We start from the raw sequence: 70,831 nt of genomic DNA on the forward strand, positions 1-70,831 counted from the left end.
TATCTAAACGTATAAGGGTACAGATAAAGTCTATTTCGTACCCTTTACCTGATCGAAAAATTATATATTAATGAGCATTAAATTATTTTCCATCTCCAATAGGTCAACTACTAGAGTGGAAAAAATGTGTTGTGTTGTGTCGTGACAAACACATCTTGATCAAGTTAAATTTTCACGTGCTGTGACCAAAATGTCAAGAGATGGTGATGGTATGCGAATGGTTACGCCATGTGGGTCACACCGTGCCCAAACGTATCTCACGTGACTCGCGTGACCATTTGATCATAATTTAAGTTAGTCTATACAAGATTCATCATTTGATCAATATCTAATGGTCCTAATTACACGTGACTCATATGACCATGTACCATGCCATGATTAGATCTTTCAAGTGACGTGCCATGCCAAATTTTCAAAAGATGATCACAGCATGCGAATAGTCACAACACGAGACACACGAATCACGACACGTAACTGAAACACATGCCGTATCGTTCCATAATGGAGCTGTTCCGTAATAGATCTGGCTGATCCACCGTGTCATTTTTCCCACTCTACCAACTGCTCTTGATTTTGGAAAATACATTTTATTAAATTTTCTGAATTGACTATCCATGTAGTTATGTTAAACATAATTAACTATTAATGCACTTAAATAAATTCCTCGTTTTTCAGCAAATTTCTAATTTCTAATAAAGATTTCTTTTCTGAATTGACCATCTAAGGCTCTAATTACAGTCCAACTACTGAACTTAGGACTTCTTTTATCTAAGGCTCTAATTAAGCTTTCTTACTCTGAAGTTTGAACGGTTTAGAAGAAAGAAATTATCTAAGAAAACAATATCTTTCTCTTAAAATTTACTAGAAAGATATTATCTACAAAAGATTCTGACATTGCCGAGCAAGATACAGAGTTATATACAATATTTAGCATAGATCATAATGACGAGTAAAAATGAAAATCCTCTGTATATATTTCGATTTATTTACTTTTTGAAAATTTCCATTTATATATTGTTGCATGTATTTCTATAATACTTGTATTTTAGTGCAAAAAATGTAACTTCAGTATAAGTCTATAAGTAGACATCGAAAAATCAGGCATTGGATAGAGTATTTCATATTTGAACAAAAGATCTTACGCACCTTTTTAATTTCTAGATCTACTCTTCTAATCCTACTTATATACACTCATAATCACTCTAATACCTTAATCACCATTTTGCTCCACAATCGGATCTGCTCTTTCAACCACCACCGTGCTCTAACAATAGGATCTACTTGTTGCCGCACTCCGATCGAGATGAGAACTCTATTATCTGAACTCTGACGATACACACTCTCGACTCCGCTCGGCTTGACTCCCTCTCCCTTCCTCATTCTCTTCTCCATTCAAGAAGGTAGAGATGAGAGAGGGGGGAAAGGTACCGTTGTGTTTGAAGTGAAAACTCGAAGAAAAGAGGTGTGGAGTGAGAGGCAACAACTAAGTAGATCTAGAGTTTGAAAAAGAAAATCTACTTTGAAGTCGCTTGAGAGAGAGTTCTATTTTCTCAGCTTAGTAGATCTAGAGTTTGAGATTAATTTTTTATTACTTTTATTTTACTTGTATCAAATTATTACCTAATGAAATTTTATGTCTTAGTATAATTTTCACTAGAGATGTCAACGAGTACAACACGGATCAGGTGGAAACATTTTCACATCTGTATCCATTACAAATTGTTCTTATTCGTATCTTACCTGTATTCTACTATTATCCGTTATGGTTGTTGGATAACAAAACAATAGCAAGTAAATAACAAATAATAATAATATATAATTATTTTTATTATCTACTAAATAAAACATTAAAACATATACATTCATTTCACACATGTATAGTGCTTTATTGAAGAAAAAAAATCCCAGTCATGCTAAAAGCAAGTAAACCTATTAAAACTCTTTTCAATGCTTATTAATATATAATATATATATTTTATAATTATTCGATCGGGTAATGGGTGCGAAATAGGTTTTATTCGTACCCTATCCGTTTAGATAACGAAAACAAATCTTTACTCATGCTCATATCCAATAAATTTACGAAAAAAAAAATCTTATCCGTAACTATCTTATCGGATACGGTACATATCAGATAAGCGGATACAAGGTTGCCATTAACATCCCTAATTTTCATAATTTTTTATTCCTAGTACTAGAACTGAAATATTTTAAGAAATAAAGTTTCTAAAATAACTTGTGAAATTTTCACGTTAGAGGAGCAAGTGCCTCTCCTAGATCACTTTTTGACTCCGTTTGAATTTCTAATATATATTTTATCCTATTAATTAAAATTTTATAGCAGAATATCTACAGCGTGTTAAATACATTTTCCTAATCACCCGCCGATCAATTACAAGTTTACAACTACATGATCATGTGATCGGGTGGATCCAAAGAATTAAATTTGTATCTCTTAATGAAAAATTTTTATTCTCCAAATCCCAATTCCTCACCAAAAACTTTTGTTATACCTTTTTTTCCGAGCAATTAGTGTAGGCATAAAAAATTCTTATAAAAAACATATGAAATTCTTATTATTTAATTTTAATCCGGAGACTTGTTGGAATATTATTTTTAAACTTTATGAAATTATTTAATTTTAGTTTTACAAAATCGTTGCATGTTGGACAATGGACAGACATAAGGCTTGATGGGCCCAACTTGCCATCTCCTTCGTTACCGAAATACAGCCCGTTTATAAAACTCGGACCTTCGTACTTCTCGCGACTCGCCGCGTTTTATCCGGACCAAACCGGAAGGAATCATGAATGCGTATCCTCTGCATTAACAGAAAAGAAAATCTTTTGAGTTAATCAATATTAACCGCCTGATTTTAAACGGAGTCAATCCGGCTTCTGTCTATAATATAGAGTCCCCTTAATATTAGTGCAGATCGAGTCCACACGAATTTTGAAACAAATCGAATGGTTAAGATGCATTAACTCAAAAGATTCCCTTTGAAGTTAATGCAGAGGATAAGAATTCAGTAATCATGCAATTCATTGTCGTACAAAATATTTTTCCTAGACCATGTTCTCCTTGAGTCATTATAATGATGTCAACCTACCTCTGGGCTCCACCCTTTGTATAAAGAACCCGGTTCATGTAAAATTTCGGAGTCCAAGCTTTTCTAGTAAATATGGAAAATATTAACTAGCACTGGTTCACTACAAACATAAAGATCCATTCAGTTGCGGCCTTGTGGGTCCAGTAAATCAGTATTTCTTTTGGACCAATAATCCAGTAGACTTGTTTTAAGTAATAATTATCACGTCTCCACCGTTTCTCTGGATTTTCCTCGAAAGGAAGTACAGAAAAAGAAAAACTGGCAATGATGTTGGCGAGTGCCCTTCTGTTTCAATCAACCGGGTTCGAATTCAACCAATTCCTTTTTTCTCTTTAATTTTCCCCCCTTCTATATACTTCGGCGTTCATCCCTCAAACCACCGAGGATCGTTTGATTGGTCCCAAAATCCACCTTTGGCGATCTCTGTTGGTGGGTATGGGGTTGTTATTCGTGCAATCGCTTCCCGGGCCGAAGGTGTTCATGTGTCGGTGTTGCAAAGTCGATTCTGCTTCGCATGATGCGATCCTCTCCAAGAACTTCAGTGGGAGATATGGTCCTGCCTACCTTATCAGCAGTGTGTGAGTTCCTCTTTCAAGATCAACTATATTTCTATTTGCATTAGCGTTATTTTGTAATTGATTTGGCATCAAATTTGTTAAATTGGATGCTTTGCATTAATACCCTCAAATTTGAGGTTTTTGGAGTGATGGGTCCTTCCAGTGGATGGAAAGGATTAGCTATTCACTTAATCTGATTCATGCGCTGCTCAATTCATCCTGAGTACTAAAAGGGGAAGATTTTGTTGGAATGAAGAGATGTGGAGTGACACTGTGTTGCGGTGCTTACCAGCATCAACTGGTCTGGTACTAACAGAGTGCTGGGCAGGGTCACAGCGTCTTTATCAATAGAAGTTTTTTCCTTGATAGCAAGTTTTCATTTTATCTTATAATTTACTGATGTCAATGACCAGCGTGAATTTTACTGTGGGGCCGAGTGAAGACCGTCATCTCCTGACAGGGTGGCACATTGTATGTGACGTTTACTGTAGCTGCTGCCAGCAACTTCTCGGCTGGAAATATGTAAGTTTCTACTTAGCTCAATTAGCTGCATTTTTCTATTCTCACATCTTATATTTATAATGTATAACTTTGTGTTTGCCCAGAGAAAGATACTTCTAGAAACCACTTTCAAATGTATATTTGTTTGCCATCTGAATTAATACTATCTGGAATTTCAGAAATTTTGATTTTTTTTTTCTTCTGCAAATAGCTAAATACTGATGGATAGTTCTTTTTTGGGGTTCTAATACTGATGAATAGTGGACAACCATGTATTCATCCATTACTTCCTTTCCATAAGTGGTTAATCTTTTCAATTTGTTCTTGAGTCTTTTATCTTTATGCAAGCCGGTAAATTTAACTAATTGAAAAGAAGCACGTATCTTAAGTGTTTTGTTATACACAACGAAATGTATGTATGAATATGTAGCTGCCTTTATTTATTTATTTCCCCTTTATTCCCACCATTTCTTTCCTTGTAATCTCAGTGAGAACTGTATATTTTAAAGCATCAAAATTGCCAATACTGGTCAGCATAAGATATTAAGTTTAGAACAAGCTACCAGTAATCCAGTGCCAGTATCATCTCTTCAATTTGATAGTCTCTTGAATACAAATTTGTGAGGCTTTAGCAAATTACGACCCCTTTATTTGCAACTAATGTAAATCTTAAATATTATATAATTTATTTCCTATTTGTGCTAGGGTACCCCCTTAATCCCACTAATTACAAGATGCCTGTGCACTGACTTTATAATGCATTGCCAAATGTCGGCACCAAAATACACATGCACTTCTCTTTCTTTATATTTTCTCCCACCTGGAAATGAATAGGTAAGTGTATGATATAGAACCGAATATGATGTGTACTTCACAACATCAGAACTTATAAGTACCAGTACTATAACGGTACGTATATGGCTGCCTCTGTTGTTGTTTCTTGTACCGGATATTAAGAGAAATACACACATTCGAGCTCCATTTAAATCATATTGGGCATCTGGGTACCCAGTAATTAATGCATGCTATTAGTTAATATCTTTCTTGGGATAATGTAGGAGAAAGCGTACGATGAGAGCCAAAAGTACAAAGAGGGAAGGTTCGTGTTGGAAAAGGCTCGTGTGATGAAGGTCGGCTGATGTTCTGTTCACAGTTTTTTTATATTTTTTGCAAGGTTCTAAATAGCAATTATCGCATCATCGCAGGAAGGTTAAAAAAATGCTATAGCTATAGCACCGAAAACGGTTGATAGCGCTGTAACTTTTAAAGCTTTTAAGATCCAAAAACACTATAGCGCCACTATAGCTAGCTATTTAGAACACTATTTTTTTTGTAAAGTCTTGAAATTTTTTCTATTTACATATATTCCTTGAATATATGACATGGATGCAACATAAGGCGGTCGACTTATCTTTTCTCTGACAACATGGTTCAACCATAGAAAAGGTGTACATATCAGATATTTCACGTAAGTTGCTATGACTAGACTATGTCAGAATTAGGGGTTTTGTTTTATAAAAAAATTGAATATCATTTTACCCATTTCATAACGTTACGTTTTTTTCTTTATTTTTAAATGCAGGCAATTAGATACTAATGCTGACTTGCTGAGGCATCATAATCTTCGCGGATTAATTCAAGTTTTATTAGAATTTCAAATTTTAGATTGCTCCTGGGATTTTTCATTTTCGTGTCTTTTACTAGAGTTTGGTGCTTCTTTCGGTTCTTTTGCTTATAAACCTAAATTAGGTACTTCAAGGTTCAAATAGCAATGTCTCAACAAAAATTATTTAAGAGCTAAGTACTGCTAGGCGGCTGTTTTCCATTTCATGTTTATGTAAAGTAATATCCCCCCGTCTTTGGTTTTTTATTTGATGCCAAAAATAATACTGAGCCATTCTATTTGTACGATTCAACTGTAAATTTTGCAAATGCAATTCTACATCATTGATATTTGTATTTACTTGTTATATTTTTTTATGCTGCTATTTGCTATCATCGATCAAACTTATGTAAAATGCACGTTATATATATAAATTTAGGTTGGGTGATATTAAGGGGTATACTGTACAAGGGTCAAGTTGATCATATTTTTGTCTATATTTTCTTTTTCTTTTTTCTTTTTTCTTTTTTTTTTTGAAAGCTTGGCAGTGGCAACCAAGTTTACAGAAGTTAGATATGCTTAGTACAACAATTCCTAATACAACTACTACAACTCATTGTGATACTTCCAATTTTTGTCTATATTTTCAATCTGCTCTATATGGGAGTCCGGTTGTGATACTTCCAAATAACTAACCTCCACAATTTAAAAAATAATCCAATTCATACTTTTTTAAGCGGTCGGATTATATGCATGTTTAATCGACAAAAAATGAAATATAAAACATAATTAATTATTGTAGTTATTAAGAAGTTAAGAATAAAAATATAATATCCAACAAATAATTACATAAAACAGACTTGTAATAAAAATAGCATAATAACATAACCCCTGCAATAGCACTATTATATATAATTCAACACGACATTTTCTAACTAATTGGTAATGAAATTATTAATTTGATCAAACTATTTAGATCTCGTCGTTAAAGTTCTTTAAATTTACGGAGAACAGAATTCAATTATAAAATGCGAGTCAAGTCAAATGTCTAACTGATACATATTTTTTTTAGGGAGAATTGGTGTATATATACTCATTAAAATATTTTAAATTACTTTTTTTTAATTAAAACATTCAAATTCTTATTTTTTTTCATTTTTAATTAAATACTTTCTGACTTCCCAGTATGTGTATTAAATATGTAATTTTTTAAATTTAATTAATTATTTAGCTCTATTGTATAGTGGAAGTACTTGTTTTACCTTATTTTTAATGGACGCACTCGTTTGACTTGCAACACTCTGTTTCTTTCTCCATGAGTATATCTAGCGTTAGTTGTACAACTTTTGTGGTCAATTTGTTCATCGTAGAAAAACACATGCGAGAATGCAGCTTCATCTCAAAACGGTTGGCGCTAGGCATAATCACAAAAAAAAACGGAGTGTTGCAAATCAAATGGACGCGTCTCTTTTTACAAATAATAAGACATAACAAATATTTCAACTATAGAACTAAATAATTAAGTAAATTTAAAAGTTTCATATTTAATGAACATGAGGAAAAATAAATAAATATTTTAATTTAAAATGGAAAAATACAAAATTTGAGTATTTTAATAAGAAAAAAAGATAGACAATTTATAATGTTTCGATGGTTATACTAGCAATTTCTATCTTTTAATGTTCATAGCCAATTCGTATTAAACTAAAGTTCAATTTGTATTTAAACAAAATATAATTCAAGTATGCTATTTTCGAATCATATTGGAAAAATAAAGCCTATAATAATAAATTTATTTAGATAAGCGCCTAAGCGGTGGGAAGATTTGAAGACGTTGCCGCCATCTAACAGTTATTTCAAAATTTACGTCGAAGTGCATCTACAAAATGGTAATAGTTCTTTTGTAGAACTATTCGTTTCGTAGGATGGATATAATAAAATTTGTGAGGATCTCCCTTCAAAATATTTTGTATCATATTTTTTTTAATCATGCACCTCGCTTAAATGACCAAAATCAAAATGTAACAATACAGTAGTGCAACGAGATCATAAAAGATTTGGATTTTATCAAAATTATTTTCTCTTTTCTTCATCTGAATAGAAAAATCAGATTGTCTTTCTTTCTTATTTTTATACCTAACCCTCGGATCAAGAACACCATCCAGCTTATAATAGTGTTGTAATGTTTAAAGGGATCGTCGATGATCAGCAAAAAATAAAGCTTTTAAAAGTTTTATGCTGACCTCAACGAGCAACGGTAAAAAAATCATTCCAAAAATTGTAAAGTGAAACCAGTCAGGATCGATTGACAATTTGATTTGAGCAGGTAAAACCGTAAAAGAGTAAAAGACTAGAAGCGGTAACAAACCATAGAGAAATATTCACTGTAATGGGCACATCAGATCCGAATTTCCTTAACTCCCAATCAACTTCGGGGAATGGGCCCCACAGCCCATGCTCCCTCGCCAGTTCCGTGTTGCTCTGGACATAGCTCCAGTAGCTAGACCCTAGGGGTAAAACAGTCAAAATGAAATACTCCTCTCGCTGGATCTCCCTTCCTTTCTCTGTAATCCGATTTGTGTGTGACCCGATTTGTGTTGCATTTTCACAATTGCAGCTCGACTCGCATCATAAATAAATGTGTAGAGAAAGAACAGGATATCCGAAGCTCTCCTTGCGCCTCTCAAGTCAACAGTTGCTGACAACGCGTTGTCATTTTTGTCATGCAACAAAATTATCTGCTGCGAGAGTTCTAACCCCATACTAATAACAAGAAGTTCACTGACATGTGGGGCCCACCCATAGGATTGTCAGTTGAAGCTCGTTGCTAAAACCGAGTAAGGGTATTGACAGAGTATATTTTGCTTCCTGCAGTGTATGGACAATAGAATTAAAGTAGCGCTGCATAAAACAAACACTGATCTGCCGATAGCTTTACCCCTAAAAATTTCGTTGCTGTAGTAAATACGGTGCGTAAGTACGAGTTTTCGCAAAAGTACAACAACAAACAAAGCAAGCTTAAAAGCTAAATGGACTTGGTCTAAATATATTGGCAGAGCCTAGAAACTGATTTAGGACCCTACATTACAGGAATCGCATAAATTTGAATAATGAATAAAAGAAAGAGGTCTAACTTGATCGCAAAAGTATAACAAGAGCATCAACAGAACGCACTTCCAAAACTACCCATCAAATCCAATCACTGAAGTTTACCACCAAAAGATTAAAAAAGAGATTTTAGCGAATTCACAATTAGATTTTTGCCTGCTTGAAATGTCTGAGGCGGACGGCCATGGTTCGCCGGAGAAGTCTGTGCCGGATCCTAGGGTTCAGGCGTTGTCGGCGGCGGCTAGTGGTGCCAGGTACAAGACGATGTCTCCCGCTAGGCTCCCCATTTCAAGAGAACCTTGCCTCACGATCCCACCTGGATTCTCTCCTTCGTCGTTGCTCGAATCCCCAGTTCTTCTCACTAATATGAAGGTTTTCGATTTGTTCTTATTTTACCACTGAAGTACCAAATGTTGAAGATGACAAGTTTTGTTCCCCAAAGTGCCCTCCATTACTTTGTACAGCTCCCCATCAAGGGAAGAAACTAGAATTTAGCACTTTTTGCTAGTGTAATCTGGCATTAATTACTCGGTCCTAAATTGGAATTGAGTCCTTGTAGATAATGATGAATTGGAAGTACGTATTATATTGTATTTTTCTCTTTTCCTTTAGAACTTTGTGTGGCAAAGAGTTATACATGATGTTACATAAATTGATCTTTAGTAGACTACTCGTTTTGCCATGACAGCAAAATTTCATTTTAAAATCCCTTATAGCAGCTGAAGTAACTGAGCAAATTAAAAAAAAATAAAGATAAAATAAATGCTTCTCGGATGCATCAAACTTGTTATATTTCTTTTTCAAAATAAAGAAAATTAGGATTTACACAGAAAAATTGATGCTGATTATCATTATGAACTTTATGCTTATTCTCTTTCCTTCAACTTTATTCTGGTTACATGTATTCAGAACGTGATATAAATATATATGAAAGGACAAAAAAGAGAACACTAGGTTGGGTATTGACTTAAGATAGTTGGATGTAGAATATTCCTTTTCTTTCTTTTCTGGCATCAATGCTTCCTCAAACAATGTACTATTGTTTTGATTCTTAACATCATTTGCACTATTAAACTTTAATGTGATGCAAGAAAATTATTCGTTTAGTATTTTATCTTTACAAATTTTGTTTCTGTTGTTTCCTTGGTTTCTCAAGAGAGTGAAAAGGGAAATTTTGGGAAATATGGAAGTGACTGGATAGAAGGATTTTTATCTGGTTGTTTTGAATACATCTAGTAGCAACTAATTAATTCTAAACAGTATTTTTCACAGCATCTCATGACTAGCACAGACTTAGACATTTGTTCTCAGGCAAAGATATTGATGTTTGACCTTAGATGCATTGGCAAATTTCTTCTTAGTTTTTAGTTTTGTCCATGCAGGCTGAACCATCTCCAACCACTGGTACCATAAATATGTCATCAATGATGGGCAAAATTATTACTTCAGGAAACTTAGCTTCACCGAGGGACAACTGCGTAGACAAGTTAAATGAAGATAAAGGTTCTAGTGAGTTTGAGTTCAAACCCCTCCCCAATTCGTCAATACAATCTATGGTATGTCTGTCTGCTGACTGTCCCTTCTATAGTTCTATGTTCAAGGATTTGTTTAACTCGGTATCTATGCCTAGTTGGCATCATAGTTTTTTGGTCTGGATTCTGATTGCTTGCTTGTGCATATGTAGAATTGAATTTTAGCTGTATTGGAAATTATTAGTATGATATTCCTGTCATGCTGTTGATGTCAGGGAAGAAAACGCACGATTCATTAATGAAAGAAGAATTTTATGGAATAATTGTTTTATTTTGATAGGAACTACTTTTGTGGAAGTTGCTACTTAGAAAATGGACAGAAAAGGTGATAATTGTAAATCGGTGGTTAATGCTAATGCATGAGATGTGTTTCCTATTGTAGGCTTCACTAAAGTGTGCCTACCAACATAATGAGTCAGCACCATTCTTTCAAATCCAGAGTCAAACTCAGGCTCACACTTCAAACTCATTGCCTCCTCCTAATGGATCTGGACCTGAGAACAGACCATCCAATGCACCACAACTTATTGAACAGTGCCCTTTAACTGACAGCGGACCTCAGGAACCACCTTATGATGAGCAGATCAATGGATCGGATCTTAATGCATCTGGTGTGAGACATTACCATTTTGTGTTGTTTTTTCACTTGATTGGTTGTAGCAGTGGCAAAATCCAATTTGTCTCTGTTGGTTATGGTGAAGGAACTTAGCATATTGAAAAAAAAAAAACAATGTATGGTTTCTTTTGCAATTTGACTGAAAAAGTATAGGCCCTCTTCTTTTATCAAAATTGAAATAATAGGAGGGATCTTTCTGCAGTTTCATCATAGCACTTATATTTTCACGAACTTGCCAAAAGAATAAATTGAGTGACTTTTTTGAAATTGCAACAGGTAACTTGAATAATGTGGACAAGTCAATTGAAGATGGGTACAATTGGCGCAAATACGGTCAAAAGCTTGTAAAAGGAAGTGAAAATCCTCGGAGCTATTATAAATGCACACACCCAAACTGTGAGGTGAAAAAACAATTGGAGAGGTCCATGGATGGTCAAATAAAAGAGGTGGTGTACAAGGGTCAGCATAACCATCCCAAACCATTGCCTAACCGTAGATTAGGTCTCGGTGGAGCCGTGTTACCTAATACTGGAGATGACAAATATGATGGTTTTGTAGAAGGTATTTTCTCTCCCCTCTCCCCCCTCCATTCTCTCTCTGGAAAATCTAAACACCACAAACTCTCTCTTTCTCTCCTCACACTTCCTCCCTTCTTCCGTATTTTCGCTCCCTATCTATTGCCCTATATAGATAGGTGTTATTTTGTATGCTATAGTATCTGTGGGGCTATATTTCTCTACTTTGTTCAGGTGACCAAACTACTCTTGACTTACCTTATCATTGTCCATGAATCTGAATAAATCAGGAGCAAGCAGACTAGGTCTTTGGGCAATATTTAAGGAAATGTTGTTTCTTTTGTTGTCCATTATTATTGGACATGTAGAGATGCTTATCATTTTGCAAGGGCTTCCCTGATACATTTACTTCTGTTGGAGTGTACATCAATACGCTGGTTGATGTGCTTTAGCATTTGAAAAAGTCATATTAGCTTAGTATATGAATATTTCTTAATGGTTTGTTTTGTAGATAAGTTGCAAGGCAATCTGAATCCTCTGCCCAGTCAAATAAATATAAATGGCACGAGTGATGTACCACCAGAAACAGCAACCGGAGACGATGGTGTGTCAGTTGGTCAATGCAATACTGGTGATGACATGGCAGATGATGAGGATCCAGAGTCCAAGCGCAGGTCCTTTAATCCCCTTATTTTTTATTTTTTTATTTTCAACATCATATTCTTGTGATGATCAAATGTTGAAGGGCAATTATGTTGCAGGAAAGTGGAGGCGGCAGCACTGGATGCATCAGCATTCAATAAACCTAATCGTGAACCACGTGTGGTGGTTCAGACTGTAAGTGAGGTAGACATATTAGACGATGGCTATCGCTGGCGCAAGTACGGACAGAAAGTTGTCAAAGGAAATCCTAACCCAAGGTGAGGAGATCTCTTATTCTGGAAGAAGAATACCGAGTTAACCTATTTTTTTTTTTTTCAATTTTGGGTTATTTTGGACGTTGTACCCTAATAGTTTTTCCATGTATACAAACACCCTACTCAAAACCAAAATGTTTGTTTGATAGTTGTTAATAAGACCAATCTTTCAGAGAAGTTGTATTACACTAGTTTTTTGACAATTGCATCCTTATTAGTTAAAATTAATAAAAAAAGTTGGTCCTTAGATTATGATTCTAATTTGTAGTTTGTAAGAATCAGGATGCACTTTGGAGTTAAGACTATCAAAGTGGGGAGCAATGTAGTACTTTTTTTGTTTGACCTAGCCTTCATTCAGTGATTGGTTGTTTGTTTGCTTATCACAGGAAAATTGTTGGGTCTCAATGCAAATATGATAAAATTAACTCGTTTCTGTTATGTGCAACTGCAATTAAATATCGGGCATAACAAAAGAAATAGTTTTTTTTTTCTTATTTTTCTTTTTGTTCATTTGGTGCTTCTCTTAAAATACACCTTAATTGAGACTTCCTGACTCATCCATCTATTTATTAAATTACAGTTTTTTACTAACACGGGCCTTTTTCTTCACACAGGAGCTACTACAAATGCACAAACATGGGCTGCCCTGTACGAAAGCATGTTGAGCGGGCTTCTCACGACCCGAAATCTGTTATCACCACATACGAGGGGAAGCATAACCATGACGTGCCCACTGCTCGGACCGGATCCGGGTCTGGGTCTTATGACCCATCTACTGTGGCTACTCCCATAAAACCCTCCCCGAGTGCAGGCAACAGTATGTTCAGGCCTTGTGATAATAATATTCCTGTGTCCCGACCTTACAGTCGACCAGATGGAAACAACAGCAATGCAATTAGCTTAGATCTTGGTGTTGGCATAAATGCAAATCAAGGTAATAATGGGCATTACCCACATATGCACCCGGCAAATTCTTCTGGTTACGGTAGTGTGGTCGTACCGGCTGTATCAATGGTGCATAATGGGCTACCACATGTACAAAATAGAGAGGAGGATGACGGTTTCAGTTTTAAGACAACTCCGATTAACCACTCATCAAGCTTGTGTTACACCAGTACGGGTAATTTAGTTTTGGGGCCATAATTATTGTTTTCTAACTGAAGTGTATTATTGGATGACAATTTTTTAACTTTGATTTTTGAGAATGCTATCGAGTGATGTTGTAATTTTCTGGACTTACGGATTGGGAACTGTTCGAGGAAAATATGGATAGGGATTAAGTTAAGTTGGAGATGTTTATCAATTCTGGATAGATGTCCTGTAATCCGACATTTCTTGTACAGTCACTTATTAAAATATCATCTCCCTCTTTAATATGCTTTTTTGGTATTTTCATTTTGTCTATACCCTTTCTGTATAAACGACGACATATTAGTATTACAAATGGAAAAGAAAAACCTGGAGTTATATCAAATTGTAATCATTAATTTTTTTATTTGGCTGCCAATGCGAAGCATAGGCCTTGTAATCGTGGAAAATGATGTATAATAAACGGTACTTGAAAGAAACCATCAAGTTGCATGGATCCCGAATCATTGTCATGTGTGCAGCGTTTAATTCCGTGGTGCAATAATATCTCTGGAAAGCATGAGGTATAAGCAATCATTATTCATCATTACCACCCAATTTGACACTTCATCAAGATAAAACCATGACGTAGAACCTTTCTCCCTAGTTGTTATCTTTCTTTTTCTTTTTTTCTTGAAGGTTCTCCTAGGTGTTATCTCGTAGCACCTAGAGGTTTGCTATACCCGAAACGGGTTAAGCCCGTTTTACCCGGCCCGTACCCATTACCCGTTTGACCCGTACCCGTCGCCCGGGTCAAACGGGTCAAACGGGTAAACGGGTACGGGTAATATACGGGCCGGACAAGGCGTTTGAAAAAAAAACCCGTTGTACCCGTACCCGTTTACCCGCCTACCCGTACCCGCCTACCCGTACCCGTCTACCCGTCTACCCGTACACGTACCCGTACCCCGTACCCGTACCCGTTACCCGTACCCGACCCGTTTCAGTTCAAAAAAATTTTAATTTTTTGAAAAAAAACAGAAAAAAACAAAGAAAAAAACAGGAAAAAAAAAAAAAAAAGAGGGCGGATCCGACCCGTACCCGGATACCCGGACCCGTACCCGAGGTACCCGTACCCGTCAACCCGCAACGGGTACGGGTAATAAACGGACCGGATATAGATTTTGGGAAAATTACCCGTCTACCCGTTACGGGTTTTACCCGTACCCGACCTACCCCTTTACCCGTCCTACCCGTTACCCGTAACGGGTAACCCGGAACGGGTCACGGGTTACCCGTTAGCAAATGTCTAGTAGCACCCACTTAAAAAAGAGATGCCAAGTACTACAATCTACACAAGGTATATGAATTGTTAGGCATGATCTAGGTAGCATGTCACTACGAGTCCGGATCCTCTGAGGTAACTCAAATTTTGATTTTGGATTTGGATTTGGATCTGTACCATCCAATCAGAATATGGACCAATCCGAAATTTTAATTTCGTGCCACAGCAGATCGGATGGTCCAGACCTGAACTCGAAATTTTAGTACCTTGCCTGATATGAATTCATGGAACTACCCCATGAAAACTAGATGTGCAAACGGATCAGATACATATACAGAATGGATATTAAACAAATACGAATATGGATATCATTTGAATACATAATTCAGATATTGTAATAAAATTAACTTGCTATTTAACAAATTAGTTTTCTTGAACAAAAAGAATTCAGGAACATAATTACAATTATCGGTCAGTAATCACACTATCATCTATAATTTTATTCAAACTTTGAATTGCTTTTCCTTCTTTGTTTTAGATGAATACTAGGTTTATGTTTATATTAATTAGAATAATTATATGAATCCCCCCACTCTCATTCCCCATCATCCCCCATCTCTTAAACATATTTTAGAGGTGAGTTTTCTTTTTTCAATGTCGTCCACATTTCTCATGATATATGAGAAAATTTGCAAATATAAAACCACGAAAGTATTCTACACAATTTTATCTTTCAAATGAGATCTATGATAACATATTTTCGGGCTCATCATCACACAAATATTTATACCTCATCGTGCAAGTATGTATACCTATACTTGTAAGTATTTATCCCCAATCGTGGACCCCGCATCTCTGCATCCCCAATCAGCACACTTGTCGGGCAATCACAATGCTACCTTCCTCTTTGCGTCGTCCTCTCACACCAGATATGAAAGCTCAGGGCAGCTCCCTGCCGATTATGAGGTTTTCTTGCACTCAGACGATCCGTGAACATGCTGAGATTTTAAGAAGAGGGGTAGTTATCAAGGATTCTTATCGAAAAGGTGCTGATTTCATTGTTTCTTCTTTATCTTCTCTCTTTTCCGTGAATGATTTTTAGTGGAAAGCTATTCCTTTGAGTGAGGATTGCTTCTTTTTACACCCTCCTGATCCGACATGGAGACAGATTGCCATTGTTGAGGGGAGGATTCTCCTTGGGGATATAGTTTTTCATTTGGAGGCTTTTGATCCGGTTAGGTATGATGGCGGTTGGGAACCCTTTACTTGCTGGATTAAGATCTATGGTCTACCTTCCTCTTTATCACATGAGTCTGAGTTTGATTGATTGATTAGTGAGATTGGGGGATTTGTTATCAAAGTGGACCCTTTGACGCGAGCTGGAGATAATATTAAGTATTTGAGGCTGAAAATTAGGGTTTTCGACAGATCCGACATTCCTCCATGTCGCAAGCTTTACTTCAAGGGTCCAGATGGTGTTTCTCGTTATTATTGGATCCAATTTGTTATTGAAGGAGATGGACGGCCAACTTCGGTACCACATCGTCATTTTTGGAAAGAACGGCCAGGTCCTTATTCTCATCCTTTACCCCCTATTGCACCTCCTATTCCAGCCCCTCCTCTACCTCGTCTGCTCCCTTCAACCCCTCATCTACCTCCTCTTCCCCGTTCAGCTCTTCCTCTACCTCCCCTGCCACCGCTGCCCCACCCAGCTACTATTCCTTTACCTCTTCCCATTCCACCTTCTGGAGCCTCTTTGCCTCAACCATCAGCCATGCCTTCTGCGGATTCTAATAGATTCGCCTTGTTAAGTTCACTGCCTGATAGTGAGTCAAATCCAAGTGATCCATGGGCTTCTCAAGATGAGTTACCTCCTTCACCTCCACTGCCTATTGCTCCTAAAGATCCTAGAGAGGCGGCTATAAAAATGACAATGAAAGGAAGCGCAAAGGGAAGCAGCATGAAGTGTCCTCTATAGAAGAGCCTTGCAATAGTCTTCGTGTCAAGCTGAACCAACTAGCCGGTGCTAATGAAGCTACAGCTGGAGGTGGGGATTCTAAATCTTCTACCAAGTCTGCTAAAGCTACCATAGGTACTCAATTTTTGATTGACCAATTCTCTTACTCTTCTTTGTCTGACTTGGATTTAGTAAAATTGTATGATATTAGTGGTTTTAAATTAGGTGATAATTTAGAAGATAGTATACAAATAGTTCGAGCTTTGAGATCTTTATCTAAGCCTAAACTTATGTCAGTTTTATCTGAGAGTGTTCCTATTGGTCAGATTTTTGCTTCTTCTGTTTCATCAGAAATTACAGGTTCTTAAGTCTTAGGAATCAATGATATTCCTGAGTCTAATCAAATTGGGGCACTTACTAGTTCTAATGGTTAAGTTCCTCAATTGGAACGCTAGAGGCCTAGGCCTAGCTGCTAAAAGAATGTACCTTAGGGATTTAATTAGTGATAATCTTATAGACTTTGTAAATATACAAGAAACTAAGAAATAATTATTTCATGATAGATCTTTGAGAGCTCTTAGTAATACAATAACTAAATATATAGTTAAGCCTTATGAGGGAGTTTCGGGAGGTTTACTTTTAGGATTTAATGATTCTTTATTTACTTTAATCTCTTCTTATGTTAAGGATTACTCCATTACAGTACATGTTAAAAATAAGATTGATAACTTTGAATGGTGTTTTACAACTGTTTATGGTCCTTTAACTACTGCTTTAAGAAGAGCTTTTCTTCTTGAATTGAATGACCTAAGCTCTTTAGGAATTGATGTTTTCTTAATTTTAGGTGATTTTAATATGATTAGACGAAGATCTAAAAGATCTGGTAATAGTTATAATCATGTAATTAGTAGTCGATTTAATTCTTTCATTAGGAACAATGACTTAATGGAATTGTCGTTATCTGATAAAAAGTTTACATGGACACGATCTCGTAATTCTACCTCACAAGCACTTCTTGGAACTCACGCTTTAATCTTTCAAAACTCACTTCATTACCAAGGGCATACTCAGATCATATTCCTTTAATTTTAGATACTCAAGCAGTAGTTATTCCCCACTCTAAGTCTATTAAGTTTGATAAATCTTGGCTTGCTCATGAGAGTTTTTATGACTTAGTCTCTTCGTGTTGGCTTAACAATCCTTTAACATCTGATCTAGGTAATAGTTGGAAATTTAAAATGCAATCTTTACGACAGAAATTACGAGGGTGGAGTTCTAATGTTAGAGGTGAAAAAAAAGAGAATCAAGTCTACTTTGCTATCTAGACTAGGTTATTTTGAAAATCAATTAGAAGACAATTGTCTTACTGAGATTGAATTAGATGATTGGGAATCTTGTCAACATGATTTATATAAGCTATATTTAGAGGAGGAACAATATTGGCAACAACGGTCTAGATTAAAATGGTTTTTAGAAGGAGACCTTAATACCAAATTTTTTCATGTAATAGCATCAAGTAGGAAAAATAAAAATACAATTAGTTGTTTAGAAATTGATGGTTCTATGTGCTTTGACCAATCTATAATATTACGCCATGTTACAGACTTTTATAAAGGCCTTATGGGATCCTCTCCTCCTAGATTATTATCCTTACAAGATAATTTGTGGGCTTCATCTGAAAACTTAACTGCTGATCAATGTCTTTTTTTACAAGCACCTTTCTCTTTAGAGGAAATTAGAAGGGTAGTTTTTGCATGTAATCCCTCTAAGGCTCCTGGGCTTGATAGTATCTCCTTTCAATTTTATCAATCATTTTGGGATATTATTAAAGATGATATACTTAGGATATTTACAGCATTTTACAATAATAATTTGGATGTTTTCAAGTTTAACCTTGTTTCCATCTGTTTAATCCCTAAAAAGGAGGATGCTATCACAGTTAGAAACTTTAGGCCTATTAGTCTTATTAATTGTAGTTTTAAGCTCATCACAAAATTATAAGCTGATAGATTAGCTTTAGTTATGGATTCTTTAATAGATTATTCTCAAACAGCTTACATTAAAGATAGATTAATTTTAGATAATGTAGTATGTGCGCATGAGGTTCTTGATCAAGTGAAAATTAAAAAACAAAAGGGTGTTCTTTTCAAACTTGACTTTGAAAAGGCATTTGACTATGTTAATTGTGATTTTTTACTTGAAATATTATATGCTAGGGGCTTTGGTGAAAAATTTATTACTTGGATCAAATTGATTTTAGAAGGTAGTCGAACATGTGTAAATTTAAATGGTACTTTAGGCCCATATTTTTTTTGTCGAAAGTGTTAGTGTAATAATCTAGAAGTCAATAATACGATAATTTATCATAAAGCTTTGTTCATGAATTGGATGATTAATATCATTTTGTTGCCTTGAGTATTATTGCATTTATGGATCATTTTGAGTTCATGACTGAAATTGTGAAACTCCATAATATAGATGATATATACTCTTAAAAGGTCACTGACCAAGGTAATTAGCAGGAACACTAATTACCGCTGTAAGGTTAGTATGTGGATTAAATGATGGTCAAGTTTTACAGACCATAGACAAGGAGTTGTCATTTTAATCACATAGATATATGTTCCAGGAACATGATATCTGACAGACCCAGAATGAAACATTATACGGAATTGTGTTCGTGTCATTAATGCTTTCATTCAGTGTTAAGTTCTAAAGTATGAGGTATTCATCTTTCCTACTAAGAAATGTATATGTGTGATTGTTATCAAACGCTGTCGGTAAAATGCAGTTATAACGGTAGCTCTTCGGTATACATGGCTTAGCTGAGGTAGTGATGGTTTACCAAAAGTACTATTGTCCCTCGTATCTCTATACGAGCTATAGCATCACTGGGCCCCTTGATAGAGTAAGATTATCAGCGCGCGGTATGATTACAAGAGTAATCATATTTGATAATCTGCTCAAGATCAAGAAAAGATTAAGTTTACAAGGATGACACACACCTACCTTGAAACTAATCTGATAGCTATGTGACAAAAGAACTGACACAAGTAAATTGTTTACTGGATCGTGATATTGTACTGTACAGCATCATCTGTGTAATTGGATGGTCATGATGTGTTGCCAGATGCCGCTCATGATTATAGAAGTTAAAACAGTTTTAACTCTATTTACCAACATAACACAGATCCTATTGGGTCACACCATATAGGAGTTAATCGGAGAATCTTATTGTGATTGATTATAAATTGGTTATGATCAATAGTAAGATGGTTATAATTAATTATACGTGTTATAATTAAATTATAAATGTTATGTAAAAATAACAAGCAAAAACATTGGTTAATTTATAAACGTGTGTGACACGTTGTATAAAAGTTAATCGGTTAATTTATAAATGTGCAGGACACGTTGTATAAATTACCGAAACAACAACCGCAAGAAAAATATATATAATTGTTCAGAATAATTATACGAATATTATTTGTATTCGGGCCGAGGGCATTCGGGTCTTTTCAGATTCGTCTTATCCGCATGACATGTCATCGATCATATCCAGATGACACGTCATCGATACCGAAACAAACAACCGCAGAAAAATATATATAATTGTTCAGAATAATTATACAAACATTATTTGTGTTTGGGCCGAGGGCATTCGGGTCTTTTCAGATTCGTGCTTATCCGCATGACGTGTCATCGATCCTATCCAGATGACACGTCATCGATCTTATCCACATGTCATCATCCTTATCCATTCGATGGCATATCTTGTAAATAGGCCGAACTTGGAGGGCATTTTGGTCATTTGGAAACCGACCCTAAACCCTATAAATAGGGGTGGAGGGGTAGAGAGAAAAATCACTAATTCACTTGTATCGTTTCGTGCAGAATCGAATCGGTATTTTATCTTTTTCTCGGTTTCTCTCCCAAATAGTGTTTCGGTTGAGAAAAGAAAGTTATACGTAGTTGACGTATAATCTTGCGGGTTGTTGTGGAGAATATTTACGGGATTGATGAATAGTGTTTTATCGAATTTCGCGGTATGTCAGTTTTGCTCATTTGATGAAACTGAGTAACCGAAAATTCGTGTTTACGGGTTTTCGTCTTTTTCCCCGTGAATAGTGTTTTTGCAGAATTCCGCGGTTTATAGTATTTCTGGCAAAAGAAATAAACCGCTCTCTGGTTAGTCCTGGTGGATAACCGATAGAGGTATCACACGTGTGATACTCCGAGTCGATTCCTTCCCTGGTGAGGCTCTACTCGCTCGGTCTGCATTCCAACTGTGATTTGGAAACAAGGTATAAATATGTTATATTAATCTATTTAATTGGTAAGTAGATTAAAGTTTTAGAAATCAATCATGGAGTAGATCTGTAAAAGGATTAAATTGGGTTTTGATGCCAAAGGAATACTGAAGGTGGACCGCCTTGGAAAGTTCCCTGACATACCCCGTTTAATCCTGAGCTTAAGTTGGCTGTAGAAATTTTTGTTCTACGGTCATTCCGCACCTTAAGCCTAAACGGGTTTTGGTTACATCACCGCCGAAAACCCCAACAGAAAGGGGGTACGACAGGGACATCTCCTATCCTCTTTCCTTTTTATTCTTGTAACTGATGCTTTAAACAAAATCCTTCAACAAGCTAATAGAGTAACTCTTCTAAATTCTGTGGTTTCTGCTATTCCATTATATTGGTTATCCATATATAGATTACCTGTTAAAATTAGACGTAAATTTTTATGGCATTGGGGTAACTCTAATAGAAGAAAATACTACTTAGTCTTTTGAAGAATTGTGTGCAAAAGTAAAGATCAAGGAGGCTTGGGGATTTTAGACCTTGAGCTTATGAATAAGGCTCTTCTGGCTAAATGATGGTATCGGTTTCTAGATAATTCTGTTTCTGGTAGATGGAAAAATATTTTTCTTAGTAAATATGGCACTAGAATTTCTCTTTCTCTTTATTCACCATTTTGGAAATGATTCCTAAAAGATCATGTTGTTATCAATTTAGGCTTAAATAAAGAAATAGGAATTGAAAATACAACTTCTTTTTTGTTAGATAGATGGTGTAGTGAACATGCCTTAAAACATTAATTTCCAAACATTTTTTCTATTGTTGCTTATAGGTTTGTTTATGTAGCAGGAGCATTTTCTAATTCTCATTTAAGTTTGTCTTTTCAAAGATAAATAAATGGTATATATAGGACCGAATTGATTGCCTTGCATCACAAGTTCCAACATTTTACTTTGTCTTCTCATCTGGAAGATAGATTGATATGGAGATGGTCACAAGATGATAATTTCACTGTACATTCTTTTTATAAATGGTTAGAGTATAGTGGTATCCCAAATTCTGAATATGATACCATTTGGAAATCTCTCATCCCTTTAAAAATCAAAATCTTTCTTTGGCTCGTCTGACGAGATAAAATTCTAACTAAGGTTAATTTAGCAAAAAAAAGTTGGCCAAGGGATCTTACTTGTGCATTTTGTGACCAACATAGGAGTACTGACCATTTATTTATACACTGTTCTTATGTACGATTGATCTGGAATTGGATTGCAATATACAATTCATTCACCTTTGAATGTAATTCTTTAGATAATTTGTAGTTACTTGATGCTTCTATCCCCTTCAAGGATAGATTACTTGTAGAATTGTTAAGATGAGCTATCTTATGGACTGTATGGTTAGAAAATAATAGAGTTTTTTTTAATGATAATACTACTCCCATTTCCGCTAAATCATTAGGGTTTAAGATAATTTCTTTAGCTAATTTTTGGTGGAAGTCTAGATCTGAAAATTCATACTGAAATTAAGTCTAATACTTCCATGTGATGTTAAGGATCTCTCAGATCAAATTCTGGAGGAGGAAGAGGAGTCAATCCAGGCTCTTGGAGCTGGCAGCCCCTCAAGTCAAATGTCTGGAGACGAGTTGATGGATGAAGATTTATTGGAGTCTTCTAGGATATGACTAATTTTTGAGCTTTTGCTTTCTTAGTATTCATTTTGTTGAGAGCTTAGCTTTTGATGTGCTATTGTTTTTACTTGTATGCTTTTATGCCTATAGATGTTGAATTGTTGTAAGACTTACCATATTTGATTTTAGTATCTATTTTGGATATCAAATCAAGTATACTTGATTTCTATGAAATCGGTGGTCATACCACTACTTTTTTATTTTTAATGCATTGTAAATACTAATTTCATAGTTACTTTTTTGAATCGTAGTTACCTGTTTCAAGATAAATGAATGTATTAGCAAGCTGGGAGGTGTGCTTTGCATAGATAAAGCAATCCTAATCAGACCTCAACAGATCATTAAACAGTATTTGAAATTTTGAAGGTACTCCGTAGCATGAACAAAATAAAAGAAGTCGAAGGGGAAGAGAATTAGTCAAAGGCTCGTAAACGAAATTGAATAAAACCAAGCGAATCGGTAGTTGGCAAGCTTGGCAGAAACATATAAATTTCGGCCGAAAATTGAAAAATTGAAAAATTACGGATACAGATAAAATTTATCCGTATCTGTATCCACTTTAGAAATTGAAACAATATATGTATTTGTATCCACAAATTATTCGTATCCACAAATTATTCGTATTTTGACATGTTAATCCAGCAACTAGCCTTCTCTGCCAATAAGTTGTGAATCATATAAATAATAGAGAAATTCCTTTTGCCTTTATGCTCCTGTAAAATTGTGTTTTTCCCCGTGTTTCTTAGCTAAAAACTTAGAAGTGCTTTATTGAGGCTACAATGCAAGCAAAAACTGGTACCAACCATCTGACTGACACATGCAAGAAACTGGTACCAGCCATCCCCTTACCAAAGACTGATTCTTTTAAACTTTGGTACCGCACCAAGAGCCGTTCCTATATCAAGTAATTTAAAATCCACATAAAACGTGCTCAGAAAGAGATTTCTAAAGCGCAACAGAAAATCCAAAATTGTTTTTTTCACAGCACGTTCAATATTTAACTTCCCTATAGTTCTTTTTGCCAAATTATTTCTACAGATGCTAAAAAAACAGAATAAAAATAGAAACACAGCATACAGATAATTAACAAAATTCACACATTAGCAAGGAATGAGACAGCTTTATATAATACAAAACCATACTACCCACACAGCATCACCTGTGGTGTCTCTTGACTCCAAATCTCCCATCTACAACCAAACCTACATAAGCTTAAAATCAGATAACAGCTGGCTGAACACCACCTAAACCTACTAAATGTAAAACATAGTACCACATGAAACTACATAAACTCTGAAATTATGCACCTCATTTCTCGTGACGTTAGGACATGACATGTTGCCTTCACCTCCATGCACAAGAAACAACCAATGGCCGATGCTTCCACCCAAGATAAAGCACGCCTTCTCTCTCCTCAAGCCAGTAATTTGGCGAATAACTCTCCAAAAGCATCTTAATGGTGGCATTTACCAACGGGCTAAGCGCACATGGCCTAAACCCTGCCATTGAAAACCGTGCTCTCCACTTGCCATACAATTCATGCCTCTCCACTCTCTCTTCGCCTTCACATGCAATGATATTCACTATATCCCTTGCCAGACAATGCTGTTCTACACTTATTCTCTTCTTATCCTCCCTCGGCATGGTCACATCTACTGACTCAAATATTGCAGTATAATAGTCCAGGGTTTCACAAAAGCGTTGAAAGAATGGCGCGGTGTTCGTGTTAGATTCCTGCTCAGCTAGTGCCACAACTGTGGGGTTTAAGCTCTTAATTAACCTAATTAACCGGTCACGGTGATTTTCAGTATTCACACTCTCGTCAGACATGTGATGCAATTGAAAAGCAAAATTAACTGCTAGTGCATCCCCATGCCGGATATCAAGATGCTCTTTTCTAATTTCACTACCAGTCATGTCTAAGGGGTGAAATTCAAATGGTACACTGCATGTAGCAGCCACATGAGCAAGCCTCCTACCGACCAAATGCAACCCACCACCACGTGCATAGGCAGATTGTGAATCATCTATACCAGTTATGCGGATTTTGGGGGGCCCGCCAGGCCGGGCTGCCAGGGCCTGAATTAGGGTTAACCACTGGGTCCCCTGTGCAATCTGAAAATCAATTATGTGAACTGAATCTGCCCCTTTGACCGCCTCCGCAATTGCACCATTTGCTGACAAGTACCCAAATTTGAAATAAGGGCACGCCTCATACAGTGCATGCATATATGACATCAGGTCTGAGCCGGTTGGTTCTTTGCATTTCAGTGCCTTGTATATAGAGCTCCCTGATGATTCCAGCTTGGCAACAAGACCTTCTAGAAGGTAAGCACCCAGCCGTTGGCTCGGTGTGCCAGAGATGGAAACCATCTGACGGAGCTCTGGCACAATCCATCCGATTAAATTGATATCATTTTCTTCTACTGCTTTTGCACAATGTAGCAATAACTGTTTGAGGTCACCACGAGGAATGCCCATCAACTGCATCCATGTAAGCAGGTCGGGAATACCCGTTTGGCACTTTTGGTAGTCCTCTGGTGCATCGAAGTCAGGTCCGCATATGACGCTCTCGAGTTCGCGCATCTTTTGTTGTAGTTCATCCAAGCTAGGGTTTGGGTCCTCTGTAATGGTTATGCATGAAACGCTGTTCGGGGACCCATAAGATATATTTGTGTTATCCGATTCGGGCTGGGACAACGGGCTACCTCCAGTAGAAGAGACGCTGTAGCATGACGGTGAGTTGTGTGAATTAGGGTTTGTTGTCATGGATTCCAGAGTGCAATAGGGTTGCGAGTGCGCATTTGAGTTGGGATTTTGTGAATACGAGCCCTCATCAGAGGAAGACACGTATTGTGGCGATGTGTAAGCGTTTTGCTGTGTGTAATTGGATTCCGGTTTGCTGACAGGTACAGATGGGTAGTTATAGTAGGATTTATTAAACTGAAGGTATTCTTTTGAAGTATGCATGGTGATGTTATATGGGTCAATTCTATATATTTCCTCTATCTGTAGGATCTATCTTCTTTGATCTCCAATCCCCCCACAATCACTGCAAATAAGCATGTCTTAACCTGTAAAAGGACAAAGAAAAGTGATTAGTTAATATAAACATAGCCATTTGACCTGAAATTTTGACCAAGAAAATACAAAATAGAAAGAGAACTTCTGTTTGGGGTAGGTATACAATTGGCTGTCAAACAACACATTAAATTATTATATAACTTCTAGTTTTAAAGCGGTTATAAGGGCTAATAAGCCAGGAAAATAAGATTACTTATAGGGGAATGAAAAATTATTCGTCAAATTAAAAGGAATAATTGAGATCTGATGAGGGCAAAGATAAGTATTAGTTGGTCACTTGGTTGTTCATAAATTCCCAAAGACAACTTCAAATAAAAATTTCCCCAAAATTAGGAAAGAAGGATGTACATCTATAGTCAAATGATTGCTTTATTGATCATAAATATTGAACTTCCTCCCAATTCAAGATCAGGATAGAGAGAAAGAGAGAGAGAGATAGTCCAACGAACAAGTAACCAATAAAATTAAGTAATTGCAAAATTACTGATACTCTTGATTCTTTATTAATACGAACAACGCAGTTAAAAAAGAAGAAGAAAGGAACAGAGACTTTCTCATAAACCCAAAACCAGCAGGAGTTAAACTAATTCCGCCAACTACGTAGCCTAATTGAGAAAAATAACAGCCGATTAACGAGCAACAGAAGAGTAATTAAGTATTTGTCATACCAATTTTTGACATACCTCGAAAAAATATCAAGTTGGGTTCTTTTCACAGACGAAACAATCGAGTCAAGTTGGGTTCTTTTCGCAGAGGGGGAGAGAGAGAGAATTAGAGTAAAGCCTTCTGCGAAGGAAAAAGCTAAGAGCAGTAGAGCAATTAGTTGCCTTTGTATGAGGTTTCTTTGTGTAGAGCTACGTTTCTAGTTTCTACCATTTCAGTAACACGGCGAAGCCTCTTTTGTATGCATCTTCGCTAGGATCGCGTCGGATCACGTGTGGCCACTACGAGTATGCGATTGCTATGGACTATGGAGTATGGATAGACCTTAATATATCGGATTCGGATCATAATTCAATGTAAATCAATTAAGATTATATAAGATCCATTCCGATAAAAATGTGAGTATTTCACTTTTCGGATTCAGATCATATTAAATATTTCAGTAAAGATGTTGACAATAGTATTTCGCTTCAAAATATGTCTAAAATAGTAAAAAAAAAAAGAGTATAAAATGATTTTGATGATTATTAATTACTTAAAATGTATTTGTAATTAATCAAAAATATTTAATATTCATGTTAGGGCTGAAAACGGTATGGATAATATCCAATCCGTATTCAAAAAATTAAATGTGGATATTTGATATCCGTATATCCGTGGATATTGATACTAATATGATTTTACAATTAAATTATATGTATCCGAATAAAAGATATATACTATATAGTTTGATATATATTATGAAAAAAATTATATTATTCACTGTTATAATTAGATAAATATTATAAATTTTAGTATTTTCTTAATAATTTTTTTATGTTTTTTATGAGTATATGATCTGATATGTATTCGTACTTGTATTCATCTAATATCTAATCTCTATTTATATATGAAAAATAAAAAAAAGGCTATGAATACGGCTTTACCACTATCTGCTTCGTGCTCACCAGTGGCGTAGCTAGTTTTATCAGGCAAAAAATAAATTATTAAAAAATATATTTTTTTATTTTTTAATAAAAAATTAAAATTGTCAACGCACCTTTCTTAAAAATGATTTTTTTTTTTTTCTAAATAGTTTGGTGAAAAAAAGTCAAGTTAAAATTATCTTTTTTCTGTCTATATTTTGTAATTAAGATAATTTTTATGATAGTTTAAAAACAAATGGATTCACTTTAGGTTAAAATCGTCAAATAGTAAGGCATAATAGTCTGGATTGAATGTTAATGCTCAAATAATTTTTAGATATTTCTAGTTCTCTGTGAATCAATAATTATTTTTATTTTTATACTTAATAGACCAGTACACCGAGTCTATTTAAAAATAAGTATCCAAATATCTTTCTTTTTCAAAGAATCTTCATTCACTTTCTTTTCAAATCAACAAAACTCCTCTTTGTTGAATTCAAATTGACACAAAAAATATCGAATCAATCTACAACTAGAAGAAATCACGATAAAGGTAGACAATGAATTGAAATAGCGGTTGCCTATCCCTGATCCATGCTGGCTCCACCTCTGATCAATGTTAGAATTTTTTTTATTTTTTAAATTGATGTATTCTTACGAACTCTAATAATTATTTATGGCATATGTTAGAATCAAAACCTTGCGTTGCTTGGACTTTATTTTTTCATCTTTATTATATTTTGTGTGCACGACGAAAATGAAAGGCCGTACGAATTCGACGTGCTTTTTTCGCCTAAGTGATTGCTATGTTCATCGCATGTTTCATTAAGACCTTGTCGATACCTAGAAGGCTAGAACTTGTTTAATGAATAAGAAAGTATAGTAAATAATTATCAGATTGCGTCTGACATTTCATCGATTTTTTTTTTTTCAAGTTGCTAAACACATGCCAAATTCTGAGAATAATATTAATATTAAACACTAGGTGGGAGGCCTCGCATTGCTTTGACCCGTTTATTTTTATTTTTTATTATTATACATAGATGCTTTGATTCCCGATTTTTTTATATATATCCAAAAAATAAATAAAATTTTAAAAAATAACCAACTAGCTGTTGAAATTGTAAAACTACCCAAATCGGTTAACCAGTAACTGGACTCAAATCAAATTTCCAGTCCTCCATTTCCCGGACTCGTTGAAATAGTCCGGTTAACCATTAACTAGAAATTTGATTTGAGTCCGGTTATTGGTTAACCGGATTTGTGCTTCTTCTTTTTTTTTTAAAACAGAAATTTTTTATTTTTTGTATTAAAATATTAGAAATGTTGAATATATTTCTTTGAAAATAGATGGAATACAATATAATTTGATTTATTAGAAAGACTGTAACAAATAACCCGGATCAATATTTTTCAGTCCGGATTTTTCGCGGCTGTAAGAAAAATTAATATATTTCTTTATCTGCTATTGAAAAAAAATAAAAATTCTTAGATTCTGAGTTATTGATCCCGGTTCAAAAGTCACTTCTAGGTAATCTAGAAAATATTGTGATCCATCTAGTACATTTAATTAATAAAAAGTTGTTTCTATTTTGAGAATTCTTTTTGAAAAACAATTATTAAATAAATTAAAGTTTCTGTTTTTTTTCAAAAATAGATACAAGTTTTTATTAATTAAATGTACTAGATGTATCACAATATTTTATAGATTACCTAGAAGTGACTTTTGAACCGGGATCAATAACTCAGAATCTAAATATTTTTATTTTTTTCCAATAACACATAAAGAAATATATTAATTTTTCTTACAGCCGCGAAAAATCCGGCCTGAAAAATATTGATCCGAATTATTTGTTGCAGTCTTTCTAATAAATCAAATTATATTGTATTCCATCTATTTTCAAAGAAATATATTCAACATTTCTAATATTTTAATACAAAAAAAAATTCAAAATTTCTGTTTTAAAAAAAAAAAAATTCCGGTTAGTGATTAACCGGTTTTAAAAAAAAAAAAAAACTTTCTGGTTAGTGATTAACCGATTATATTTCTTGAGTTCAGTTATTCGATAACCGGACATTTATCCCAAATCCGGTTATTGGATAACCGGTTTGGGTAAATTTCAAATTTCATTCGGGATCTGAATATTTTTTTAAATTTTATTTATTTTTTGGATATAAATAAAAAAATCGGCTTTGATTCGATACATCTGCAAAAATTAAGTAGCTAAGTCTGAAGCCTTGCACTGCTTCATATCATTTAGTTATTTTTTTTATAGATATGGAGTAATATTATTAAATTATTTTAGCTGTAAGATATGAAATACATACATATTTCTGATATCGTCTTACTTTAATAATACTTGTACTAAAATATTTTAGAAATATTCTTCGAATAATTTATTTTCTTAGACTGTAATTCAATCATCAGTAGAACTATAGATGAAAAATGCACATGTATATTATATCAAAACACAATCAAATTGATCAATATAAATTGGGCAACAAATATACTTTATTTTACGCCCAATTATTGGAGAATTAAATATGGAAAATTGTAGTCGTTTTTACTGTGATATTTTATTAGCTTGAAACATCAATACCTTTCAATGTTAGAAAAAGAAATATTTTAATGTGTTTTCACGTTACTTTCAAAGGACTCCGACAAAAATTGAACAAATTACTAAATAAATAATTAAAGGGTAAAAATATAAACTTTCATAAACCATGATTTCTTGATAATAACATTTGTAATTAATATACATAATTATATACATGAGGAGGGTTCTAATACCTCGTACTTTTCATGTCTCATATTTTATATTTCGTTTTTAAAGTCCAAACTATCAATTCGAACCGATTTTTTTTAAAATATCCTAAAAAAAAATGATTTTATTAAAAATAACCAAGTTTTAGTCAGATTTTTAAAAAATCTGAACTCCGGAATTTTTATTCCGGGTCGCAGAAAAAATCTGCGCCCCGGATTTTTTTTTTTTTTTTTTAGAGTTTGAGTGATGATATCTCACAATTTGTTTGGAGATTTTCAATGAAACTTCACAGTCTTGTTCTACGATGTCAAGACTACATGTCGGTCAATTTTCATAATTTTTGAAGATGTTTTGTTATGTTAACCAGAGGTGCAAGTTTGGACTCAGAAACACTCTTTCAGCAGTTCGGGCAATTTTTGAGAGATGATATGTCACGATCTGTTTAGAGATTTTGTATGAAACTTCATAGTCTTGTTCTACAATGTCAAGACTACATGTCGGTCAATTTTCATGATTTTTGAAGATGTTTTGTTATGTTAACCATAGGTGCAAGTTTGGACTTAGAAGCACTCTTTCAGCAGTTCGGGCAATTTTTTGGAGATGATATCTCACAATCTGTTTGGAGATTTTGAATAAAACTTCACAGTCTTGTTCTACGATGTCAAGACTACATGTCGGTCAATTTTCATGATTTTTGAAAATGTTTTGTTATGTTAACCAGAGGTGCAAGTTTGGACTCAGAAGCACTCTTTCAGCAGTTAGATTTTGTATGAAACTTCACAGTCTTGTTCTACGATGTGAAGACTAGATGTCAGTCAATTTTCTTGATTTTGACGAATTTATTAGTGCCGGTTTTTATTTTATTTGTTTGTCGTATTATTGTTCTTAATTTTATTTTGTTTTTATAACATAGAACCCAAAGCACAATAAAACATAACAAAAACAATAACTATAAAACTGACTAAAACTTGGTTATTTTTAATAAAATCATTTTTTTAGGGTATTTTTAAAAAAATCGGCAATTCGAACCGCTCAATATGATATCCATAATAAAATATATTTGGAGATGAAATTTTATAATTTTTTTTTTACTATTTTTTAAGATAAATACAAAATCACTGTTTTTGGATCGCAGGATGCTCAAAAACAGTGATTTCGTCCACATATAATGCAGCGAATGTATTTTATCGAGGATGAAAGAATTTTTGTTAAAATCACATATACATCTGACATAGAAATGTTTTTGAGATTGAAGGGATAATTTGAAAGGCTCAATAATAGATCTTGCATTGTACTTTAAATAAAAAAATTGATCCTTGCGGTCATGTTCGGCAACGAAGATTAGAGTGTTGCAGCTTAAGAGTTTAAGCTGTGCTAAGGAGGAGATGTTCGGCTAACAAAGGTTTAGAGTAATGAAACTTAAGTGTATAAAGATGCTAAAGAAAGGTTCTAAGGAGACACTTTTTCCTAAGCTTATATTTTTTTTTGCTTAAGAATTTGCTCTAAGGAAGCTTAAGAAAGGTGTTCTAAGCTTGTCTAAGGAATTGTTATTCGGCTAGCTTAAGCAACTAAGAAAGCTAAAGCCACTCTAAGAAGGCTTTAGCCTTGTTGCCGAACATGACCTGCGTGCTTTAAAAAAGTTATTATATAAGGTCAAGTCGTCAAGGGGTACTAAAAGGACATTTAAACAAATGGATAATTGCCTAAAGAATTGCCCCGAAGCTATCTCTTTGAACTTTTGGGAAGAAAGATCCCTTGTTATTGTTTTTGTTTCGGCATAAAGCGACAGCATAAAAATAGAAAATGCAAATAAGAACCTTTTTTATTCCTTATAGAAAAATACTGCACAATTTGCACAATTTGAGATGTAAAATGATATGTATTGGTTAAACTTTAATGAATTCCAGACTTTTTCTGCCTCTCCTCTTCTCTATCTACTTTTCGGAACTACCGATGGATACTGATATTCTAGCAACTTTCGAAGCTGGTTCTGATCCTGTGGTAAGTGATTAGCTCTGGTCACGTGCAGTTTGTAAGTTTGTACTCTTCAATGTATTACTTCTAGATTTGTGGCTTTAGATGGTCATCTGACAGCGAAGGTTGCCTGATTTGTTTTTTTTTGGCTCGAATGTTCTCTTGTATTCATAAGCTAATCTGTTCATGCACAGTGATACTGATATATCATAATTGTTTGTTTTAGTGTTACTATCTGTAACTGTATTTTGTTCTTGTTTAGATGGTCATCTGACAGCAAGAGGTACAATTTCGAAGGCTGCCTAATTTGTTTTTTTTAATCGAATCCTCTCTTGCATTCATAAGCTACACTATTCATGCACAGTGACATATCATAATTGTTTGTTTTATATTACTAACTGCGTTTTGTTCTTATTCTTAATCTTTTTTAATAAATAATATAATGTCTACGGACTTTTAATCAAAAAAAAAATCCATACTTCAATGATACAAAAGAATAATACATGCAACGTTGTTTTGATTCTATAATATGTGTAATATGTGTTTGCATCAACTGCTCACAAATTTTTATCCAGAAAGTTCGGATAGAAAGCAAACAAGACGAGAAAAGAAAGGTAGTATAATTGGCTAGAAAAAAAATTCTAAAGTTGTTATACCTAAAGATCGAGAATTTAATTCTCTCTCACAACTTCGTAGCTTCTACAAAAAAACTTCAAAAAAATAAAAAGCAAACAAGACATCTCCCCCGCGATGTGCTCAAGGCCTCCAACATAGGGCACAGGTTAAAAACAAAGCAGATATATTTGACGCGTAGAAACTTTATCTTAGACCGCCCACAAAGTCAGATAAGATGACAGTCACAGAATAAGAGAAGATCGTCAAGTCAACATTCGTACAGAATAAAGGAATCCTGCTTTGAAGACACTCATGTATTAAATTAATTATTATTGGGCTGTTTTAGTAACAGTTAATAAGGTAACTACTTTGAAAGGATTGAAACCACCTGGGAGGTTTCTTTTTCTGGCATAGCATTATGTATTTAAAATAATTTTCCTGCAAATAGAAGGAGTGTTTTGTCAAGTATAGTGGAACTTGAAGTGTTTTAAAATAAGTTTATGTATTATTTTAATGTTAATAATTAAAATTTCGGGTCAATTAGTGTGCATGAAAATGTTCAAATGTATATTATATGTTGTGAAAATTAGAAGTACATACTTATAGGGACACCTAAAGGGACACCTAAGCATATTTCCACAAAACAAGGGGCGGATGAAGGTATCAGTATCACTGTTACCACTTGCATTGCTCCCAATCTCCCAGCCTCCCAGGTACCGAGTGGGACGATCCACAAACCCACGGTTTGACCAAAGATAAACCGGTCAGGGTCACTCCGGCGGTCAAGGGACATCCTTTGACGCTCTGCCGACATGTGGTCTCAGATTCAATGTGGCGCATCCGTGGTGTGAACTTCGTGTGGTATGAGATCAGAATGAAGCAGTATTAAAGCTAAGGGCCTAAGGCTGATTTATGTAATTTAAATTGGGTCAAGTGACTCTATTTTTTTTTTTTTTCAAAATTTAATAATTTTTATAAAAAAAAATCTAAATATGTAAGATTTGATTTTTATAATTTGGTTAATAATTAAATAATTTTTAATTAGTAAATAGTTTATCTCATTCACAGAATTGCTGTATCTGCCTCCAGAAAAATTATAAAACATTTTTCCCGCAATCACCAAGCTAATTTTTATGATCCCAAATTATTATTCGTGTAACACGTGTCGTGATTCTTAAACACGAATAATAATTCGTAATAAACAAAAAAGAAGTCAAAAAGGTGTATTATGTTGCTGTTTGTTACGTCAAATTTGTGATGGTCTTTTTTTGGATCTTTGGATATCGTACAAAATAAATTATGAAATTTAGGTGGTATATAGATGTCTTGGGAGACGGTCAATATCAGCATTAATTGTAAGTTTGAATTGAAATATTTTGTTGATGTGACGTTGGGATAAATACTACAAATATTTGCGGCGAGAAATTTTTTTGGCCGATCTTTTTTATTAATCGAAAATAAAATAATAAAATATCGAGGAAGAGAATATTTTTGCGGAAAAATTAAAATCTAGAAAAAAATAGTTTATTCAGGACAGCTACAGTGTCTGAATGAGATGAATCATTCCGTCTAAATTAGCATTTCGCTAATCTCGCTAAGTAAAATATATATATATATATATAGAGAGAGAGAGGCTAATATACAATCGATTGCACCACGCCTCTCGTGCAACCAAGTGGTTTTCCGATTTTTAAAGTCCAAATGATCGATCCGAACCGTTAGATGTGTTCTCCATATTAAAATCTGCTTGGAGACCAAATTTTACATTTTTTGGAATTTTTTTACTATTTATTAAGCCACTTTGAAAATCGCTGATCCAACGGTAGCTTCTGATTTTTACTGTTTGGCAAGCCACCGTTGGATCAGCGATTTTCAAAGTGGCTTAATAAATAGTAAAAAAAATTCCAAAAAATATAAAATTTGGTATCCAAGCAGATTTTAATATGGAGAACACATCTAACGGTTCGGATCAATCATTTGGACTTTAAAAATCGGAAAACCACTTGGTTGCACGAGAGGCGTGGTGCAATCGATTGTATATTAGCCTATCTCTCTCTCTCTATATATATATATATCTTAAATTGGATACATTATCCTGTCCAGCACTGTATAATTTTTTTTTTTAAAAACTACTACAGTGTTGGACAGGATAATCTATCACGTCCAAGATATTATTTTTAAAAGTTAAATCGCTAATTAGGGTCAATATTAACGGGACGGAATTGTTTATCCCATCCAAATACTGTAGTTGGATGGATAAACCATTATGTTTTTCCTAGATTTTGATTTTTCATCAAAACGATCCCCTTTTGCGATATTTTTTATTTTTATTTTTTATTAATAAAAAATCAGTTCTTTTTGGTGTTGTATTAATTTATTTTTAGCTGAAGTTAAATATAATAACTCGATGTATGGTACATTTTGATGCAAACTTTGTTATTAGCAAAATATATTATATTGATAACAAATTTATTTAGCAATTTGGACAACTGATTATACAGACTACATCTATCAGAATAAAAAATAAGTAAAATGATAAAAATGTGCTATATAATTTAGATAAGCTATGTATTAATTTGGATGCATTTTGAAAAATGACCATAAAAGATTAACAGTTCAATTTCATCAACACCCGACCAACAGAATAATTTATATATTACATTAAATTTGATATATAAATATGAGTTTGCATGTTTTGCTTTCCGTTTATAATTTTTTTTAAAAATTTAAACATTCGATCCAAAAAAATTAACATATTTTTCATATATGTCCTTAGAAACCAAATTTTTACATTTTTTTCAAATATTTTCGCTATTTTTTTATAATTTTTTTAAATTGTTGTTTTAATATGACAAAAAAATTGTAACTTTATATTTCAGTAATGGAAATGGGCTTCTGGCCTCTTTTAAAAAAAATATGACAAAAAATAGTAAAGAATTCTTAAAAACGACAATTTTTAAAAATTCTAAAAAAAAGCAGCGAATAATTTTAAAAAATTATAAAAATTGGCCTCCAAGTACATTTTAATATGAAAAATATGTTGAACTGTAAACTTTATTTCTCAATACATGAAAGTTCAACTTATATAATATATCTAAATCATAATATATATATTCACCATTCTATATTTTGAGCAAAGTTAGCATATCCAAATTTATTGATTTACTTTAAAGGACAAGTTCAAAATACTCAAACTGATATACTTCATCATTCAAATTTTTTAATTTTTAATTTTATTTAATACGAGGTCAATCGCTAAAAAAATGAATGCATTAAAACAACTTACGAAACTTCTTCTTTCTCTATTGGTTGACTTTGTACAAAATAAATTTCAAAATTTTACATGTATACGTATTATTTGTAAAATAAATCGGTTTCAACAGTTAAGTTCGTCGTTTGAAATTAATCTTATAAATTATGAAGTTATGCTCACCGAGTCCACTCAATGAGCATAGCATAGCCTGGCTTTACTCTTAGTTTTATTTTAATAATTGTTTTATTAATTGTTGCCGTTATCAAATAAAAAGTATTTTATCGTAAATACATTACTTATTTGCATAAATCTAAGTTTACTATATTATCATGACAATTTAAGCGGGAATGCTACGACAAGAAAAATGAAAAAAAATGAAGAGAAACTGATATCAATTTGACTTTTACCCTATGTTACCCGGATATTTCAGATTGTGAGTTGTACCCGTGTCGTGATACGGTCGTCGATACTCTGTTAATACCCCCAGATACGGCTGGATACTCCCAGATACAGCCCCATGCACTGCGTCAGCGCTCGTAGACTGTGCCTGTGAACCACTGCCAAATCTCAAATCTGTACACTGGCGCGTGGACCAAAGGCCAAAATTCAGCATGGATCGAACTGGGAATAGAGGTATAGCACACTTCCCCCTTTGATGTTAGAAATGAGTAATAATGATATTTAATATGAGGAGGGTTCAAATGCCTCCATGTTTTTGTGCCTCCATCATGCCTCCATCTCCCTCCATCATTTTCAAAGTTCAAACAGTCGATCCGAACCGCTCAACCTAAACTCCATACTAAAATATGTTTGGAGACCAAATTTTATATTTTTAGGAATTTTTTTACTATTTTTTTAGATAGGTAGAAAAATACTGTTTTTAGATGGTTCAGATTTACTGATTTTGTACCTATCTAAAAAAATAGTAAAAAAATTCCTAAAAATATAAAATTTGGTCTCCAAACACATTTTAGTATGGAGGTTAGGTTGAGCGGTTCGGATCGACTGTTTAAACTTTGAAAATAATGGAGGGAGATGGAGGCATGATGGAGGCACAAAAACATGGAGGCATTTGAACCCTCCTCATTTAATATATATTTAATCATATTTATTGTTATAACTGTAGGATTTTTTATATTTAATTTATATAATACAAGTGTTGAATTAATAATATAATTAAAATAATATATATTTAATGGGCGTATCGTATTCATAATTTTTGAAAATTACAGTATCGTATCCGATACGATATCCGTACCCGTATGCGTGCAACGTAGCTTTTACCTTTTTGTCCTACCCTCTTTTGACAATAATGATGCATGGTTGTTATCAAATCACTGCCCTTTTTTCAAACATATCATTTTGTTGAATAAGGCAAGTCTTCGACTTTCAAATTAGATAAAGGATCATATCATGAAAAGTACACCAGAGTTGTTAAATCTTCGCCATTCCAACAGATACTGGAGTTATATATTCGAAGCTATTTGATAAAATTCTGAACTCTTTCTCATTCCAGAGGATGTTTCTGGAAAAAAAAAAATTAAATGCCGGTGTCGATATTGGGAAATATTTGGGCCAAATTGAGGAACTAAAATATTGCCCTGGAGGCCTCCGGTAATTACTGGAACGGAGAAGATCTGTGCTTTGCAGTAATCTGATGTAGGGCTGTAAATGAGCCGAGTTTGAGCGAGTTACCCCCAACTCGAACTCGGCTCGTTTAATAAACGAGCGAGCCAACTCGAGTTGAGATGATAATAACGAGTTGTAGAGCCAACTCGAACTCAGCTCGTTATCAACTCGAGTTGGCTCACAACTCGTTTAACCAGTGATAGTATTACAACACAAGTTCAAACTCAGCTCGTTATCAACTCGAGTTGGCTTACAACTCATTTATAACTCGTTTAACCAGTGATAGTATTACAACACAAGTTCAAACATATTTTACACGAATCTCAAAGCACAAATAACAGTCTAGAGATTCGGATTTGATTATTTTGGAATTTATTGTGACCAATACTATGTAACTTTATATAACTCGAGTTATAAATTAGCGAGTTGAGGCCAACTCGAACTCAGCTCATTTATTAAACGAGTTGGTCAACTCAAGTTGTAAATGAGTTGAGTTGTAAATGAACTGAGTTAAACGAGCTATAAATGAGCGAGTTACGAATTCGAGCTTTTTTGCCGAGCCCTATTCTGGTGTCGTCATTCCCCATCATCCTTTCATCATCATTGCTTTTGACTTGAGATTATTTCCTATTTGTCTTCATTGACTTTTTATTATTTATACATCTGTTCATTTGTCTGTTTATGCTTTTGTCTATTTACTTATATCAATATTTTTTTATTGAGTATTGTTCATTTATTTTTAATATTGAACCTGTCTCTAATTTCCGAATTCGGATCGTAATTGAATTTTTGAGTTTTGATCCGGACTTAGATGCTCTAACACGAATCTTAAAGAACCTCAACCCTTCAAATAATACTGACTTTCTGCGCTATCCCTGAATAGACACATCACACATGACACATGACACATGTAAACTAAAAAATTGAGTTACTTTAGGGGATCCGGACCCCTAATTTCCTTGGAACATTTTCATTTTTTCCCCCCTAACAGTGGACTTGCTGCCTTTACAATTAGAAATTTAAAATATTGTTTACAAAATATTGGTATCAATTAGTGATACCAAGTACTATTTAAATAGTAATTCATCTAGTTCACAATTCCTCACTGATGTTCTGTAACAGAATTTTTTAGGTGTTTACGTTAGAAAAATGAACTTCTTCAAAGTTTTGAATCAATGTGGCGTATATTTAATTTCATAATACGTCATTGCACATAAGATAAAGAATTAGGAGAATGCTGATCCTTTTTTATTATAATATCTATGACCTTTTGCTATACCGTAAGCTTTCTGTTTCAGCCAAGCAAATTGAACCATAAATTTTCTACTATGAGAGAGGTGGTCGTTTAAAATAATTTATTCATAAAAAATAGTAGAAAGTATACCACACTATTCGTGAAAATTGTGATTACTTTAGTTTGATTTCCAAAAATAACTAACATTTAAATAATTTTTTGGATATAATAAAGTAAAATATATTTGTTATATCTAAATTATGAATTTTAAAACTCGTCAAACTTAGCATTTGTTACTGTACAGGAACCGTCATCTAATTTCAATAAGATGGTAAAGATTAATTTTTTTATCAAGAAAAAAAAGCCCAAGATCTAAAAATCTAAGAAAGAAACATTTGCGGACTTCATTGGGCTTAACGCGAAATCACGCAATTATAATTTTTCAAAAAAACAGGCCATATTATGCTGTGCCCCAATTCTCAGCCCATATTACGAATTTACTTCTGCAAGGACCAATTTTTGTGCTGAAATATTTCATGAAACCTCTTCATTTTGAATACGGATAATTTGGCGGATATAACAATATGACTATGTTGATAATTAATTTTTATTAATTAAATATATATTTTGTAATAATATTATAAGTTTAACATTAAAAAATAAATATGTTTATCATGATTGAATCCGATTTGTATTTGCATTTTATGTTATTTATACTTTCTAATGGTAAAGCCAATTTGTTAAATACTATTTTAATTTTATTTCAATATCTAAATTATATTTGTATTTATATTCATATCCGTTATTATTAAATACATTTGTATCCATATAATATTCAATTTGTACATGTATTTGTTTAATATTTTATCTATTCAAATCCAATTTCTTGTTTCTAAATTTTGTACAGTTTTGTATGTACCAGAGACTATTGACTTTGTACAGTTCACTTTCCAAATACTGATTCTATTTTTTTCAAATCCAAATTATTTTTCCGGTAAGCTTCATGCGGAAGTCCGTGATTCGGATCCTGAACTTTTTATCTTTTGGTGAAAAATTCTGGGGTGCTTCACACTCAAAAGTCAGAAGTCAAGAAAAACAAAAGCTTTCCTCAAAAGAAAAGGAAAATAAAGAAAAAGCTGGTGTGGTGGTGATCTGGTTTAATTGTCCGTTGCAATTTGACCAGCCAATGCTCGACTAGCTCCACCAAAACAGAAAGCCAGTGCAGATGTAACTACGTAAGGTTCCTCAGTTCCAGTGCAATTAATTCCTATAGATAAAAAACAATTACCTGTTTGAATTTGGATTTTTCCTACTTCTGATTGAGTATCAAGGAATGACATCGTTCGGGTCGCTGTAAATTTGATCTAGGTTTTTTTTTTTTTTTTTCAGAAATAGAGCAAAAGAGGGAGAGGAAGAAGGGCCTCATAATATAGTAAGAGTATAATGAACATTTTTTTTTTTTCAAAAAAATGAACCAATTTTTTTTATAAAGGAATGGACCAACTATTAATATAAAATATAAAATTATTTTTTGAGGCTTAATTGTTCGCCCGAATTTCAAGAAAATAATAATTATGCTATATTTCAAAGTAAATTTAGTACTTCAATGCTTTACATTCACTTTTTTTTTGTCTTAATTTAATTTTGCAAAAAAAAAAATTATGCTTTAGATTATATTCGAACGATTCTTATTGATTCCGTTTCTGATAAAAATAAATTAAAATATTTTAATGAAAATAACCATAAGTTAAATGAAAAAATATATTATTTTCTTTGCTTGTTCTTGAAAAAAAATCCTAGCTACGTCCTAGATTCTCAGAGGATTTGTATCAGAGAATTGATGCTTCATTTCATGACAAAACAGAAGCAACCCAGTTAGTATTTGTAAACGTTAATTTTTCAAATTAATATATTTAAAAGAAAAGTGTTTAACTGTTTTTTTTTTTGTCTCTGTAATGACTTTATTTTTTAATTTTTTAATAATAATAATTGTAATATTATATATATCAAAATTAAATAATAGATATTATCAATATTATTTTCTCTATATGCAGATAAACAATTGTTATTTTCCAAACTTATTTTGATATATATCAATAACAAAAGAAAAAAAAATAACAAAAAGAAAATTCACATTAGTATATTCATGCAATATGCTCTTTACATCAATCAAAACAAAGTTGATATTTTATAATCTTTTACTTGTGCATGAAAAGAATGATATAGATTATATTTAACAATGTTGTTTTAGTATTTAGATTTTAAATTTAAGTTATTAAAATTTTAAAAGTTAAGACGAAATAAAGACACTAAAAATGAAGACATGTAAATCCTCCTCAATTTAAAGTAGAATAAAAAAATGCAAAACATGAGAATATATTCATAAAACCAAAATCGAAGCTTATAGATCCTTACCGTTATTTTCAATACGGTATAAAATTATGTAAATCTTGGAGCTGCCTTTTCAAATAACAGCTCGGATTAGACATCTTCATCTTTTTTAAATAACAAACTTTCGTCTTTTGCATTTTTTAATTCCATTTTAAATCTTAATTCGAAGAATAACTAAATAAAAAGCGTCCGCAAATAGTTTCATTACATATTTGTATGCAAGACTGAATTGTTGAAGTTTGGAGACATTATGAAGGAAATAACGGTCACATCTTTATCTGGAAACGAAATGCATTTGTTAAAAATAATTCAAAATAAAATGTCTTTCCTGTTTATTCATCACTCTCACTTATTTCTTAGTTTTCAATTTCTAAACGGTACAAATTATTCAAATTTGATTCTTCACAGTTCAAAATTTACATTTTTTTACTAAAGTTATACCTTTTATTTAGAATATTGTTTTATAACTAAAAACAAAATAATTTTGATCTCATAAATTCAAAATTTTATTTTCATTTTTTAATTTTGATTCCACGATAAGAGATTTTAAATATTATGCTTAAAAAAAAAATTCTCATTCAAATTTTCCAAAATAAAACATTCAAAATCAGTGTTGCTTTGGAAAGTTTTGAAAAATATTATTGGATACTTTTGAAATAGGCTACCTTTAGGGTGTGCTTCAATTGGGGTTACGCGGAGGGAGAGAAAGAAAAAAACACTGTGCGGAGGGAAGCTATGCCTCAGACCATAGTGACAAATGAATTATTCGGGTTCGGTTCAAGAAGATCAAAAATTCGTGATTCGGGTATAATTCGGGTATAATTCGGGAATGATTCGGAATTATCCGGATCAGAAATCTCAGTCCTGCAAGGAAGCAAAAAAATAAAAAACCAAAAATAATAATTGTTCTTGGAAAAATTCAGGAAAAATTCGTGAATAATTCGTGAATAATTCGTAAAACTCGGGAAAAGTTCGTAAAATTCGGGAATTATTCGGGTTTAATTCGGTCAAAGTTCGGTCAACCGAATAATTCGGTGTTCGGTTCGGCATCTCCCCAAAAAAGAATTAAACGGGTATAATTCGGATATAATTCGGGTATCTTGTCACTATGCCTCAGACTGCATCTGCCCGAAGATTTCACCCGCTCCAGAACTGAAGAAGCGGAGGTGAACCTGTGCAGAGGTGAACACGTACTGATTTTTGACGATAATCTTCACCTCCAAATCGGAGTGTAAAGATCACTGTTCGGGGTGAGCTTCTTCCTTTCCCTTCCATTAATGAGGGTTTTCACCCTCAATTGCAGTGACAACTTTTAGTTCTAATTTGTATGTATTTCAAACTACAAAATTTGGACCTCCACACATTGATGATTTTGGCGAAAATACAATATGTCGATGAATACAATTGTTGATCATATAAATTTTTGACTTCTCAATTTTGAGTAGGTAATATTTGATATGCAAATTTAGAATTTTATGTTTTTATTTTGAAAATAATATATCAGTTTTTATTTATTTATGGTAATAGCAAGTTACGAAAATTAGTATTTTAAAATAGGAGAAAATTCACGTATACCTCTCAAAAACTTCAAAATCACATATTCCCCCCCCCCCCCCCCCCCCCCCCCCCCCCCTCTAATCTTCCGAATTACATTCCCCCTATGAACTTCAGAAACTCACAAATTTATCTATTTTATTGTCTTTTATATTAAAACTCATTTTGAATTAATAAAATATTAATTTTCCCTCTTATTATAAGTGATCATTGCCCTCAAAAACCAATCAGATATAAAACCAATATTTTTCTTAAACATGCTACAATTATTTTATGCTTTTCATAAATGATAAACTAAGTGTTTTATAAATTTAAAATGAGTTTTAATATAATTGACAATAAATGGGTAGATTTGTGAGTTTTTCAAGTTTAGAGGGGCGATACGTAATTTCAAAGTTTAGAGGAGGAAACACGTAGTTTTGAAGTTTTTGAGGGGTATACGTCAAATTCCCCCCCTTTAAAATATGAAAACGAAATGTTCATATTATAAAATTTAGGATTTTTAATCTAGTAAAAAAATTACTATTCTCTACATAAGAGGTTGTAGATTTAAAACTTAGATAAGAAATTTCTTATTGATATTAAATCTTCTTAAATTAGTTAAGTGGCTTAATTTTCGATTCTACTTAAATAATAAAATTAAATTAGTCAAGTGGCTTAATTTCCGACTCTACTTAAATAATAAAATTCGAAATTTTCTTTGGATGAGGGTTCCATTGCGCTAGGCTTTTGGTGACAAAATGACACCGCCTCTTTTTGCATCTATATTTCGAAATTGGAAATCCAATCCAAACTTTTGGCTTTTTCTTAAAAAGACCGGATCACGTAAAATTATATAAGTTTTTTTTTACTCATTTGTATTAAATTAAGATGTCCTAAGATGAATGCTGTTATGAAATTTAGCCATCATAGTTAACTTAATTTATTCATCTTTTATTTGTTATAGTATATAATAGAACTCCAAAAATTATAAATTTTACATGAATACGTTCGTTATAAAAATGGAAAAAATTAACGATTTGTATTTAACATTAGAATTCATATGCAAAAGAGAGGTGGTGAGATATTGTGACACCAAAAAGGTTTTTTGAACACCTGGCTATCATAAGATCCACGTGGACATTTTTTTTGTGAATTTCGAACACGCCGTTATTTTGTTTTAAATTTGAAAAAAGAAATACAATTTTCATAAAGTTTTTTTTTTATGCCCTGAGGGGTGATATATATATATTTGTGCCATTCAGAGGTGATAAGTTGAAAACCCTCATCTCATACTTAATAGAAAGATTTTCTTGATGATGCTTGGATAATCCATACTAGTTTTAGGCTATGGTTTTATTGGCCCATGTTTAGGGGTGCAAACGGGTTGGATATTACCCGACCGTATCCGACTCCGTATCCGAAAATTTAATACGGATATCCGATATCCGAATATCTGTGCGGATACGGATATGATTTTTAATTTTAATTATCTGTATCCGAATAGTAGATATATATTATATAATTTAATATGTATTTTGAAAAATATTATGTCATTCACTATTATAAAAAGTGGATATCCATATCTATATCCGGTTAATATCCGATCCATATCCGTATCCATCTAATATTCGATCCGTATCCGGAAAATAAAAACAGATACGGATATGATTTTACCACTATCCGATCCGTATCCGATCCGTTTGCACCCCTACCCATGCTATATACCTTCCATAATGCATACTCGTTCGTGGTGTTAATCTGAATCCAAAAAATGAAATATGCAAACATTGCCGTAACTTAACAAACTTGTTAAGTTTACTTATTAATGAATGTTATTATTGTTATACGCCATAATTTGATATTAGTTTTATAACATGGAATTGTCATTTCATAGAATACTTTAGCATTAATTTATATGCAAAACTCATTGTACTTTAACCGCTCATTCATGCAGTAGTATAATTTTTTTTGTTCACTACTAGTAGTGCAGTTTTTTTTTTTTAAAATAAAATAATCCGTGTATACAGCAGAAATTTTGTGATGCTGTGCTGTCATCCATGTTAATATCAAGAAGTTGCGTTCACAAAAAGGATAAATGCAGATGTTTGTATAAAGCTGCCAATTTCAGTGTATATTAATCACCATACATTGCCAGTGATCATGAAAAATCCAATTGTCATTCACTAATAATATTTTAATATTTTTATTTTAAACTCATTGAATGTTTTAATCGTACTTTTGACCGCTCATTTATTTAGTGGAGGAATTCTTTATGGAGTCGATGCCTCGATGGGGCGTTTTGACAGGTACTAAATTAAATTCGGTTCATGTTCCGATTAAAATTGTTTAATCTGTGTCAAGATCCACACACACTTGATATGTACAAGTTTTAAAATTATTCATACGAATTTTGATGTCAATCAAATGTTTTCGAATAACATCAGAACGACTAAACTATCAGACGCCCCGTTCCTATTCTTTATTCGTTAATTATGCGATTTATTTGAAGCGGTGTGATATTGAGCTGTCAAAGGCGTTACATGGAGAAGTTATTCTCATGTGAAGAACAAAACATACAAATGAGAATAATATCCTAAGTTCAATTTATCACATATAATATTCTAGCATTTTTATATAATTCCATGTATATATGTATTTACTACATCAACGATTATTGTAATTCCTTCGTATTTTTAACGACCCATTTATGTTGTGGAAGTATGGCGACTAATCGTTAATCCTTAATCCATGCTTGTAAATTGATGTTACATAAGAATATAAGACATTTCTATTAGAAATGTGTTTGATAAAACAAAGATAAAAATAATTACTTTGATGTATCATGTAATATTGAAAACTTAGTTACTTATTATCAGTTTTGTCGAAACATATTACAAATACAACACGACATATTAATATAATGTTACATATGTCGGTTACGTGACGTAATTTATATGTGCGTGACATGTTTATTTACGTAATTTTTCTTCCTTCAATCGAAATTAATACAACACAACAAACTGCATAAATCAATTTGGTCACGCCACGTCACAATTTTCTCTCTTTAATCAAAAATTAGTCACATTACGTTTTTCCTCCGAATGAGACTTCAAATTAAAACCTTGCAAACTTGTACTTAAAAAAAAAATACAACTCCAATTGGTTTTTTTATCGCACAGTCATCACTTCAAATTTTAATTTAGATGAACACCTGTTACAAAAATAATCATAAAAAAATATTTCATAAAATTTTGTCACTTGCTGGACAAATTATATTAGTCCCAATCCAAATAACACCAAAACATATATGTGTAAAATCTCAGAAAGGTAAGGATATCCATGAAAAATTACTTGTTACAGTTGCACTTTGGTCCCCTGAAAGCTGCAACTGCAGAACCGGTACCGCGCTTTTTTTTGTCTTGCCTGTGCTTTTGTAGATAAATCCATCTGTTTGCATTTATTCCCAACCAGGACCCAGGAGTAGTGTTGCCTATTTTGTTCCATGCATTTCATAAAGGAGAAATTCTTTTTGGAAATTACAACCTGTCCTCCGTTTTACAATTTCTCACATATTTGCTTTTCTGGCGACATCTACGCATCCCATTAATTACAAAACTATTCCAAAAAGAGTGAAAATGCGAAATCAATAACCTCTCCCCGAACCCAAAACCCGCCATAACTAAGCGAACCATTGTCTCTACACTGCGCTTGGTTACAGTTTTTGAGTTCTTCGAGAGGAAAAAAAGGTACCATGCACAACACTCTGCATTTCTATTTCGTGTAAATTAGAAACTTTGGTTGGTTTTCTGTCTTGTTCTATCAAAATATAAACAAAATTTGAAGTGTAGTTTTGGTGATTTTTGTCGCCTTACTTCCTCGAGAAGATGTGTACTCGCCTTTCTCATTTCTTTTGTGTTTTTTGGTACTTATTGCTCGTGTAAAAGAGAAATAGAAGAGAACGAATTATCTCTTTGGTTTCTCGGCATTTGCAAAACAAAAGAAAAAGAACCAACACAAAATTTGAAGTGGTTTTTGTCGCAGCCTCTCCTATAAAAGAGATTAAGCGTAAACATTCGTTCCTTTTCTTATTTTTTTTCCTTCTATATTGTGTAAAATCAGACTTATTTCCTCGTCACAACCCCCCACGACTATATTTGAATTTTCAATTTTTTTTTTTTTTTGCTTCTTCTTTCTTTTTACTGGGAAAGTATATTTTTTTCTTCTATCAAAAAGCGAAGCATGAAATGTGAACTTTTTTCGTTCTGTTCGTGCGAAATTTTGCGAGTTTCGTTTGAAAATATGTGCAAAGTCTGTAATCTCACTCTTATATTTCCTCAAAACTTTTTTTTTTTTTTGGATTTTTGTAAATGTTCGTCTTCGTCCAGTTTTGTAAGATATTGTACTTCTTTGTTGGAATATTGCTAATTCGAGGTTGTTTTAGAAGTTTTTTACTTTCACGTTTCGTGCAAGAATAGCAGTTTTTTCTTGTCGTTTTTACTTTGTTGCTGTTTGCGTGACCTAGTTGCCAGTAAACATATAAGAACAAACTGTTCCACATTATACAAAATAAATTATCTGTGTTTTTTTTGTCTTTCTCTTCTTAGTCAGGTAAATTCTAAGTTAACATGTATTTTTTCTGTCTTTTTGGTTTTCAGATAACTGAATCAACAATGGAAGTCACTGAATGTACCAGAATAGTTCTAAACCAAATTGAAAAATTTGAACCTGAAAATGCAACCAAAATCATGGGTTACCTTCTTTTAAATCACACATATGAAGAAATCCTTGGGTACGCACTTGGTTCTGATAAGAAAATCATCTCCTTGATCCTTGAAGCTAAGTCCTATCTCACCTCTGCTCCCAAATGTGTTATCCCTCCCCAATTCGCACCTCAATGCGCACCCTTTCCAGTTGCTTTCACCCCCCAAGTCCGTCCTCCAATTGGACTGGCACCCTTCTACGGAAATTCTCAATTGAGCATTCCACACAACATGATTGCACAACCCAATTTGACCCAATTAAACCCCAATTTCGGTACTGATTTTGCACAAGTGTGCCAATACTACCTGAGCAAGGGCTACTGCAAGAATGGTGCCAGGTGTCGGTTTGTGCACGACTCGAATTTTGTTCCAGTTGGTGATTGGGTGAGGTTGGAGATGGAGATTCGGGAGATACTTTTAAGCAGGGGACGGATACCACTTTCAATTGCATTGTTGCCTATGGTTTATCAAGAGCGGTATGGTAAGGTTTTACAAGCCGAGGGGTACCTTACTGAGAGCCAGAGGCATAGCAAACTGGGTTACAGTTTGACTAGATTACTTGCTCAGTTGAGAACCATTGCTTTAATTGAAAGGTACCTAGAATCTTATTTTGTTCTTGTTGTAGTAATTTTTTTATTATTTGTTGTCATTGTTATATAGTATACATACTTAAAGTTAGCATGAAATATCCCCAAAATGTACATATGGATGTTACTTTTGAAAGATAATATTTGTTATTTAGCCCCCTGTTGAGGGAAAATCATGAACCTGGAAGCAGGTCTATTATCTGCTAAGATTAAATCCCCAACATGGCGCTATGCAGATAAATAATTTGAAAGATAAATGAGTAAGCCTACGTGTATACCGACAAAATATTATCTTTTACCTCAGGCCACATGGTCAGCATTCGTTAATTTAAATCTAGTATGCTTTACAGGTCCATCACTAATAGTCTCTTTCTTAATTTTTTTTTCTCATTTCTCTTTTTCCTTAGGCCACATGGTCAGCATTCATTGGTCTTAGCTGAAGATGCGCACAAGTACATTGAGTATACTAGATTACATCAGCAGGATACCTCTGGCAGCTCTCATCAGATTTATCTTACCTTTCCAGCTGACAGCAAGTTTACCGAGGAAGAAGTCGAGATATACTTCAGGTACATATTTCTCTCCTTTTTGTATTGATATGTATTGGCATGTTAGCTTCTGTTACTATACCATAACTGATTGGTATGTTTCTGATGAGAAGTATCAATTGCTTGAGACTAGATTATTTTGTTGAAGTAATTTTTTCATTTGCAATCCTTTTTTGTTGTTATGATTTGTAGCAAGTATGGACCGGTACGGGAGGTGCGAATACCGAGGCAAGCTAGGCGCATGTTTGGTTTTGTGAGTTTTGTGTACCCCGAAACTGTACAGCTCATTCTGTCAATTAGTCATCCACACTATGTTGGCAGTTCCAGAATTCTAGTGAAACCATACAAGGAGAAGTCAACAGTCAATGAGAGGTATAATTTTCAAAGCTTCAATTCTATTTTTGTTATTTGTTAATTTGTTCCAACATTTACTAAATTCTCCAAGAATAATTTTCAGGAGGATTGCTGAAGTGGATCTTTCCAACTATAATGCTTGCAATTTCTTTGATTTGGGATTGGAACCTAGTGCATGTAAGTTCTTTAGAGATTAAAACTTTACATTTTCTTATGAATCTTCAAAATCTAACTATTTAATTCTCATTTTAGCATTGGGTGGGTATAGCTGCAATGGAAGATACCTTCAAGATCAGATGATGAATGAGAGAGAGATTGATATGGAACTGGAGAGGAGAGAAAGACGCCTTGTTGACCGTCAACAAATGTGTAACAAGCTGACGGGTGGGCCTGCCCATGACATTAATCCGGAGTACCTCCAGTTTGAGCAAGGTTGAATAATATTTCATTATATTGTTAGTCTTTGGATACTGAACATGAGAATAGGAAATAGTTAAGGGAATGCTATGATAAGGTCATATTTTTTTTACAGATCAATTTAGTAGGCTTAATATCAATGCAGCGAGGGAAACTGAAAAGGCCATTTCAACCAGCACTAGCAGCAGTGACCCAGATAGGTAAGACCAAGGTGCCATACATTGGATCGTAGTTCTTCAGGTACCAGACATTCATGCCTGGTACCAGTAAATGAATTCATAATTTTGAAAGCTATACTTCCTTTCATGCTGGAAAAACAATTAGCTCTGAATTTTAATAATCTTTCAATTTTTTTTTGGAACTTAGAAATATCTATTGTATTTTAATTGCAGTGGAGAAATCGACCTACCTGACAGCCCATTCGCATAGAGATATCTTTGAAAGCAATATTTTGAAATTACATAGAAGAAATGAGCTAACGATAGATGATAGGAGTTATCAGAAGACTGTAAATTTTTGATAGTGCTGTAAAGGGCATAGTATAGAAGCCGAGAGAAAGCAGTATAGTTATACCTGAGAACACAGAGTTGGCATGAAAAGATAGTTTAGTAAAGTGCTGATAGGATACTTTTTAGTTGGTATACTAGATGTTAGTTGTTAAGTAATATAGTCTTAGTTGCTGTAGAATGATCGATATATGAATATTTGGATGTGTTTTTCAATAGTTATAATCTGTTTTTTTTTGCAGGAATGATTGTTCTTTTTTCTTTGTATTGGTAGGTACTTCAAGTCGTATAACGTACAAAACACTGGAAAATATCTACTATTCAACTCCATCCATATCCTCTCAATTCTTTTGAAATTATCCAAAATATATCATGTTTTTGGTTATCCCTTGGTGCAGATAGAAACTGATATATAGAATACGTGTCGAGGAGTTGAGAATTTGGATTCATGCTTTAGAAAATTATATTATTTGAGTCCTGTCGACTGTAGAAACCTTGTATAATTTTCTTGTTTTGCAGAGGCATCTGTGTCTTTTGTCTTTTGAGGTTTCATGCACTGCTCGTGTTGTGATTTCACATTAGCATCCACACTTGATCGTAGCATTATTTGTGATGCATGCGCTCTCTCTCACACACACAGGATAAGGCTGTCAATGGATTGAATCGATCTGGATCAGGTTTTAGTATAATCCAAATCCAAATTTATTGAGAATTTATAAAATTCATATATGGATTCATATCTAATGGGAATTTGATGATTCAAATACGAATTTATATGTATTGTCATAGTGGATTTCAAATCAAACTTGGATCATAATAGATATTTTAGTTATAATGTCTAAAATAATAATATACAAGCATGACATGAGTGAATGTAATTACTTTATACTATAAATATATAGATTAAGAATTATAAGTTTATGAAAACTAATGTATATGATTAATTATGATTTAATTTCTTTGAACGATCGTCACATCTATAATTTTGAAACAACTCAAATTATATTTAGTATACTAATATAATATTACTTATCAGGTAACATATTTCGTATTCGGACCGTATAATATTTAAATGTGAATCCAACAAGTAAGATCATCCATATACGAATTCATAAACTTTGAATACATGTTTAAGATACATATGAATATACATTAACATCCTACATACAGAAACACACACACGCACACCCCGCCCTGCATCTTCTTTCATGTGGCCTCAGGCAATTACGATCCACAGAAAGAAAAAGAAAAATATTAATTTTATATGGGTATGTAGGGCTGCACAACTAACAACTATGAATAATTTATCTTTTTGAGTAAAGATTTTAGTCCCCGCTAATTAGTTCTCTATTAGTCCCCTTAATAACTTAAATGTTCATACATAACTCTTCTTTATTTTTTGTTCCTCACGTGGCCACCTACTTTTAAAAGAAATTGACTAAGTTCCCAGTTCAATCTCCTTTTAGAAAGAAAAATAAATAAAAAATTTAGCACAACTCAAAATCCATCATATTCTTCTCCTCTACTGCTCGCCACCAGCTACCCACGCCAATGGTTATGATGGCGGCGAAGGCCCACTTGCCTCACTCATCACTCTTCACGGCCTCCGCCTCTTCTCCGCCTTCACGGTCTTCACATGGTGCACCATCGAGATCCGGCGAGGAGATCTGGTGCAATCCGGCACAATCTTACCTCGTCTCCGATGAGATCTGGCGAGGAGAGCGTGGTGCACCGTCGGAGGGGGTCCATGCTACCCCGATGAAAGTTATCAGAGTGTAACATATGAATACTTCATTAGTTACACATGAATACTTCATTAGTTACACATAAATACTTCATTAGTTAGATATAAATACTTCATTTGTTAGATATGAATACTTTATTTTGTTAGATATAAATATTTTATTTGTACATTAATTAGATATGAATATTTCACACCTTCAAGTATGAATAGTGTTAGTGTCAGATGTGAATATTTACTATAAAAAAAAACTTTAAGTGAATTGAAGAGGTGTCTGATTTTGAATTGTATAAATTATTTCGTACATGTATGAATACTTCATTAGTTAGATATGAAAATGTCAACATATGAATACTTCATTTGTTAGAATAAATACTTCATTATTTAGATATGAATACTTCATTAGTTAGATATGAATACTTCATTGTATAAATTCATTATAGTGGTCTCCAATCTTGGCAAATGTCACTTTCAGACGGTTGTGGTCCCCAATCCAAGCTGTTTGTCAGCGGTCCCCTTAGTCATTACTGGTCCCCAAGATTAATGGTCACCTCCAGTTTGTGTTTACATATGACGAATATTATAAATAATAAGTATGAATACTATAAATTCGTAGGTATGAATATTATACATTTTGACGATGAATAAAATTGTGTTAACCCTACTCATTGGCAGTAGTTACTACGTGCGCGTCAGTTAGTGGTCCCCCGTTCTACTTTTTTTTTGTCTTTTAGCGCGGGAGACAGATAGAGAACTAAATGGGAGTACTGTTAGTCGTTCCCTGTCTTTTTTTATTATTATTGTTGAGCAGAGAGAAATAGTGGGCTATATTTAAATTGGGAGGGGAGGTCGTATCATCTGAGTATTACAGAGGCACTATTATGTAGAGTTAGTGGATCCGGACTATTCTTTTAACCTGACATGAATCTTAAAGAGACATACAATTTAAATAGGTACCGGATTGAGTTTGACCCGGTTGGAATTAAATTTAGACCGTAAAGTTGTGGATACATATTCGGCGGATTGAATTGTGATTTGGGGACCTCCATGATTCTGGGTAGCAAACAAGAAGTTGCACGGGATTTACATGATATAATTTATTTTGAAAAATCTTGCATTTCAGGTAAACTTGCGCTTCTATTTATTACAAGGACTAGTTCTGAACTAGACTCCTTTTATGGTATTGGTACGTCTTTGACCAAGTTGTTTGCTTCTGTAATTCTGATTCAGAGACGAAAGCAAAGGAAAAAGACAAGTACCAACTTCCACCATTTTTGGTAAAAAAGAAAATAACATAAAACTACCCAACATTGTTGGTTACTCTTTACTAGATATATGTTCAATTTGCACAAAAAATAAACTATGGACTGATTTTCATGCATCCACTTCCACAATAAAATTTTATTATCAAGGGATATTGGTATAACAAATATGCTCTTATTATTTTAAATCGGACTATGAATTTTTTTATCAAAAAATCGGACTGTATGATTAAAACGAACAAACCGAATTTATACTTAAAGTTTATAAATTTTAAATTGAATCGATCCGATTTTAGAGTCATCCAAACAACATCAAACGCTATTCCGAACAGCCAAAATAGCCTTGTTCCGCTAACCCAACAAATACTTGGAATAGCATGAATGAGCTCTTCAATAGTTGCTATTCTTAGTAGCTATTCCAAAGAATGAATCCAAACAACTTTTTTACTATTCCGAATAGCTTTGAGTTAGCACCATTCTCAAATAGTAGCTATTCTAGCTATTCTAGAGTGCATCCAAACGTAATATAGACTTGGTATAAAGTTGAACCAACTTTATGGCTTTATCTATTTATTTGACTATTATCTATTGTCAGAGATTTCACTGTCAGAACTCAGAAATCCTGGTTCAGACAAGAGGGAAGAAACTTTGAAAAAAATGGGTGGCAGGTGGAGCGTGTTTTGCATTCAAGGCTTAATTTGAGCAATTCCCACTAGTAAGATCGGATGGTTGTGATATTATTTACAATCCTAATTAAATTTTCTATCTTGGTGTCTGTATGTCATCATGATTGCCTTAAAGCCTAGATTGACATCAGGTCAAAAATTTGTTTAATTTGGAAGTATAAATTATGGATTTTGATAATGAGATTTAATTTCATGAGGCATGTAGAAATGATAACTACATGCTATTACATACTAAAATTGATCTCAATTTCATGAGCCCTGGTGTGATGTTCTCTAGCCAAGAATATTTAATGGGCTGTTATAGAATTCGGCCCAGAAGGCCAGAAGACCTGGCCTTAAATGTAATATTTGCTACTAGCATAGATCGGCTGTAAAAGAGAAGCAATTTTATGGAGTGAAAGCCCATAAAATTGAATTCATATCACCTAAGGTAACACAGTATATCTGTTTAGACCCCGGACGTCTGATCAGAGTCCGCACAAATATTAAAGTGACCCTTGCATTTTGCCTCTGACCAGATTAGCCCAGATTATGATCAGATGACCCGAATCTCAACAAAAATATTCTGTTATATCAGAGGATATGGACTCCATAAAATTGGGTTTGGTACTTACCACCCTATCATTTGCATGGTTTACTTATCATTTCTTTTTTTATGATAACTTATCATTGGATAGATTGGCAAGGAATCTATTACACGTATTGGTCACTGAAAATACTAATACTGTATAGTAAATAATATCCTACATGTAACTTAATAACTTTAGGTAATTCTAATAGTTTACACTTCACCGCTTAAATTATGAAGAAGAAAAAAATATAGGTAAGCGTATTTTGTTTTGTTAAATCTTGGACAAAAGCACATTCTACCAAAAACTGCTTTTATTTAATAGCCATGTTTTGCATTTGTTATATATATTGATAATTTTTATTACACCATTGGTAAACTCCATCAGTTGTTATTCACATATTATCAGCGAATCCGTGTGTATATAAAACATTTTTATATAACTATGTGAAAATTATATGTTTTGATTTGCTATTATGTTGTTAAATGTTGTTAATATCATCGTCACCGTTATAGATTCCTGCATCCTTGCATATGAGATTATGAGATGAGATTTTCCATAACATTGTAACTGGAAAATTAGGGCTCATACTGTCATACATATTTTAACTCACAGACACCTCCACAGGAGAAAATTAATCTCACCTGTTCTCTTTTTCCAATAAATGAGTGGCTTGATTTAAAATCTTGTAGCATCGATCTCCTCAGCTGCATTACTGTTTATAGCCAAATCTCAGAAGCAGGTGAAACACTAACCAATTTCATGTACCAGTCTCCAAAAAGAGATTCCACCACCTATCTATCTGACCCCTTGTCCCCTCACCAGGTACCACAAGTGGTGTATTACTATTCAGATGATTAGTGTATTCTTTTTTCCTTTCAAATCTGTACCATAAGCTCTAATTTGATTATCTGAATTGACCTTATCAGTGGACATATCAAATAGGTTCCTTTAGCAGAATCTAACCATTATCACAGAGGAGGTAGATAAAATACCATCTAATTAGCCTTTTAACAGTTAATTTTGTCCAGTAGCTAAACGTGTGCTGAAACACTGTTTCTGCAGAACCAATGATTACAGTTGGTTTTGTCCAGTAACTAGTTAAGAATACGGGTGTATGTAACTGCGATGAATTAAACATCTCTAAGGATTTTTAAGCAAATAATCCAATCCTCATCGTAAGATCCAAATCAAACGGTGGAAAACTCCATACATCCTCGTGCTATTCGGGGGATGAAAAGAAGAAAAACGAATCCAACTTCCCTCGCTTACAACTACAACCCGTGATCAGATGCAACTGCAATCCCTTCTCCTGTACCCTGAACTGAAATGGATCAGAAAAAATTAACAATGAGGAACGGGCCCCGCTTAAGTCGTATCACGGGGTCTTTCACGAACCGAGTCTAGACGAAAAATAATGGATCTCGTGAGGCCGTTAGCGCCAACTCCTTCCTGCTGCCAACAGGTCACTAACTGTAAAATGACCAAAACAACCCTCTCCAAGTCTCAACTCCCAATACAACTGGACTCCGATCGGAAGCGGCGCTAGTGACAGGCTGACAGCTCACAATTTACAGAGCCCAGTTCAGAGGGGTATCTTCGTCATTTTGGAAGGCTTAAGGGGGTTTTAATTGGAGAACCTGCTGTTGCTTTATTTAGTTAAGGTTCTGGATGATTTAGCGAGTGAGGAAGAGGGAGAAACACTGAGTTGTAAATCCCATAATTAGATACGGTGTACAGGAGAGCTCGGGGTCTATGGTTGAATCAGGTCTCTTCTCCTTGCGGGAGGTATCAAGATGCTTTCTTTTATATTTTGTTTATTTCCATTTTCAATATCTTGTCTTCTTCTTCTTCTTATTGTTTTTTTTTTTTTTTGATGAATTGATTATCAGGCAATCGCATGCTAGCTTAGAATAAAAATCTTGTTTTCTTTTTGGGGTTGCTTATGATTAAGCATTCTGTATTGTTGATGTATTTTATATGTTTCAGTTTTATTATGTTATGTATTTAGCCGCTATTTTTAAGTGCTGTTTTTCCCCTTCCATTGAAGAAGTTGAATTGGTTTTTCAATTATTAATTTTGGTATTAAGAAGATAATTTATTAATGTTGGTTGAAAGAATGCAGTTTTCTTTAACTCTCTTTTTGCCCTCTTTTATTGGTATATGATTAACTGTTATTGGTAATAAGTAACAAAAATGCGCTTTTGTGCTAATCTTATGGATTTTTTTTATGTTATTTTCTTCTCACACAAAAATAATGTCATGCTGGTAATTCAAACAAAACTCCCGTTCCACACAATTTTGAATATCAGGTGTTTTCAAGATGTTTATTTTGCAAATCGATCGCACTCGTGTTTACTGAAAGCTAATTGCATAATTGCCACACATTTTCATTTATTATTGTCATGCTTGAAAGAAAAACTATATTTGCCAGGTGAGCGATTTTCACATGAAGCCATGCTAAAAAGTAAATAAGATATAAAACATTCTCTACTGACAATTTTTACATTTTCCCTTATTTTCCTAATCTGCTGTTTATTTCATCTACGCAGAGAGAGACCGATTTGGTGATGGATTTCGCAGAGCTAGCCAAGATCATCTACTCACGGATCCAGCGTTTTGAGCCTGATAATAATGCAAGAATATTTGGTTGCATTTTTTTGCGCTCTCCTGACGAACAAGAGATGATGCAACTTGCCTATGGGTCTGATGTGACCTTGGTTTCGTATATCAACGAGGCCAAGGCGGATCTTAGCACCAAATTACCACCAAATTCATCCCAATTCCAATCCCATAATTACCCTTTAACTGGCCTACACAACCTCTCCTCCAAAAATCCAAACTTACACATGCAATCCCGTATCTACGATAATTTTGATTGCTATAATTACACCCAAAACCTGAATAACCAATTCATCGGGTTTGATGAACCATGCAACAACATAAACCACTTACCAGGATACATGTCGGGTGTGAACATGTACCATGACCCAGTAGTACAGAGACGGGTTACAAAACCATCCGTGCTGGTACCAAAACGACCATGCCACTACTACTTAAAAGATATGTGCAAGAATGGTGCGAACTGTAGTTACTCGCACCACAAAATCCCATCAGATTTTTCAGAGAGCGATTCTACAAGTTGCGGGAGTGGTACAGGTGACACCCCAGCATCATTAGAGCAGTTGGAAATGGAGATTGTGGAGTTGCTGAGGTCAAATACTGGGCAGCTGGTATCAATTGCCTCTTTACCGACGCTTTACGGCCAGATTTATGGGAAGGGGTTGCAAGCTGATGGGTATTTGACTGAGAGTCAAAGGCATGGCAAGGCGGGTTATAGTCTCACTAAGTTGCTTTGTCGGCTTAATAAGATAGCTGTCATTGAGAGGTGCATAACACCGTGTTACTGATATTTATGCCAAATCTTTAAAAAATCAGAAATGATTTGTACAAGTATGTAACCCGTATTATTGCATTGATATCTTGTGAAATTAAATTATTAATTCAGGAATTTGTTTACTTTTTCAGACTGCATGGACAGCATGCAGTGGTTCTAGCTGAAGATGCTTTCAAGTACATGAATTCTGGAAATGAAAAACCTGATGTAACGCAAAATCCTGCAAACCAGATTTACCTCACATTCCCAGCTGACAGCATGTTTACTGAGGAGGATGTTCATACATATTTTAGGTATATGGTTAATATTCAAGCATATATGCAATATAAACCTTTTGTTCTGATTATATGCTTGAATTTTTTTTACAGTTAAACAAAAGTGCCACATCTCAATGCTTCGCAGTATTTAAAATCAATAGGCAGCTTCCAATGGTCCCAGATCATACCAATAGAATGTTATCTTGTATTAAGTAAATTGATCTTAAAAGTTTGTACTGTTTAAATGGCCAGCACAAATACATAGACCTTAGTCTTCCTAAATTAACACCCGGTACAAGAACTTGCTGAGATCATGCTTATTCTTCTTCATTAATTTCCTCCTTGCAATAGTCAATATGGGCCGGTACGAGATGTGAGGATACCATGCCAGGACCGGCGAATGTTTGGTTTTGTGAGCTTTCACAGCCCTGAGACAGTTCATCTCATCCTAGTGAACCGCCATCCCCATTTCATCTGCGGGGCCCGAGTCCTAGTTAAACCTTACCGTGAGAAGGCAAGGTAAAAAATATATTTTACATATGTAATTAGAACTTTGACATATTGTATACAGTACTTAAATAGTGTTTTGCAGATAAAACCCAGTATAAAAAAAACTATTTCCAATTTCCAGGTACTCCATGGAGAAAATGAAGCCACAGTTTGGCTACAACCTACAGCATACCAACATTGATCCCGACATTTGTCCGAGTAATATGCCTTCCCAAATACTAGTTAATATCGCATTCATGTTATCTAAGAAGATTGTAACTGAATTTAATTTGTGAATAACTATGTCAGTGCCCAGAGAATTATGGTCTTCGATGCAAATAAAGAGGCAGTTGTATCAAGAAAAAATGGCTCAGCTGGAACTGGAGAGGATGCAACTCAACGAGCTTGGCTTTAATCCAATGACTCAGATTTCTTCCCCTAATTATAAATCAGACAGCTGCAAATATCTTTCAGGTTTGAATGACAACTTGAGACTAGTTTTGAGCATTATCTGATAACTGAACACTTTGTTAGTAAATTTGATTTTGATCCTTACAGTTTTATTTTGATTTCAGATCAGAAAGAATTTGACTCAATAGACCCATTACAACACGTCCTCGATGCGCTAAATAAATGTCCGAGAAGTATCAATACTCCAGCCTTATCCCCTGTCACGAATGACTCTAGCATTGAGCAGGACAGGTAAAACCAAAAATATATAACACAAGAAAGTAAATAGTTCGCAGCTTTGCATTTTGTTATTGGATTAATGTATGATTATTTTCTTCGAATCAATACATATCAATGAAAATTCTTTAACATACTACTGTAATCTCTTTAATTGAAAAGTTGCAATTTATACTACTAAATTCTGATGGGTAAAATTCAATGGATGGTTCCCAACACAAGATTCAAGATCTAAAAGAAAAATGTTTAAGGGACTTTTAAGGAAGATCAAACTCAAAAATCTTCATAGGTAGAATAATGTTAAAACACCACACTTTTTACTTATTTATACTTTTATACTCACTACACTTGCCAACATAATAAATTAGATGAAATTTTATCTTTTCAATGAATATACTTCAATACTACCAAGCACCGATACTTTAAAATGATTTTGTATAGTAGTCTTAAAATTCTATTCTTTCATAGTGTCACTTTCTTTGACCTCGAAAATAATATCTTTTATTATTATTATTTTTTTGATGTTGCAGCTGTCCTGTTGAACTGCCAGAAAACCCATTTGGAACTGTACAGTAATGGCAACTCACAAGCTTATCCACAAGTTTTATTTCAGAGAGGCTTTATCATTATTTTTATTTCCCAAAAAAAAGGGGTGGAAAAGGGAACCCGCAGCACAGTACATAATATAAAGAGAATACCGAAGACTGAAGTCGACATGTGAAAATAGTTAGAGTAATAACTGTAACGAGAACTGGATAAAAAAAATAAAAAATAAAAAATAAAAGAAAATGTGGATTACTCATGTGCATAGAACAAAGATACAGTTTTATATATACATACATATGACTGATAGGTTTAGTGTGAAGCTAAGAAAATGTTAATTTATATTAGTGAAATAAATGATATATACTTAAGTTGGTGGCACTCATGGACTTCATGCTGTAACTTGATCACTTTCTTTTTCTTTTGCCACTCTGTACACATGATGGTTGATTTCAATTTGTGAATTAATTTAACTGTGTGTAGAGCCTTTTTGTCATCTGTTCCCTGGTACTAATCAAGGGGTTCTCGTGTTCATTTCTTTCAATTTAATATTATTGAGAATTTACCACAAAATTTAATACTGATATATGACTAATAATATTATTTCCCTGTATGTTATAAATGTTTATACATAAAGCTTTTTGCTCTCATTTGAAATCTAAATAGTAGCATCTGCAAAAAAAAAAAATGGTTGTAATATATTGCCTAATTTATAATTGTTTATTTTCCTTATTGAGAGGGAGAAGATAAAAAGAAGGCAGTGTCAATGTCAAGAATCTGTGTGAACCAATAAAATTCTCTATTTTAGGATTAGCTTAGGTGGCATATTATAAACCCTCTTTATCCTGAAGAAATATGTGTAAAAAAGACAAATTTAGTTAAAACTCATGGGACGCACCTGACCTGATCAATCCTAGTTCTTTTGCTGTCTGTCCCTTTTCTGTTTCAAGATGTCTTTTGGTGTATTTGTCTGTAGATTATCAGTACCTGTCATGTACTGTAGCTTGTCCAAGTACTTGTTATTTAGTCAGCATTGCATATTTGCATAATAATGATGCAATTAAAATAAAGCCGGTTGACAATTAATGACCGTATTAAGTACCACTTAGACTCTTATTGAAATAAATAGAATAAAAAGGTTGCTAGTTTGAAAAACTTGAGTTGCGTACTGGATAAGAATAATATTCATTATTGTATAAGATTGCATTATAAGGAGGGTTTCAACAAAGGCTTCTATGGACATAAGGACCTATTTGTAAAATGAACATATTTTTATTTTCAAAGTTCAAACAGTCGATTCGAACCGTTCATCTTGTTCTCCATACTAATATGTACTTGGAGACCAAATTTTACATTTTTCTGATTTTTTTTACTATTTATTAAGATGGGTACAAAATTCAATGGTCTGAATTTGATATTTTTTGTACCCATCTTAATAAATAGTAAAAAAATTCAGAAAAATGTAAAATTTGGTCTCCAAGTACATATTAATATGGAGAACAAGATGAACGGTTTGGATCTACTGTTTGAACTTTGAAAATAAAAATATGTTCATTTTACAAATAGATCCTTATGTCCATAAAAACATCACTCTTAAAGTTTTTTGTGCTACAACTCCATCTGTTCACTTTCAGACGGGATGCTTCCACGTATAATTAGTTTTTTTTGGAGCTAATTTTTTTTACTAGATCAATGATAAAATAAAATGAATCTAGTTTACTGTTATATATGTTAATATTTAATGTGTGTATATATTCTGGCACCTTGATTTAGTATAAATGAACTCCCAAAATTATCAAATTTTAAGTGGAAGTGAATCTGTTGTATTCTGTGGCACAAAATGATTTTGGCATTCAGATCTTCCTCTTTACGTATTATTAGGCTAAATTTTTAGTTATTTATAGTTGTTTAACTACTCTTCAATTGCAACTTAATTAACGTAATTTCAACTCCAAATGCATCGCATATACCACAATATTTAATTGTTTTTTATACATTTTCTTAACTAAACCTTCATTGGTCGACTAAATGAATTTAGTAATTGTTGTAACAATCTGATCGACATATTTAATATTGTTGTACAAGGGGCAATTTGATCTTTCCGTATATTATAATACGGGAACTCATTCATAATTATATTGTCTTAAGCTTAACTAACAAAAAAGTTTGTCAAAAAGATAATATATATATTTTTTAATTCTCAACCCCTTAAATTATTGTGTTGAGGAATGGCACCATGGCTAGAAGCTTATCTGACAATATCTAGAAGATTTGGATAGCTTGTATGATGACAGCTCGGATGTGCCCCGGAGCTGTCTGCCCATGTGAAGGTAATCTAATTGGACATCATGTCTAGATTTGTGGGACCTACTTGGTTCATGCTTTTTATTGGTTCTCAGTGGATAAGGTTGTTACATTTAATGTAACATTGCTGCTAAGTGCTAACGAATGACTGCATTTAGAGTTCCTAACCAATGGGAGCTGAAACAGAGGAACCAAATCCCCTGGTACAAATTATCAAGTATAGTTGACACTAAAATGTAAATCACCAATACTTAAATCAAAATTTCATGAATTATTAACCATCCCGCCAGCAAAGACAGTTGTGTCGTGAAATTTGTAACATAAAGTGTGGGCTTGAACAATTCAGGAAAGGTCTACTACTAGAATATAAGATATAAAAAAAATATATGCGGTATGATAAATGCACAATAGAACAAAAAATATATATATATATATACCGAATAAAAAGGGACCATTCACCATTGGCTATTGGTTATTCAAGGCCCATGGGCCACCTCATACAAAACTTGGACTCCTCTTCTGACATAAAGGTCCATGGGCCTCGTACAAAATTTTCCATAAACCAAACGACTCGATTAAAGAGCACACAGCAAGAAGTATTTGCGGAAAATAAAATTCGCCACGTCGGTATTGTAAAGATGAATTGTATCTAAAGTCTAAACAAGAGCCAGCGCATTCCATCTCCACTCTATGTACCTTTCTTTTCTATATGTTTCGTCCATATAATTGTACAACTTTAAAAAACGAAAAATAAAATAGAGATGAAAAAATAAAGAAAACTAAATTCTATCAAAACTGTCCATCTGTGAATAAAATGAAACGATATCATATCTTGTGATCTAACGACTGAGTACCTGACCGTGCAAAGTTATTTATCTCATGATGAGACAAATAATTTCTTTGAAGAAAAAAAGAGTATGCATCCTCACTCCAACGGAAATCCATTGATTTCTTTAATGACAAGCAATCCAGTCCTGTCAAGGAGAAATAATTTCCTTTACCAATCTCAATTCACCCCAATTCATTCAGAAAAAAAAAATAACTAAAAGGAAGCACTTGTGTCAAAAGATATTCTTTTTGTGCAAATTGCACTCATCATTTTGCAAATAACACCTAGCATTTTTAAGAGCTGTAATAAAAATCCCCAATGTTAGTTTGTTTTCTTTAACAAGACTCAATTGCTTCAACAAAGGTTAGCGCAAGCAAAATGACTATGTTGCCCATGGCCTTATCATAATAACTCAAACAAATCTCTTTGTAAATGCTCATGGAAGTGTGGAATCAACTTAATTTGTTTTAATTATTAAATATTATTATTATTATTATCATTAACATAATTATTAGTAGAGGAGGGTTCCAATGCCTCATATCTTTCATATCTCATCATACCTCATATTTTATATCTTTGTATTCAAAATTCAAATTATCGATCCGAACCGTTCAACATGATGTATATACTAAAATATAGTTAGGGATGAAATTTTATATTTTTTTGAAATTTTTTACTATTTTTAAGATGGGTAGAAAATCACTATTTTTTAATGGTTCAAAAAACAATAATTTTGTAGCTATCTTAAAAAATAGTAAAAAAATTTTAAAAAATATAAAATTTCATCTCCATGCATATTTTAGTATAAATATTATGTTGAACGGTTCGGGTCGACAATTTGGACTTTCAAAACGAAGATATAAAATATGAGGTATGATGAGGTATGAAAAAGATGAGGCATTAGAACCCTCCTCTTATTATTATTATTATTACTATTTTGTAAATACTCATTAGATTTAGGGTCAAAATTGTCAGTGCTAACTGACTATTTCTTGACTCTTATGAGCAAACAGCTGTTACTTGGATGCATCACAAAAGAATGTTGAATGTTATTTGCAAAAGGTAGAAAAAGAAAAAAGAAAAGAAAAAGATTACTGTACCTCTAGAGGCGCTCTTTCAAAATCCCAAAACACCATCTATTCCTAGAATTGGCGAATGACACTGCACTAATTACCAATAACCCGACTTCACTACCTCCTTTCTCCAACTACTACCACTAACACTTTGCTGAGGCTCCTTAAATGTCTCCTCTCTTCTCCAACTATTACCACTAACACTTCTCAGAGGCTCCTTAATTGCCTTCCTCTCCTGCTGAGGAGCAAAATCTGACAACAAGAGCCGCTCTCTAAATTTCAGATATGCATCGACACTTGTTCCAGCCCATTGTTTGCAAAAGGACTCATCACGGGGAACTAGAGATCCAATTGGAAATGGGCCATTTTGTGGGGCCTTTTTCAGAGAAATTAGGAAGCAGTGTCGGGGACGAATTCTCTGCTCTAAGGAGAGGCTCAAGTACACGGGGTACTTTGTTAAGGTGTTTACTTCATTTCTCAGCTCGTTTACAAAGTAGTTATATTTTGGTCTAAGATTGCCTTCTAGAGATAAAGATAGTACCTACATGGTATTTAAAAAGAAGAAAAACATTAAGACAGTGAAATTGTATTTGCACTTAGACAAAGATGCCTAGGGATGTCTGTTGGCCAATTAAAGCCACGTAAAGCCATAAGATGCTGACAATTCCGACAATACTAACGTCCAAAAATAACCATAATCATAAAACCAGGACACTAAGAGTAACGTACAGTCTAGTACCTTAAAAAAACCTACTTTACCTACAACCTAAATGGTGTCCCAGTGATTAAGACCAATATACAGTCTAGTCCATTATCATCCTATACCAGAAGTACCCCAATTGTTAAGGTACAAAATTCCAGGTAAAAGATGGGAGAACCAACCTGTGCCAAGTTTGTCAAAACTTTCAAGATCTCTGCATCCTTCATGCCAATACTCCTCAAGAAATTAATCCTTGGTAAAATACCATCCTCTATACTATAGTGTAAAAACTGGGGGTGCTTGGTCACCATTCTGACAATATTATACTTGGGCGCCCCAAGCTCTCTAGAAAAGAAGAAAAGTCTTGATTTCCATGAGCGGTCAATCGGTAGAACCAAGATTTGCGGACTCAATTGCACCACCTTCCCGATATCACTCTCCTTTATACCGACCTCTTCAATCAGGTACTTAATCGTAGGTTTGAGAGATTTCTCAATGCTATAAGAAAAGAAAGAAGGCGCAGCGGCAATAACATGCCCCAATTTGGTACTGGGGACACCAATACTCACTAAAAACTGAACATGCGCGTAGAGATTCTCAACACTGTATTCCAAGATTTGGGGCTGCCGCACCAGGATTCGCTTCATGTCCTCCATTTTTACACCTATGGTGGTTAAAAGAACCATTTTTTCACGGACACATGTCAGGCTCGTGTGGAAACAACGCATATGACGTTCAAACATGCTTGTGAAATGAGACTCGTTTAGACCATAGGTGCTTAAGTAGTTGACTAAAGGATACCACCTTGAGTCAAAATTGAGTTCTTTTTGTAGACTTTCAAAACGCTTTCTGGAGAAGTTTGTGTGCTTTGGCTGTCATGAGAAGAAACAATGCTTATTAGTTAAAATGGCCATACCAGCTCTATACCAGTATGATCTGGCTCGGATTATGACCTAAAATGTAAATGGTAAAAGGATGGCATATGATGACAATTAAATTTGCCAACATCTGAGGTACTCCTCAAATAAGTCAAGGCATATGCATATATTATCTATCAAGCCTAATGCGATTCGAGTATTGTTTCACAATGCATCAAAGGTCGTTAAATTCAAACATTGAAAAATAAAAAAAAATGCTTGATTAACAATATCATACACCAACGGACCACGTTTCATCACCTCATGCACTGCCATACATATTGTGCCTAAAATGTTCATTTCAAATTTAAACTTTATAAAAATGTAAACTAACTTCGCAGCTTTAGTGAAGGTTTTTTTTTTTAAAAAAAAAAAAAAATTAACTTATATTTGTGCCTAAAATGCAATTTCCAGATTGCGAAGTTGAGGATTTCTAAATGGATTCTAGCACAGGTATGTTATGCTCTCTAATCCCTTAACAAATAAAAATTTATAGCAATTACCTCTCCCATACTTCCCAAGTCAATTAAGTCTTTTTTTGAGGACACACCGACTCTGGATTTAGCTTTCTTTTTTGGGACCTTGCCTTTGTTGTCGTCATCAATGTCAATGATGATATCTTCATCCTTCTTGCCATAGTTAGATCTAGGCTGTCTTCTATTGTGATCTTTTCTTAGTTTTTTGTTATCTGAAATGTCAAATTTAATTGCTCACTCAGATGATAGAACAATACCAGACCTACATTGCTTATAAGTTATATCAGCAGGTATTTCAATTTATTTTTGGACAGGTTGAACTTTGAAGCACTAATGTTAATTCATGACCAAAATGCAATTAGAGAGATCCAATTGAACTACTGAAACATGAAATACCTTTCTTTTCATCAAACTTACTGTCACTATCACTGTCACTATTGAACTCTTCCTCCGATTCCAATAGATCGTCCTGAGAAGAAAATGAATAGTTAGACACAACACAAAATCTTTTCTGAAGTAAACACATTGCATGGTTTTCAGTGTGTGTCTGTGAGTGAGTGAGTGAGTGAGGGAGTGAGAGAGAGAGAGACGCACATAGAGATACCCGTCGTCACCAAACCCTTCCTCTTCTTCTTCGACGTAGTCATAATCATCTTCGCTCTGATGCCGCGCAGCACGGCCTCGACATCTAAAAAGACGCTTAGGTCGAAGCCCGCTGAAGTAACATTTGGAGAGGTGAAGCAAGGTCACTCTAGAAGAGGCGGAGGCAGAAGGGAGGAGAGAGAGGCGGGAGGGGATGGGGCGCAGACAGAGCAGCGCCATTGGAGAGAGTGAGAGCGTGCTATTTCAATGGCGAGGTCTGGCAGAAGGGATAAGAGTTGGAATATTCTGTCTGGTCCATGACCTCCTGGCTCCTGCTGCTTTCCTGCTTGATTTTTTTTGCTTTATTCAGTGGATAACTCCGCAAGCGGAAAGAGGTGAGGTCTAAGAGAATCTCGAGGGTTTATGATGAATTGGATGGATTTCCTGTGGCTGGTAATGGTGCAAGTCATCGCTGGAAGATGCAACTTGATTCTGAAGCCAGTGCCCAGTGAAACAATAGGCCCAAGTGCCCAACCCAATTCAAGTATTTACTTTGAAGTTTGAACCATTGAACTATCTGAACAAAACAATAACAATTTGATGAAGTAAAAATTAAAATTAATGCATGATGTAAAGTGAGTAAATTAGCTTTTAATATTCTTACTTTTGGGTTTTAGATCATGACCGTCTGATTCGAATCTGTCGCTTGAGATCACTTCGGAATTCGAATTAGTTACTTGGGATGTGTGCACTCCACTTTGAATGAATTATCGTGGATTAGAATCGGACGGTCCAGATCCAAAACCCAAAAATTGGGTTACTTCACTGGATCTCAACTTCCCTTTGTTTGGGTAAAGATTTTAACAGAGAAGTTTAGCTTCATACAGCGCACGAACCATTTGCACTGTTGTTTTGATTCTATTATCCTTTCTCTGCAGGAAGTAAAAACTACCCTGTCAATTATGCTCCCCTTTGTTTTCGTTAATATCTTCGCAAATCGCGAAGTGCAATTTCCTGCATCTCTGTCTCCTACCTTCTCTCTTCATTGTCGGCCTGCCGCTTCCCCTGCTTTCACCATCTCTTTGACTCTTTTCCTTCCCATGCCTCCCCCGGCCCCTTCAATATTCGTGCTAAAGCAGATCGGACGGCTCGGATACACTCAAAATTTGAGTTAACTCGGGTGAAATGAATTCCTCGCACCACCTTCTGATCTGATTCATACTCCTCCACCAAAGATCTATTTTGCGTATAGTTCTATATATCCTCCCAAATCGAATTGATATTCGAGGCTAGTGATCTCTCCAGTCGCTCAAAGAACCATGGAGGAAAACAGGAGAAAACATAGGATTCTAATGGTCTCCGATTTTTTCTACCCCAATTTTGGTGGGGTCGAGAGTCACATCTACTATCTCTCTCAATGCCTCCTCAAGCGTGGCCACAAGGTGCCTTTTTGTTACCTTTTGTTAAGACTTCAACTCATTGTATCTGTATGGAACTCAAAATGAATTGATCTGAGCACACTTTCAACTGTTCAGAAAGGAATGGGCAATGACATTGCTTGTGATCAACTTAATATGTGTTTGAAATTTATTATGAGCACAAGAAGTTACTGCTTAGATGTTAATGTGTTTTGAATTATTGCTTCTCTCGTATTAAATATGAATAGACTGGTATGGGGTTGGTACCGGTTGAGTAATAGGTGTGCTGTTACCCGGATGATTTGGTACCAGTGAGTATTTTAGTTCCTTTTTTTTATGCTATTAAGGATATTGTATGTGGATTGTTTCTTTAATGAAACAGGTAGCTGCAGCTACTCTTTTTTTTAAAAAAAAATTGGGATCTCTAAGTTATCTGATACAGTTAGTTTTAAAATAAACCCTATTAATTAACTCATGAAATAGTTCAGGTTGTGATCATGACACATGCATATGGAAACCGTATAGGTGTTCGGTACATAACCAACAATCTAAAGGTTTACTACATACCCTGGCGCCCGTTTCTCATGCAAAACACACTACCAACCTTCTACCTCACTCTCCCAGTAACTCGCACCATTTTAATTCGAGAGAAGATCTCTATAGTGCATGGCCACCAAGCCTTCTCCACCCTCTGCCATGAATCCCTAATGCACGCACGCACAATGGGGTGCAAAGTCGTGTTCACTGATCATTCTTTATACGGGTTTGCTGATCCTGGGTCCATACACATGAACAAAATACTACAGTTCACTCTGGCCGATATAGACCATGCAATATGTGTGTCCCATACAAGTAAAGAAAACACAGTTCTGCGGTCGGGGATAAAACCAGAGACGGTTTTTGTGGTGCCGAATGCTGTGGACACCGCTATGTTCACCCCAGCATCTACCCAGCTCGGGCGTGATGAGGTGGTGATTGTTGTTATAAGCCGTTTGGTGTATAGGAAAGGAGCTGATTTGCTTGTTGAGGTTATTCCAGAGGTCTGCCGGCTTTTTCCCAATGTAAGTGATGGTGCATTCTTTATTTATTTGTGGCTTTTAGGTAATTTCTTATACTTGACCTTATCATGTTTTTATTTTTAATTTTTTTTTATTTCAACCTTATTACTGGCCCGTCCTATAGAATTATACAAAATTGTGTATAATGAGTACATGCTATTAGGATCAATATATTTGGGTCTTAACAAGAAATATCTATTTTTAAATTTTTAAGGTGCGATTTATAATTGGAGGAGATGGGCCGAAGCGGGTGAGACTAGAAGAGATGAGAGAGAAGTTCTCTTTACAAGATCGAGTTGAAATGCTAGGTGCAGTGCCGCATTCTCAGGTCCGATCTGTGCTCATCTCAGGTCATATATTTTTGAATAGGTACTGCTTGTTGTTATTGCTGTAACTTTATCTATTTTACTGATTGTTTAATAGTTTAATTTAACATTTATTTCCAGTTTAATGTTTTTTCCTTTTTAGTTCACTGACTGAAGCCTTTTGCATAGCCATTTTGGAGGCTGCCAGCTGTGGATTGCTTACTGTCAGTACAAGAGTTGGAGGAGTTCCTGAGGTAATTTTTTTTTTTTTTTCATTCTTTTAAAAAAAATTGTGCTTCTCTAAAGCTACTTTAGATTGCTTCTTTGAAACTGTGACTTTGTTCTGCATTTTTCCCTTTTATTTTACTACTGTGAAGCTGTAATTTTTTTGTTATGTGCATAGCTTCTGACGGCTGTTAACTTCAAATGTCTACATAATAGGTTCAAGCAACTTGGCAATGAGTATTTGCTGGAAAAGAAAAGCACAAAATTTTTCTGTCTAAATTGGAAAGCTTTTAGGAGTCTCTTTATTTTTTTAGGTTCTACCTGAAGACATGATAGTATTGGCCGAGCCGGCCCCAAAAGACATGGTGCGTGCCATTCAGGAAGCAATTGACATGCTACCTAACATTGACCCCCAAATCATGCATTCACGTGTAAGTACTCTTCTTTGATTTCGTATGTTGTTGGTTTTCCTTCCTAATAAACACATTTAATGAAAAGTTTAAAATTTACTTTAATGTGTATGGGCAGATGAAAACCTACTATAGCTGGCATGATGTGGCGAAGAGAACAGAGATCGTGTATGATTGTGCGATGAATTCTTCCAACAAGAGCATTCTCCAACGATTACCGAGGTTCCTTTTTTTGAGACACGTCTAAATCTTGTTATTTTTCTCAGTTTGATTAGTCCCTGAAAATTTGATTTCTTGTGAACTTCATGTGCTTGAAGAAAGGCTTCGCAAGCAGTATACATTGTTTTCCACTAAATCACTTTGTTATTTATTTTAGGTATCTCATATGTGGAGCTTGGGCTGGAAAACTTTTCTGCCTTGTGATGATTATTAATTTCATCTTGTGGCGCCTGCTCGAGTTCTTTCAGGTATTGTGGTTTGCACATGAACCTATCTGCAGTTGATTTAATAGAATCCCAACCTGCAGCCATAAAATCCAGCGGCATTTGGTGCCATTGAGGAACTGACACACTGGCCCATGGAATTAGGGATGTGTTCAAATGGTCGGTTTGGTTGAAACCGAAGTAAAATAGCCAAACCAAAACTTTTTTTCAGTTTTTAAAAATCCAACATAACCAACCAAATTAAAATGACCAACTGAATAACAACCGGACCATTTAAACCGAAATAATTTTGGCTTTTTCGGTTGTACCGAATAAGAGAGATTAAATTTCAAAAAGTCAAAACTCTATACATACACCAATACATTAGTAATTTCATGGAAATAATATCAAGATATTACACACATTTTTCAATTCCATACCAAATATGTAGATATGTTCTAAAATATCCAAACCAAAACGAAAGGAATGAAGGGTTGATTGAATCAA

General features: G+C 34.1%; 7 protein-coding genes across 18 annotated transcripts in view; 5 read left to right on the forward strand and 2 right to left on the reverse strand.

Moving 5' to 3' along the window:
• Positions 1–3,317: 3,317 nt before the first annotated feature.
• Positions 3,318–6,137, forward strand: LOC144551279 (putative yippee-like protein Os10g0369500). Of its 3 annotated transcripts, XM_078299186.1 has the most exons (6): positions 3,558–3,687; positions 3,900–3,972; positions 4,080–4,188; positions 5,226–5,297; positions 5,566–5,635; positions 5,750–6,137. In XM_078299186.1, the coding sequence occupies exons 1-5, from the start codon at positions 3,624–3,626 to the stop codon at positions 5,587–5,589; spliced, it is 342 nt and encodes a 113-aa protein (XP_078155312.1). In that variant the 5' UTR covers positions 3,558–3,623; the 3' UTR covers positions 5,590–5,635; positions 5,750–6,137. The 3 variants fall into 3 exon arrangements, with proteins under 3 accessions (XP_078155311.1, XP_078155313.1, XP_078155312.1); XM_078299185.1 differs by lacking the exon at positions 3,900–3,972 and having other exon boundaries at positions 3,318–3,687; XM_078299187.1 differs by lacking the exons at positions 3,900–3,972; positions 5,566–5,635 and having other exon boundaries at positions 3,318–3,687.
• A 2,778-nt stretch (positions 6,138–8,915) lies between these two features.
• Positions 8,916–13,834, forward strand: LOC144551287 (WRKY transcription factor SUSIBA2-like). The gene is made up of 7 exons (XM_078299199.1): positions 8,916–9,250; positions 10,261–10,434; positions 10,793–11,021; positions 11,303–11,587; positions 12,053–12,215; positions 12,303–12,461; positions 13,073–13,834. Exons 1-7 carry the CDS (start codon positions 9,044–9,046, stop codon positions 13,599–13,601), a joined length of 1,746 nt encoding a protein of 581 aa, XP_078155325.1. The 5' UTR covers positions 8,916–9,043; the 3' UTR covers positions 13,602–13,834.
• A 9,976-nt stretch (positions 13,835–23,810) lies between these two features.
• Positions 23,811–26,787, reverse strand: PAT1 (GRAS family transcription factor). 3 transcript variants are annotated; one of them, XM_078299190.1, is made up of 2 exons: positions 26,521–26,787; positions 23,811–25,827 (listed from the first exon to the last, which is right to left on the reverse strand). In XM_078299190.1, exon 2 carries the CDS (start codon positions 25,721–25,723, stop codon positions 24,098–24,100), a length of 1,626 nt encoding a protein of 541 aa, XP_078155316.1. In that variant the 5' UTR covers positions 25,724–25,827; positions 26,521–26,787; the 3' UTR covers positions 23,811–24,097. The 3 variants fall into 3 exon arrangements, with proteins under 3 accessions (XP_078155316.1, XP_078155317.1, XP_078155315.1); XM_078299191.1 differs by having other exon boundaries at positions 26,506–26,640; XM_078299189.1 differs by having other exon boundaries at positions 23,811–25,821; positions 26,521–26,629.
• A 20,536-nt stretch (positions 26,788–47,323) lies between these two features.
• LOC144551932 (zinc finger CCCH domain-containing protein 18-like) lies at positions 47,324–50,219 on the forward strand. The gene is made up of 7 exons (XM_078300040.1): positions 47,324–48,155; positions 48,557–48,718; positions 48,890–49,069; positions 49,155–49,228; positions 49,304–49,483; positions 49,584–49,668; positions 49,861–50,219. The coding sequence occupies exons 1-7, from the start codon at positions 47,428–47,430 to the stop codon at positions 49,895–49,897; spliced, it is 1,446 nt and encodes a 481-aa protein (XP_078156166.1). The 5' UTR covers positions 47,324–47,427; the 3' UTR covers positions 49,898–50,219.
• A 5,552-nt stretch (positions 50,220–55,771) lies between these two features.
• Positions 55,772–59,986, forward strand: LOC144551288 (zinc finger CCCH domain-containing protein 54-like). Of its 2 annotated transcripts, none has more exons than XM_078299201.1 (8): positions 55,772–56,020; positions 56,785–57,620; positions 57,761–57,922; positions 58,238–58,405; positions 58,518–58,594; positions 58,685–58,849; positions 58,951–59,077; positions 59,593–59,986. In XM_078299201.1, the coding sequence occupies exons 1-8, from the start codon at positions 55,988–55,990 to the stop codon at positions 59,636–59,638; spliced, it is 1,614 nt and encodes a 537-aa protein (XP_078155327.1). In that variant the 5' UTR covers positions 55,772–55,987; the 3' UTR covers positions 59,639–59,986. The 2 variants fall into 2 exon arrangements, 1 of the variants encoding a protein (XP_078155327.1); XR_013510795.1 differs by having other exon boundaries at positions 55,794–56,020; positions 58,934–59,077.
• Positions 59,987–62,564: 2,578 nt separating this feature from the next.
• On the reverse strand, positions 62,565–66,899 carry LOC144551289 (Mitochondrial transcription termination factor family protein). 4 transcript variants are annotated; one of them, XM_078299205.1, is made up of 6 exons: positions 66,499–66,899; positions 66,328–66,373; positions 65,932–66,116; positions 64,694–65,383; positions 63,839–64,352; positions 62,565–62,883 (listed from the first exon to the last, which is right to left on the reverse strand). In XM_078299205.1, the coding sequence occupies exons 1-5, from the start codon at positions 66,724–66,726 to the stop codon at positions 63,909–63,911; spliced, it is 1,593 nt and encodes a 530-aa protein (XP_078155331.1). In that variant the 5' UTR covers positions 66,727–66,899; the 3' UTR covers positions 62,565–62,883; positions 63,839–63,908. The 4 variants fall into 4 exon arrangements, with proteins under 4 accessions (XP_078155331.1, XP_078155329.1, XP_078155330.1 ...); XM_078299203.1 differs by having other exon boundaries at positions 65,932–66,137; XM_078299204.1 differs by having other exon boundaries at positions 66,322–66,373.
• A 577-nt stretch (positions 66,900–67,476) lies between these two features.
• Positions 67,477–70,831, forward strand: part of SETH2 (UDP-Glycosyltransferase superfamily protein) — a 3,987-nt gene continuing 632 nt past the window's right edge. The window contains exons 1-7 of one of the 4 annotated variants that reach the window (XR_013510794.1): positions 67,477–67,928; positions 68,393–68,965; positions 69,177–69,331; positions 69,431–69,521; positions 69,807–69,927; positions 70,021–70,124; positions 70,279–70,369. Coding sequence is in view for 3 of the 4 variants with exons in the window: in XM_078299192.1 (XP_078155318.1) it covers positions 67,806–67,928; positions 68,393–68,965; positions 69,177–69,331; positions 69,431–69,521; positions 69,807–69,923; positions 70,021–70,124; positions 70,279–70,369 (1,254 nt within the window). In the remaining variant the exon portion in view is untranslated. Of the gene's footprint in view, positions 67,929–68,387; positions 68,966–69,176; positions 69,332–69,430; positions 69,522–69,806; positions 69,928–70,020; positions 70,125–70,278; positions 70,370–70,831 lie in introns of all 4 variants that reach the window. The other 3 variants (XM_078299192.1, XM_078299193.1, XM_078299194.1) reach the window with 3 other exon arrangements.

This window comes from Carex rostrata, chromosome 3 (genome assembly GCF_964058835.1).
Source record: "Carex rostrata chromosome 3, lpCarRost1.2, whole genome shotgun sequence".
Classification (NCBI taxonomy): Eukaryota; Viridiplantae; Streptophyta; class Magnoliopsida; order Poales; family Cyperaceae; genus Carex; species Carex rostrata.

Coding starts and splice junctions, on each gene's coding strand:
- LOC144551289 (XM_078299202.1), bottom strand. CDS start 66,726: ATGGCGCTGCTCTGTCTGCGCCCCATCCCCTCCCGCCTCTCTCTCCTC. Junction 66,374..66,498: donor GTGACGACGGGTATCTCTAT/GTGCGTCTCTCT, acceptor TTTTCTTCTCAG/GACGATCTATTGGAATCGGA. Junction 66,117..66,300: donor TAAGTTTGATGAAAAGAAAG/GTATTTCATGTT, acceptor TTGACATTTCAG/ATAACAAAAAACTAAGAAAA.
- PAT1 (XM_078299190.1), bottom strand. CDS start 25,723: ATGCATACTTCAAAAGAATACCTTCAGTTTAATAAATCCTACTATAAC.
- LOC144551279 (XM_078299185.1), top strand. CDS start 3,545: ATGGGGTTGTTATTCGTGCAATCGCTTCCCGGGCCGAAGGTGTTCATG. Junction 3,688..4,079: donor GCCTACCTTATCAGCAGTGT/GTGAGTTCCTCT, acceptor GTCAATGACCAG/CGTGAATTTTACTGTGGGGC. Junction 4,189..5,225: donor AACTTCTCGGCTGGAAATAT/GTAAGTTTCTAC, acceptor GGGATAATGTAG/GAGAAAGCGTACGATGAGAG.
- LOC144551932 (XM_078300040.1), top strand. CDS start 47,428: ATGTATTTTTTCTGTCTTTTTGGTTTTCAGATAACTGAATCAACAATG. Junction 48,719..48,889: donor GAAGTCGAGATATACTTCAG/GTACATATTTCT, acceptor TATGATTTGTAG/CAAGTATGGACCGGTACGGG. Junction 49,484..49,583: donor GTACCTCCAGTTTGAGCAAG/GTTGAATAATAT, acceptor TTTTTTTTACAG/ATCAATTTAGTAGGCTTAAT.
- LOC144551287 (XM_078299199.1), top strand. CDS start 9,044: ATGTCTGAGGCGGACGGCCATGGTTCGCCGGAGAAGTCTGTGCCGGAT. Junction 10,435..10,792: donor ATTCGTCAATACAATCTATG/GTATGTCTGTCT, acceptor TTCCTATTGTAG/GCTTCACTAAAGTGTGCCTA. Junction 11,022..11,302: donor ATCGGATCTTAATGCATCTG/GTGTGAGACATT, acceptor AAATTGCAACAG/GTAACTTGAATAATGTGGAC.
- LOC144551288 (XM_078299201.1), top strand. CDS start 55,988: ATGGTTGAATCAGGTCTCTTCTCCTTGCGGGAG. Junction 58,406..58,517: donor CCTTACCGTGAGAAGGCAAG/GTAAAAAATATA, acceptor TCCAATTTCCAG/GTACTCCATGGAGAAAATGA. Junction 58,850..58,950: donor CAGCTGCAAATATCTTTCAG/GTTTGAATGACA, acceptor TTTTGATTTCAG/ATCAGAAAGAATTTGACTCA.